This window comes from Lynx canadensis, chromosome B4, assembly GCF_007474595.2.
Source record: "Lynx canadensis isolate LIC74 chromosome B4, mLynCan4.pri.v2, whole genome shotgun sequence".
NCBI classification, from domain to species: Eukaryota; Metazoa; Chordata; class Mammalia; order Carnivora; family Felidae; genus Lynx; species Lynx canadensis.
In genome coordinates this window covers 98,660,444-98,732,532 of record NC_044309.1, presented here as the reverse complement: position 1 = coordinate 98,732,532, position 72,089 = coordinate 98,660,444, and the positions used below count along the sequence as shown (strand labels likewise).

General features: G+C 40.0%; 2 protein-coding genes and 1 pseudogene across 2 annotated transcripts; 1 reads left to right on the top strand and 2 right to left on the bottom strand.

Annotated features, from left to right (window-relative positions):
- Window positions 1-25,184: 25,184 nt before the first annotated feature.
- On the top strand, window positions 25,185-39,207 carry KRR1 (KRR1 small subunit processome component homolog). The gene is made up of 10 exons (XM_030323268.1): window positions 25,185-25,314; window positions 28,408-28,580; window positions 30,208-30,342; window positions 30,522-30,647; window positions 30,739-30,822; window positions 31,948-32,004; window positions 33,878-34,048; window positions 35,247-35,324; window positions 35,434-35,527; window positions 37,241-39,207. Exons 1-10 carry the CDS (start codon window positions 25,230-25,232, stop codon window positions 37,381-37,383), a joined length of 1,146 nt encoding a protein of 381 aa, XP_030179128.1. The 5' UTR covers window positions 25,185-25,229; the 3' UTR covers window positions 37,384-39,207.
- Window positions 37,296-66,755, bottom strand: GLIPR1 (GLI pathogenesis related 1). The gene is made up of 8 exons (XM_030323269.1): window positions 66,709-66,755; window positions 65,762-65,910; window positions 56,443-56,721; window positions 55,009-55,254; window positions 45,928-46,037; window positions 41,383-41,465; window positions 38,634-38,660; window positions 37,296-38,530 (listed from the first exon to the last, which is right to left on the bottom strand). Exons 3-8 carry the CDS (start codon window positions 56,632-56,634, stop codon window positions 38,385-38,387), a joined length of 804 nt encoding a protein of 267 aa, XP_030179129.1. The 5' UTR covers window positions 56,635-56,721; window positions 65,762-65,910; window positions 66,709-66,755; the 3' UTR covers window positions 37,296-38,384.
- On the bottom strand, window positions 50,931-52,221 carry LOC115519347 (annotated as a pseudogene).
- Window positions 66,756-72,089: the final 5,334 nt, after the last annotated feature.

Sequence of the window (72,089 nt, the reverse complement as noted above, 5' to 3'; positions counted from 1 at the left end):
ATCAAAAAGAATGAAATCTTGCCATTTGCAACAACCTGGATGAAATTAGAGTGTATTATGCTAAACGAAATTAGTCAGAGAAAGACAAATATCATATCACTTTACTCATATGTGGAATTTAAGACACAAACATATGAACATAAGGGAAGGAAGCAAAAATAATATACAAATAGGGAGGGAGACAAAAATAAGAGACTCTTAAATATAGAAAACAAACTGAAGGTTGCTGGAGGGATTGTGGGTGGGGGGATGGGCTAAATGGGCAAGGGACATTAAGGAGGCAAGGGACACTTGTTGGGATGAGCCCTAGGTGTTATATGTAAAGGGATGTATCACTGGATTCTACTCCTGAAATCATTATTGCACTATATGCTAACTAACTTGGATATAAATTAAAATAATAATAATAATAATTAATAAATAAATAAACAAATAAATTAGTTAATAAGAGTATCCTGAATGCTTGCTACATAAAATATTAGTATATAATGATTAATTACATTTTAAATTACCTACAATTCAGAAAATGTAACTTTAAAAGATATCATTTTAGGGGCGCCTGAGTGGTACAGTCGGTTAAGTGTCCAACTATTGATCTCGGCTCAGGTCATGATCTCACAGTTTGTGAGTTAAAGCCCCCCATCGGGCTCTGCGCTGATGGTGCAGAGCCTGTGGGATTCTCTCTCTCCTTCTTTCAGTCCCTCCCCAGCTTGTGTGCGTGCGTGCACTCTCTCTCTCTCACTCTGTCTCTAAATCAATAAACTAAAAAAATTAAAATAATAAAAAAATAAAAGATATCATTTTAAAAAGAACACAATTTCTATATACTTAGGAAAACCTACAAAAATGTTCAGAAGTGTATGAAATGTTATGGAAAGACATTACAGAAGACATAAATAAGTGGGGAGATTATATCATGCTTATGGATAGAAAAAGTCAATATCATATAGGTGTCAGCTTTTGCCAAATTAATTTTAAATCATGCGACACCTGGGTGGCTCAGTCGGTTAAGCATCCAACTTCGGCTCAGGTCATGCTCTCACGGTTTGTGAGTTGGAGCCCCACATCAGGCTCTGTGCTGACAGCTCAGATCCTGGAACCTGCTTTGTATTCTGTGTCTCCCTCTCTCTCTGCTCATCCCCTGCTCATGCTCTGTCTCTGTCTCTCTCAAAAATAAATAAACATTTAAAAAAAATTTTTTTTAATTAATTTTAAATCAAATCCCAATCCCAGTAGCTGTGTGTTTGTTTGTGTATGTGCATGTGTGTGTGTATAACTAGATAAATTATTTTAAACATTTCATTAACAAAGGAACAAGAATGACTCAAGCAATTTTTTAAAAGGACAAGATGCAGAACATCTTCCTAGTAGATATCAATACTTACTATTTAAAAAAAAGCATGGTGTTCGTACAGGGATAGATATAAATAAACCAATGGAACAGACTAGAAAGCCCATATTGGAAACTTTAAAGTAAATTTCTGTTTAGAGTTTATTTAATTGTGAAATATTTTAAACATACAAAAAGGTATAGAAAAAACATAATAGTCACCTAGTACCCACTAACTAAAATATTATAGAGAATGCAATTGCAGAGCCACCAGAAATGACAGTTTAATCATTTGTTTTGGGACAACTGGTTTTCCACTTGTAAATAATATAATTGATTCCCACGTCAGACCACACACAAAAATCAATTAAGGTGAATTAAAACAAAAATGTAAAACTAAAACCCTGAACACCTTAGGGGAAAAGATGAGACTATTTTATAATCATATTTTATGAAGAAGAGAAAAAATCTTAAACAAGACACAAAAATTAAAAATCATAGAGTTTTACAAATTAGATTGTATTAAAATTTAAAATGTCTATTCATTAAAGGACACCAATAAAATGAAAAGAGAAGCTACCTACGGTGAGAAGCTGTTTGCAACACGATACCATTTTATGACTATTCTATTGATGAAATTTAAAGGCTGGATATTAAACTTGGTGAGAATGTGAAGAAAAGGGAATAATTATGCATAGCAATTTGGTAATACAGTAAAACCTTGGTCTGTGAGCATAATTTGTTCTGGATACATGCTTGTAATCCAAAGCACTTGTATATCAAAGTGAACTTCCCAATAAGAAATAATGGACTCAGATGATTTGTTCCATAACCCAAAAATATTCATGTAAAAATGATTAAAATACTGTAATAAGATACAAGACAATAAAGAAAATGCAAAATATAAAGAAAAATAAACAAATTAGCCTGCACTTACCTTTGAAAACCTTGTGGCTGGTGTGAGGGAGAGAAGAGAGAGGAGGGTTATTGGGTAGGACAATTTACACTACCACTAATGGAATCACTACTATCTATTAGCTCCATGGACTCTTTTTCTTTTAGTGCGACTTTAACAAGGAACCTATCCAATGGCACTTGCTTTTGCCTCTTTTTGAGGATTTTACACAAATGTGACATTGCATTGTCGTTAAACAGATTCATCGCTCGTACTGCTATAGCCTTATTCGGATGGTGCTTTTCTACAAAATTTTGCACTGTTTCCCTTATTTTACACATCTCCCTAATCTCATTTGAAGTGAGGGATTCCTCTGCCTTTTTTTTCCTCCTCCTCTGCAGACGAGATCTCCTCCACAACCTCTTGCTGTTGCTCACGATACAGATCCATCAGTTTGTCGGTGGTCAGCTCCTGGCCATGTTTCTCCACCAGCTCTTGAATGTCCTCCTCATTCGCCTCCAGTCCCATCGTCTTCCCCGAGTACACAATTTCATGGACAACTGGTGGCTCACGTTCATGAGCAAGCCCCTCTAAGTCATGTCCAAGAATGCAATCAGACCACAGTTTTCTCCAAGCAGAATTGAGGGTTCTCTTGGTGACCCCATTCCAGGCTTTATTGCAGACCTTGAGACAGTTCTCGTTGTGGAAATGATTTTTCCAAAACTCTCAGAGGGTAAGGTTTGTTCCTTTGATCACCTCAAAGCATCGCTGAAATAGTGATTTGGTGTCAAGCTTTTTAAGTTGAAAATGACCTGCTGATCCATGGGCTGGAGGATTGGGGTGGTGTTGGGAGGAAGGAACTTGACCTTAATGAACTCGAATTCCTCCAGTAACTCATCTCCAAGGCCTGGAGCATGAGCAGGAGCATTATCCATGACCAGCAAGGCTTTGAGTGGCAGATTCTTTTCTAAGAGGTATTTCTTCACTGCAGGACCAAAGACCTCTTTGATCCACTCAACAAACAAGATACGAGTGACCCAAGCTTTGCTGTTGGACCCCCACATAATGTTTAACTGGGTCTTCTGTACTTTGCATTTCTTGAAGGCTCGTGATTCTTGGAATGATACATGAGCAGCGGCTTGACTTTGAAGTCCCAGCTTGCATTAGCACAAACCAAGAGACTGAAATGGTCTTTCACTGGCTTGTGACCGGGCATTGCATTCTCTTCTTCTGTAATGTAGGTCCTCTTTGGCATCTTTTTCCAAAAAAACCCCATCCCATCACAGTTAAAAACTTCCTCCATAAGGTAACACTCAGAAACCATAAGCTTCTGGAACTCAGTAACAAATGCCTCAGCTGCCTTAGCATCTGAACTTGCAGCCTCTCCATGCCTCACAACACTATGGATGCCGCTTCACCTCTTAAAGTTATCAAACCATTCCCTGCTTGCCTTGAAGCCTTCTTTGTTTTCTGTTGATGTGCCTGGCCGTTCACTTATGAGGTCGGTGCACAAGGTCCTTGCCTTCTTGCAGATAAAGTTCTCAGTCACAGTATCACCTGCTAGTTGTTGCTCATTTATCCAAAGCAGGAGCACCTTTTCTACATCTTCCAGAACACGTGGCCGTTGCTTTGATATTCTCGTGACTCCTTTTGCTGCATCTAGCCCCCTTATTCTTCTTTCTTCTTTAAAATTGTGCAGATGGCGAACATAGACTACTTATAAAATCTTGCAGTTTCGGCCACTCTCATACCTCGTTCATACTTCTCAATGATTTCCTTCTTAACCTCTACTGTAATCAGCTCCTTCTTCTTACTGCCTTTCCTTTCAAACTTCTTCTGCATGGCGGCCATTGTATATGCTTGCTTAGATGTTGACTACAGTACAGCATTAATAAACTTGTCATATACTGAATTTAATGTAACTGGCAATAGGAAGTAGAGGAAAGAGTCTATATATGCAGGCAGCCCAACCTAGAATGAAGCAAAGCATTCCTAAGCTTACTTTTGTATGGAAGAGCAAAGGAGTGTCCATAGGTGCTTTGAAGTGACAAAAAATAAAATAGTGCCAGTTGTGGGCACCTTCCAATGTTCTGAAAAACCACCAATTTCTGCCAAATACTGTGGCAAAAAAAATATCCTTCTAAAATATTCTTATTCCCTAATCTGGACATATTACATACATTACCCAAGTGTTAAAGCTATGCTTGGTACAAAACTTTGATCACTGAAAGGATGAAACCATGTTTTCAGTCCTGATGCACATCTACATCCCTGTGTGATGCTTTCTCTGAAGATGATGGGGGTTCAGAAAATGGACAGGATAGAAGTTAAAATAGGTGGCAGATAAATCTAGTCTCTTAATAAATTGAATCACTGAAAATGTCAAAGGGCACAGACATAAATTATTGTTATTAGCCAAATCAGCATAAAGCACAGAGTTGTGGATGCCAGAACTGAATTTATGTTTGGAGAGAGTTCAGTTTACTTTTTTTTTTTTTTTTAAATGAGGATGCAGGGGAAGGAATGGAAAGCAGGGGCATTTCAATGATTGTTGTCTCCCTCAGTCATCCTTCAGTGCCCCTTGTTTAACATGGAGGCCAGCAGCCTTGAATGCACATGCTAAAGGGATAACTGCCTGCTAAGGACTGATGGGCTTTTCCTATTCACTCACCATAAACTAGATTTAGGAGTTTCTTTCTGTGGGACAGATAAGTGCCTCAAAGGTGGCTACGGCACAACTGATTAAAGACAGTGTGGCTGAATAATAATTGAGGCTGCATTGGTTCTCTGCCATGTAACACAAGACTCTCAGGCCTCCTGGATCCCCTCCTCTGCAGCCCTTGTCTCTCTCACAGCATCTGGCAAAGAAAACTACAAGGCCCTCTGGATTCCCCCACTCCCAGCCTGTGTTTACTTCTGGGATGGCCCTTACCACTTGTCACATAGCGTGTGTCTTTGGAGCTCTCTGTTTATGGATTTAGGGCTCCCTTAGGGAAGCATATGCACATAACTTGCTCAACGTAGACCTACGGTGTTTGAGAAAATATACCTGTTAAATGGATACTATAAAAAAGAAATTAGAGGATCATATATGAAAAGTTCTTATCTATTCTAATTTAGTGATCCTGGAAGACACTTACACACATACAAACACACAATGTGAGTGAACGTATTTTTGAAAAATCTTTTTTTATATCAATGTCTCTGTTACATTCTCCCCAAAATCAATGTAGCATTCTATATTTCTTTCTTAAACTGTTCTAAATGGTGACAAAACTTAGTTAAGGATGAAAGTGAATTTTGTAATTAGCTAAGAACCCCATGGAGTTCATTTTAATCAAAACATAGCACAGCAATCACATGGTTAATTAAAACCTCATACTTAGAAGATAAAATGCTATGAAAAAAACAAAATGATTTTTTTAAGTAGGCTTCACGCCAAACATGGCACTTGAATTCACGACCCTGAGATTTAGAGTTGTGTGCCCTACCAACTGGGCCAGCCAGGTGCCCCCAAAACAAAATGATTTTATACCACCCAAACACATATAAGCATATTCTGATCAACTTCAGGATCCTGCTAATTACAGGATTAATTATATATGGTCAGCATTATTATTAGAAGTTGATCAGTAGGATGACATTCATCTATGAGAAACAAAAACCCAGTAAACATTTAAAATACCAACTTTCATGTAGATTGTACACAGTTGAGACAGCATCTCTAAAATGTCAGCAGATAATTAAATTTGTTCTCTTTTGCTCCATCAGCCTTAGTGATAACTTTCATCCTTATGGTTTCATGATGGCTGCTATACTTCCAGTCATCACAGGCATGTTCCAAGCAGGAAGAATGGAAGAAAGCAAAGCAGCAAAAAGCCCTCTTAGTCTCAAAGGCCTTCCACCTACGTGTCATAGGCCACAACTGAGCTATATAGCTACGCTGAGCTGAGAGAAAGGCTGGGAGTTGAACATATTCATTGTCTAGCCTCAATACTAGAAGAGGAAAGGGTTGGGAAAGGTATTGAAAGACCCATACTGCAGCATCAACTATGGAAGGTTTTTGCATATTTATCTTGAAAACTATGGAAAACATGTGAATGTTTCTACATCTCTGTAACTCATCCCTCATTTTGGTTATGAAGTTTCTAAGAAGAATAATTTGGGGGTTTTGCTAATCCACTTGGTTACCTCAGAGAGGAAATGATAGGATGTAACCTTTTGAGGTGGCACTTTGGGGGCATGTGACAGCTCACTATGAACCAGAAGACAGTAGTATTCACCACCCAGCTTGGTGCACACACAAAAAAGGGGGCCTTTGGGAAACGTGAAGTAAGACCATGTGGTGTATACCACCCAGACCTTACTCACAGGGTATTTCCAGTGGAAGTGAGTGAGCATCTCAGGATTCTGAATTGGAGCTTCACAGCTGCCACTTTAGGAATGTTCACATTGTTTGCACTTAGTCCCCAAGAAGTCCTCAAATTATTTTTTCAGAGAAAGCCCTTGATAATGCCATTTGGGATTGGGGAGATTTGAATAAAATGTTAGCACCTTACCAATGGCAGGTGTGGTGTCTCGCCAGTGAGATGGGGGCCCCCAAGCGTAAGGCAATGATCTGGTGGAAGCCAGGGGCATGGGCAGTGGAAGGATTCACCTGAGGCAGAACAGAGGAGGTAGAAATCAGTTGAATACACCGCAAGGGAGCAGTGGACTGGACAGCAGAGGAGAGACTGCATTGAGGCAGAGGGTGGGGGCTGCATTTAAAGTGAGAAGGTGAGGGGCGCCTGGGTGGCGCAGTCGGTTAAGCGTCCGACTTCAGCCAGGTCACGATCTCGCGGTCCGTGAGTTTGAGCCCCGCGTCAGGCTCTGGGCTGATGGCTCAGAGCCTGGAGCCTGTTTCCGATTCTGTGTCTCCCTCTCTCTCTGCCCCTCCCCCGTTCATGCTCTGTCTCTCTCTGTCCCAAAAATAAATAAAAAAAAAAAAACGTTGAAAAAAAAATTAAAAAAAAATAAAATAAAGTGAGAAGGTGAGGAGGTATGGGAACAGAATGTATGGAGTTTTCCCTTTTTTGGTGACTGTGTCTAGTTGTAAGTAGTCCATTGGTAAGTTAGGGCCTATGGGTGTTTTGAGGTGGGTCACCTGATGGGCCTGTCTGTGTTCAGCCAGGTGGTCGCTGTGGGCCCTTTGGCCTTGATCAAGATTCTATTGCTCAAGCCTGTTGCCTAAAAGTGGCCTCTACAGAAGGGACCTTTAGAATTCATTGAGCCCAAGCCCTCTTACTTCATCTGAGGAAACTCAAGACCAGGAAATCAAGTCCTTTGCACTGGGACATCCAGATGAGGACCACTTTGGTACCCTTTTCTGTTTTAGCATTTGGAAGAATTAGGAACACTCCTACAGTGTATTCCCCGTAGCACAGTGTGCTTCCTGTACTTGACTATAAACATTTGTTTAGTGTCCTTCACCTCTGCACTGTAAACTCTCATGCAGGTAGGGACTATGTCTGTCTTAAATGCACTATTTCTAGGGCCTGGTGCAATTTTGCAGATAGAGTAGGCACTCCATATATTTTTTATGGAATTGCTATTAAAGAAGAAAGAAGAGGAGGGAAAGGGGGGGAGGAGGAGGAGGAAGAGAAGGGATGATAATGACAAGATGCAAATGGAGTCATTGTACCCCCACCCCCCCAGCAAATCAAGACTTAATTATAGTTTCAACCTATCCCAGGAATGTGCCCATTAAACAGTCAATCTGGAATTTTCTGATTGGTACTAGTGAGGTAATCTGCATGATAAAAACCCTGCAATTCCCCTCCCAACAAAAGAAGACTGTTCTGGTCTGAAACAACCCTTTCTTTTCTTTTGCTAATACTTTTTTTTTTTAATTGTTTGTTAATGTTTATTCATTTTTGAGAGACAGAGCATGAGTGGAGGAGAGGCAGAGAGAGGAAGACACAGAATCTGAAGCACGCTCCAGGCTGTCAGCACCGAGCCCCATGCGGGGCTCGAACTCATGAATCATGAGATCATGACCTGAACCAAAATTAACCTACTGAGCCACCAAGGTGCCCCTCTTTTGCTAATACTTCTTTGCCCTACCCTCCTTCCTATGAAAACCTTCCATTTTGTACAACTTCTTGGAGTATCTCTGTCTTTGCTAAACTTGAGGTTCCCCAATCCATGAATCACTAAATAAAACAAATTAGATCTTCAAATTTACTCGGTTGAGGGGGCACCTGGGTACAGTGCCTCAGTTTAAGTTAAGCAACAGACTCTCAAGTCATGATCTTACTGTTCGTGAGTTCAAGTCTGTCCCTCTCCCCCCCACCAGAATTCTATCTCTTCCTCTCTACCCTTCAGTGTTATAAATACATACATACATACATAACAAATTTACTCAGTTGAATTTTGTTTTTTAACAGAATGCATAAATTAAGGACTAGATGGCTGAAAAAATGATAAGCAACACTTGATAGAGATTATGATCTTTTTTTCCCTAATCACCAGCATTTTTAAGGCTATTGTTATATTCTGGTCATCTGCAGAAATTGGGTAAAGAGCCAGTACTATATTAGACTATGGAAGATTTTCCTACCTATGCCATTCCTGACCTCCTCAATAACCCACTTTCCCAGGACCAAGGAGCATTTAAGTCCTTCCTGTTTGTGAATCTGGGAATGAATGGAAATAGATGTATTTTCACTAAAATGTTCTGCTATCTGAGAAGATATTGGTTACCTGACAATAGTATAGACCCAGATTTTTTTTTTTTAATTTTTAGAAAATGTTTATTTATTTTTGAGAGAGAGACAGAGTGTGAGCGGGATAGGAGCAGAGACAGAGGGAGACACAGAATCTGAAGCAGGCTCCAGGCTCCGAGCTGTTGGCACAGAGCCTGATGCAAGAGTGAACTCACAAGCTGTGAGATCCTGACCTGAGCTGAAGTCGAATGCCCAACCGACTACCCAGGCATCCCTAGACCCAGAAATTCTAAGTGGACATTTTAATGCATTGCTAAGGAGACTATACTAGTATCAGTCATGATACTAAATCTTGAGGATTCTTCACTGAGCCATCTGGGGTGGTACAGAGTGTGTAACCAGTTCACATGGTCTCTTACCTTATAACCGACATCGAGCAGGAGCCCAGTGATAAAAACACCGTTTTAATTTTTGCCACATCCTTGGGGTCTGCTGTTTACTTTGTTTTCAATGGATTACTTTTGGGAGATGCTCTCAGCATTTTTAAGGTTACAGAGATAGTTGTTCTGTTCAATTTTATTCCAAACTGAAATGCTGTTCAGTCTGCTGGGGGCTAGAGAACATCTCAGACTGCAGATGGCCTGGTCATCCAGGCACGTGAGTAGTTGGGAATCTGTCATTTGTTACCCAAGGTAGGAGTGCACTCCAGAAAGAGGAATCACTTGTTGCTACTTCTAAATCTGTTTATAAATCCTTATATTCACTGCAGGATGAGGCACCATGCAATTAGAAATGATACAGATTTTAAAAGATCAGAAAGGCTATTTCAGCAACTCCTGAACACAAATAAAGCTCTCCCTAGCGGTTAGAGAAGAAAACGATTGAATCCTCTTAAATGCTATGTTTTCTAACCACTTGAGATTATCCTATACATCGAATATTATCATTTTATTTTCTCTAAAATTACAGTTTAAGACAAACGGCTCTTAACGTTAAACTGATTGTTCTAACTACAATTTTATCTCATTATCATTTGTTTAATAATACTAGTGAATTAGTCATTATATACTCTTATCTTGACAAATAAAGCCCATGCTCTAAAAATCATAATTATCTTATTTGAGTTTTTCAAAGTCTGTGTCAGGGGCGCCTGGGTGGCGCAGTCGGTTAAGCGTCCGACTTCAGCCAGGTCACGATCTCGCGGTCCGTGAGTTCGAGCCCCGCGTCGGGCTCTGGGCTGATGGCTCAGAGCCTGGAGCCTGTTTCCGATTCTGTGTCTCCCTCTCTCTCTGCCCCTCCCCCGTTCATGCTCTGTCTCTCTCTGTCCCAAAAATAAATAAACGTTGAAAAAAAAAAAAAAAATTCAAAGTCTGTGTCAGTAATTCCTCAACCACTTATTCCACAAATACATGGTAAACATAAAAAAGAACAAAAATTATTCATTTGTGTCATATTTTTTCTCTCTACTATTACCTTTTGTTCAAGACACTTTTTTTTTTTTTTTTTTGAAGTTTCTACCCGGGTCCCTTTTATACAAGGACGTATCTCGTTAATATCATGGGAACTTCTAATGAGTTTTCTATAACATGTAACTGGGGCGCAAGGATGCAACAGCACCTGGCCCTGGGTGGGGGGGGTCCCAAATAGACCAGCTTCTGCCATTTGCCACCGACAGAATCTAAAGGCAGAGGGACGAGCGGTAGTGAAACAAGAAAGGAATTTACTTCTGTGAGGCCATCACCGAGAAGACGGCCGACTAACAACTCAAAGACTGTCTCCAAAGTGCTGAAAATACTTACAGGTTACATAAGGAAAACATGGGACAAAGGTCAGTGGATACTTGCAGGTGGGCAGTGAGGGTCAGGCTGATCCTTGTCTTGGAGTCAATCACACAGGGTCTTGCTGGCATCAGGGCACTCCCTATTGCTTGGGGGGATAGTTCACATTCCCATCACAGGATGCTTTGTCCCCTGGGATTTTTGCCTTGGTTAAAGATAAGCCGGAAAGAGCTTAATCAGGTAGAAAGTATAAACCGAGATCAAAATGGAGGTAAGTAATTGAAGTCCTCTTTCAAACAGACATTTTGAAATTAGCTCTTCTGGCATTAGTTGGACCTACAATTTGTAGAATGAGTCAAGTTTGCTGCGCCTTTTCTGTCCCTCTGACTCTTCCACGCCAGCAAATTTTGACACTGCATCATCCATTTAAAATTAGTAAGTTTCCGGGGCATCTAAAGGGCTCAGTCAGTTAAGCGTCCAACTTCAGCTCCGGGCATGATCTTGGGGCTCCTGAATTCGAGCCCCGAATGGGGCTCTCTGCTGTCAGCACAGAGCTGGCTTTGGATCCTCTGTCTCCATCTCTCTCTCTGCCCCTCCCCCACTAGCGCGCACGGCTCTCTCTCTCAAAAATAAACATTGGGGCACCTGGGTGGCTCAGTTGGTTAAGAGTCTGACTTCCGCTCAGGTCATGATCTCACGGTTTGTGAGTTTGAGCCCTGCCTAGGTCTCTGTGCTGACAGCTCAGAGCCTGGAGCCTGCTTTGGATTCTGTGTCTCCCTCTCTCTCTGCCCCTCCCCTGCTCATGCTCTGTCTCTGTCTCTCTCTCAAAAATAAATAAACATTAAAAAAATTAAAAAAATAAAATATTAAAAACATTTAAATTAAGTTAATAAGTTTCCAAAATAGTGACTCTTGAAAAATCATAATAGATGCTCAGCTGTTGCCAGTGTTAATAGTGGCCAAATAAGAAATTTATCTCAGATGAAAGCAGAGTTTGAAAAGCCACTATTTAAATAAAAATACATGCAATTCTAGCAATAGTGATTGTTCTAGTTTGTTTGGGTTTCTATAACAATATACCATAGACTGGATGATTTATAACAACAAATATTTATTTCTCACAGTTCTCCACCCTGGGAAGTTCAAGATCAAGGCTCCTGCAGATTCAGTGTCTGGTGAGGGCAGCTTTTCTGCTTCATAGACAGCTAGCTATCTTTTTGCTGTGTCCTCACAAGGCGGAAGGGGGAAGGGAGCTTTCTCTGGCCTTTTTTGGAAGGTCACTAATCCCATTCTCCTGGGTAGACCTAATCATCTCCCAAAAGCCTCACCTTCTAATATCATCACCTTGTGGGTTAGGATTCAACATACGAATTTTGGTGATAGGAGGAGATACAAATATTCAGATTATAGTGATCTTCACTTTTCCCAAATTTTAACTAAAGGCAAATAACCTCTTTGGGAAGGAGCTACACTCAATTAGCTCATGCAGGCTCCGTGTTAATTGCAGTACGTATTTGTGTATGTGTGTGTATATGTATATGTACGTATATATGTGTATAGTTTAATTTTTATTACAACCAATCATGTAAAATGTTATTTTTCCTACTTTACAATTGAGAAAATGGAATGAAGAAAAATTAAGTAACTTGACCAAGGACACACTACCAACAGATTGCAGAGCTGGGATTCAAATGCAGGCCCTGGTCTTTTAATCCAGTATCTGCTCATTCAGCAAAAGGAAAAATTTTAATTTTTTTAAGTTTATTTATTCTGAGAGAGAGAGCATGAGTGGAGGGAGGGCAGAGAGAAAGAGAGAGAGTATCCCTAGTAGGCTCTACACTGACAGCGTGTTAGCCCAATATGGGGCTCGAACCCACAAACCCGTGAGATCATGACCTGAGCTGAGATCAAGAGTCAGACCCTTAACTGACTAAGCCACCCAGGTGCCCCTTCAGCAAATATTTATCAAGTATGTACGATGGAAGGGATATTGTGTGAGAGGATGAAGAAGAGAAGAAAGTAAGTCAGAGTTCCTGCCTTCAAAGAAGTCACCACTGATTTTAAAAGAATATGGAAGTGCCTCAGCAGTAGACTTGTAGGATATCACAGAGAACCATGCTATGTATGAAAGAAGAGTGGTTTTCTGCTTGGAATTTTCTTATGGGAAATGCCCTTTCTTCAGAGGAAAATCAGTCACTGAAACTTCCAGACACTTAAGACTATAAAATATACAGTTCCTTGTTTCTTTCCTAATTCAAACATTTTCATTGAGTGCAGCAATGGCCATGTCTCCGGGACTGTGTTAATAAACAGGGTGCAGGCCAGCACGCCTGTTCCTCCAATGCTGGTACATTCCGTCTTTACCTCCTCCATAGCTGATAGAGTAGGAGGAAAATCACCTCCCTTGTTAGATTTGTTTCAGTGTTAGCAAAGTTAACAGACATAAAGTCCCGAATGGGAAGGCACTCCCCCAAATCCTGAGTTGTGAGTATACACTCATACCAAGAAACTGCTAATTAGGTTGCCAACAATTAAACTGAACTGCAAGTAACTCAGAGGGATTATTTTTCCTTCCTTCCTTCCTTCCTTCCTTCCTTCCTTCCTTCCTTCCTTCCTTCCTTCCTTCCTTTTCTTTCTCTGTCTCTTTCTTTTCTTTTTCTGTTCTGTTCTTTTCTGTTCTTTCTTCTCTCTTTCCTTTCCTTTTTTTCCTTTTTGTCTGTTAGTTTATTGCTGATGGATCAGAAAGGCAACCTTAGAAAGACAGTGGCAATGCTATCCACATTACCCCCCTTCCAATTACAGTATCATTAACTGAAATAATATTCTTGTTATGGTTGTTGTTATTTGTCTTCTCCAATTAGGAGGTAAGCACCATGATATCAGGGACCTTAACTTTCTCATTTAGCACTATGTAGTCCATGCCTAAAACTGTGACAGGTGTATAATAAACAATTTATTTGTTCAACAAATATTTACTTATTTGTTATTTTTTAAAAAATGTTTTTTCATTTTGAGAGAGAGAGAGTGCATGCAAGCGGAGGAGGGGCAGAGAGAAGGAGAGAGAGAGAATCCCAAGCAGGCTCCATCCTGTCAATGCACAGCCTGACTCGGGCTGGAACTCGCAGACTGTGAGATCATGACTGAGCTGAAATGAAGAGTCAGACACTTAGCCGACTGAGCCATCCAGGTTTCCCCAACAAATATTTATTGAGCATGAGTGAGTGAGTGAAGGAAGGAATAAGTGCTCTAATTTTATTAGGACTTTTATGACACTAAAAACTGTATCCTCTAAAAAGGAATTACCCCTCCATTTTACCAAAATATTTATTTCTCATTTCATTTCTCTGAAGGAATTTTCTGTCATTTAGCAAAGACAGGGCATTAAGAGATATATGACCCTATTTATTTATTTATTTATTTGTTTATTTATTTATTCTTTTTTAATTTTTATTTTTTATGTTTTTAAATTTTTTTAATATAATTTATTGTAGCTAACATAGAGTATACAGTGTGCTCTTGGCTTCAGGGGTAGATTCCCATGATTCATCGCTTACATACAATACCCAGTGCTCATCCCAACAGATGCCCTCTTCAGTGCCCATCACCCATTTTCCCCTCTCCCTTGCTGCCTCCCCCATAAACCCTCAGTTTGCTCTCTATATTTAAGAGTCTCTTATGGTTTGCCTCCCTCTCTGTTTGAAACTATTTTTTACCTTCCCTTCATCATCTTCTGTTAAGTTTCTCAAATTCCATATATGAGTGAAGACTTACAATATGTCTTTCTCTGACTGACTTACTTCACTTAGCATAATACCCTCTAGTCCTATTCACATTGTTGGAAATGGCAGGATTTCATTCTTTCTCATTGCCAAGTAGTATTCCATTTTATATATAAACCACATCTTTATCCATTCATCAGTTGATGGACACTTGGGCTCTTTCCATAATTTTTCTATTGTTGATATGCTGCTATAAACATTGGGGTCCATGTGCCTCTATGAATTAGCACTCCTCTATCCTTTGTGTAAATTCTTAGTAGTGCTATTGCTGGGTCGTAGCATAATTCTATTTTTAATTTTTTGAGAAACCTCCACACTGTTCACCAGTTTGCATTCCCACCAACGGTGCAAGAGGGTTCCCATTTTTCCACATCCTCGCCAACATCTATTGTTTCCTGAGCTATTAATTTTAGCCACTCTGACCAGTGTGAGGTGGTATCTCAATGTGGTTTTAATTTTATTTCTTTGATGATGAGCAACATTGAGCATCTTTTCATATGACTGTTGGCCATCTGGATGTCTTCTTTGGAGAAGTGTCTATTCATGTCTTCTGCCCATTTCTTCACTAGATTATTTGATTTTGGGGTGTTAACTTTGGTAGGTTCTTTATAGATTTTGGATAATAACCCTTTATCCGATTTGTCATTTGCAAATATCTTCTTCCATTCAATCGGGTGGCTTTTAGTTTTCCTGATTGTTTCCTCTGCAGTGCAGAAGCTTTTTATCTTGATGAGGTCCTAATAGTTCATTTTTGCTTTTATTTCCCTTGCCTTCGGACACGTGTCAAGTAAGAAGTTGCTGTGGCTGAAGTCAAAGAGGTTGTTGCCTGTTTTCTCCTCTAGGATTTTGATGGGTTCCTATCTCACATTTAGGTCTTTCATCCATTTTGAGTTTATTTTTGTGTATGGTGTAAGAAAGTGGTCCAGGTTCACTCTTCTGCATGTTGCTGTTCAGTTGTCCCAGCACGATTTACTGAAGAGACTCTCTTTTTTCCTTGGATACTCTTTCCTGCTTTGCCAAAGAATAGTTGGGCATATATTTGTGAGTCCAATTCTGGGTTCTCTATTCTATTCCATTTATATGACCCTATTTTAAATGTTGATAATTGTTTCAAATATCTATTCCTGTGTAACAAACATCCTGAAAACATAGTGACCAAACACCACCAAATATTCATTAATTTTCCTATTTCTGTAATTAGGCTGGACAGTTATTTTGCTCCACACGGTAGGTACTAAAGCTGAAATGTCTAAGATTGCTTCTTCATGTTTTCATGTCCAGAACACAAGCAATGTTGACTGGAACATCTGAGAGCTGGCCCCGGGCATCTCTGTGTCTGTGTCTGTCTCTCTGTCTCTGTCTCTGTCTCTCTCTCTCTTCACATAGCTAGGTTGGACTTCCTCACAGTGAGGTGGTCTAAGGGTAGTTGAACTTCTTACCTTTCAGCTGTCTTCCAAGAAAGAGAAAGCACAAACTGCCACTCTTCCTGAAGGCTTGACTTGGAATTAGCAAAGTCCTATCCACAGTATCCTGTTGGTCCAAGTAAGTCACAGGGCCAGACCAGATTCAGTGCGAGAAGGAATAGGCTCAATCTCTTGGTGTGAGTGGCATCCTTATATAAAGAGAGAAGGTGTCAATGGTGGCTGTCTTTGGAGACTATAAACCACAATAATGAGGTGGTTCTCCTATGGTTGCCTACCTAACTACATTGAAAATGCTGTGACTATGTAGAGGTATGTACCAGGCAGGGATGATGAACAAAGCAGTGTGTGGGATAGGAAGGCATGGCCTCCTTGCTCCTAACTTATTCTGCTGACATGTTGACATTACTTCATTGCTTTGGTGTGGCAACAGCTCCAGCCAAGTCACTACTGCCAAATACTTGCCCATCTGTCCTCAAATATGACTAATTGCCATTATAATGATTCTTCAGCTTTATTAAACACCTGCCTTCTGCAAAACCAAATGAGATTCACAAAGACTTCTTCATTAATCATTGCAGCATCCCTGATGAGAGCTTGAAGGAAGTAGGTGTATTCTCATTTTAGAAATGAAGAAAGTGCAACAAAGTGAAGCTCTAAGAAGGTTATCCAATATCGCACAGCTGGTTGACTAGAATAAAGGGGAGGGGCAGTGTGTGTGTATTAGACAGAGACAGGGACAGGGACAGAGACATACAGAGAGACAGAATGAGAGGGAGAATGAGAGAGAAAAAGTCCTCTCTGGGAAGGCAAGAAATAGAGCCATCAAAATCTTTTCTTCAGGGTGCCTGGGTGGCTTAATTGGTTGAGCATCCAACTCTTGATTTCAGCTCAGGTCATGATCTCACGGTTCATGAGATCAAACTCCTTGTTGGGCTGTGCAATGACATTGCAGAACCTGTTTGGGATTTTCTTCCTCCCTCTCTCTCTGCCCCTCCCCCACTCTCTCTCTTTCTCTCTCAAAATAAATAAATATTTTTTTTAGAAATCATCTTTTGTTTTCCAATGCTATATGACAACCACTTAAGTGTCTTAACATGCTAACTGATTTCCAGAAGCAACAAACTTCTGCTATAATCAAACACTATGTCTTGCCCCCCACCCCCCCGCCAAAATCATTGTAATGAGATTTAACCTGTATCAGATTCAAATCTGTTTTGTTTCCTTTTAGCTATACTGGCCCTTCTGCACTGATGAGTATAAGTTTCAAAGTTCTGTTGTGCAGATTAGATGAAAAGACATAGCACATAATGTGTGAGTAGTGGCTTATAATAGGCATCCAGTAAGTGGGAATGGTTATTATCACAAGTCTTTATTTTTTTTTTTTAAGAAAGAGTGAAAGAGAGTGTGTGTGTGTGTGTGTGTGTGTGTGTGTGTGTGTGTGAGAGAGAGAGAGAGAGAGAGAGAGAGAGAAAGTGAATCTTAAGCAGGCTCCATGCTCAGTGTGGATCCTAGTGTGGGGCTCAGTCACACAAACCGTGAGATCATGACCTGAACTGAAATCAATAGTCAAGCACTCAACCTACTGAGCCACCCAGATGCCTCTATCACAAGTTTTTGGATCTTAGGAATACTAATATGTTAGTTGAAATAGGACTTTTAAAAGCCTTCTCTCTTTATTCTATACTAGTGATTTTAAGAAACAACAGAGTTGATTAATAGTTACTAGGTCTGCATGTTATTAAACGCAGCTGAGTTTGTACGTTCAGACCTAATCTGTGTGACCTTGCACCAGTTGGTTAATATCTCTGGGCATTAGAATCCTCATCTGTAAATTAACGGAGCTGGACCAGATCATCTCTAAGGTTTTTTCCATCTTGGACATCTGCAGTTCCATGGAAAAAGCAAAAGCCTTTCAATTCTTTATTCAAGCCATCATCTATGAACATTTTGCCCTCTAGTGGCAAGAATCAAGGAAAACTATTCCTCTTGAGAAGAAGTTTCGCATCCACATCCCTATTGAAATCTGATAAATATATATATATATTTCACAAGTGAACACTTGTGCTTGCCTCAATATTGTTCCAGTTATGTTTATATAAAAATTACCCCTGAAGTTAACAGCTTTCAACAACAAACATTTATGAAGTTTCTGAGGGTCAGGAACTTAGCTGGTGCTGCTGGTTCAGCGTCTCTCAGGAGGCTACAGTCAAGGAGTCAGGCACGCTCTGGTCATCTGAAAGCTTGATCAGGCAGGAGGATGTGCTTCCCAGCTCCCTCACGAGGCTGGTGGCAGGTGGCTTCAGTTCCTTGCCTTTTGGATCTCTCCATAGGGCTGCTCAAGACAAGGCAACTTGTCACCTTCTCAGGCAAGCTATCAGAGAGAGAGAGAGAAACCTAGACAGAAGCTCCCATGTCTTTTACATACTAATTCAAGTTATATACCATGGATGAATGAACTAGAATCACATAGATTCAATATGAATAAACCTCAAAACAAACCATGCCATTAAAAAGCAAGTTGTAGGAGTACATACAGCATACATATGTATATAAATTTGTATACATTTAATATATACCTTGTATGTATATAACTAATATAAAATACTTATATAATTAATGTAGTTATATACCAGTTTATTAATGTATAATGTGTACATATGTCATATGTAAAACATTTATTTAAAGCCCACTTTATCTTGCTTAGAGATTATGTGTGTGGAGTAGCCATATAAACAAAAATCTTCATGGAAGTGATAGACACCTGTCTTGGCATAAGTGATCACCTCTGGTGGAAGACGGGAGGGATGGGGTTAGGGAGGTGTACATAGGGGCTTTAACTGGCAGTATTTTATGTCTTAAATTTAATTATGACTACAAAAGTGTTTGTAGTAGGAGCGCCTGGGTGGCCCAGTGGGTTAAGCATCTGACTCTGGATTTTGGCTCAGGTCATGATCTGAGTGGTTCATGGGATTGAGCCCCGCGCCGGGCTCCACGCTCTCAGCTCGCTCTCAACTCAGCTTGGGATTCTCTCTCTCCCTTCCTCTCTCTCTGCCCCTCCCCCCCACACTCTCTCAAAATAAATAAATAAACTTAAAAAAAAAAGGATTTGTTATATTAGTCTATCTGCATTTTAGTAAGTCTGATATGGTTCTTACAAACCAAAACATCTAGTTATTGTTTCTAGAAAAGAAAAGAGAGAAACAAGACTCTGGAGTGACTTCATTTTGCATATGGATGAGATTTTATTATACAAATATTTATGTAAATCTGGGGCCAAAATTCTAAAATGTTAACACTAATTAAATTTAGGCAGGGGGGTCTTGGATGATGGTTGCATTGTTCCTTTCAGTTTCCTTTTTTATTCTTTTCAAAATTAAAAGAAAAAATATAGCCATTTCCTGTAGGGAAATATGCTACACGAGAGAATAATATTATAAGAAGGGGTTATGCCAAGTCAACACAATTACAGCAGATCACTGTTTCAGTATCACCACATGTGACTAGAGAAGTATAAATCAACCTAACAGACCAGTCAATGCATTTTAGAATCCTCACAGCAAATATAGAGGGTTATTACGCATACATACACTAAATAAAATGTTAGTACATAATTCCTCCATCTATCTTGAGACTGGATCTAAGTAATTCTTTAAGTGTGCGGCTTCTTTTAATGGAATGGTGGCATGGGAATGAGAGATGGTGATGGATAAAACCTGAAAATCCATTAATCCCCTGTATAATTCGCTCTACTTACTGTAGTACACATTGTGTGTTTTTGCCCCTCCAGCCAACATCCATTCTCCTTCTTGTGGCACAGCTCTCAACTACTCCTTAGAACTCATTCCTTCCCATTCCAGGCCCACATGGTTTATGTGGGTGTGGCCCACCTCTGGCTCTAGCATGTGATCCAGAACTGCTCACTGAGAATCTTCCTGGGACTTTGGATGGAATTCTTGGGGAAAAAGAAACTCTTCTTCTGTTGAGGTTTCATTCTGAGCTGCTGACAGATATCTTTGCTTCGGAATAAAGACAGCACAGAAAAAGCAGAGCCAAAAGATGGAAGGACACACACACACACACACACACACACACACACACACACCCAGAATGAGCAGGGTGGGGGGGAGAGATCTTGAGATCATGATAAAGAGCATGAACGTCACTATGACATTGTTAAGGTACTAGGTCCAGTTTCTAGGTATGTAGGACAATAAATCCTCTTTTTCACATGTTTGAATTTCTATGACTTGCAGTGAAAGGAATCTTGAAAAGTATACTTACATGCAAGTACTAAAACATACTAAAACTCTAATTCAACCTCCACTGAAGAACTCTAAGAGCGGGGGACCTGAGTGCTCATAAGATCAGATCCAAGCTTCTGAGACACTCCTCCCCTATTGCTTTAAGGCAAGGGTCCCTAACCTGATATCTTGACCCTCTAGGGGTATTATGAAAGAGTGTGACAGATATATGAACATCCCATCAAACTTTGGGTAAAATGATGTGGGTACCCAAATATATGTGCTTTTCTGGGGAAAGGGTCCATTGATTTCATCACATTAGTAAAGGGACTGGTAAACCAAAAGATATTAAAATCACTGATAGATGATCAAAAGCAAAAGTGCAGTGTTAAACTCTGAATTTCCATGTCTCTAAGTGTATCAGATAGCTTGACTTCTTTAATTTGAGATTTTGAAATAGTGGAGAAGCCATGTCACCATCTTGTTAACATCATGAAAAGACTTGTTTAAAGATAAACCCATTAAGTGCTTGAAATATGTCTTCTAAAAAGTTCCTTTCATTGGGGGCCATCTGTGGTTACCACCATCTGAAGGATGGGAGAGGCATATAGATTTAACAAATGATTAGAAATCCGCTTCCTAGAGAAGTTCAAATATTCCCTCGGTGTCCTGTAAACAAATAAAAGACTGTATTTTGTTTGTTCTATTTGCATAAAATAATAATCCTCAGCAGTATCAATACATTTCACGTGCCACTGATTAAATCTTGAATATTCATGCGTGCATTAAAAAGCCTTCTGTTGCTATGGTGGAACCTCATATTATGAAATGTGTTCCAGCCTTCCTTTAGGGAGAAGAATATTATAACTGAAAATTAAATCAAAGCTGTTGCTTATCAATAAGAACAATCAAGAAGAGAAAGAGGGGAGATTGCCTTGGAAATAGTAGCAGAGGCCCAATGAAATATTAATGTTCTGTGGGCCTGGGGCCCAGAGAGACTAATATTCAAGCAGTAATGAGTGTCTTTAGACCTCAAGCATCCACTGTATGTATCAGTATCATTGTTTGTTTGAGTAATGAGACAACAGAATTCCAGAATGACAGGGACAGAGTTGAGGGAAATGGAGCAGGATTGCCCACTGAGGAGCCCAGCATAATAATGAACAGCCAGCTGGAGACTTTGGCTTTTGATAGCAGGCAAGTTCTACTCTAGGTAGGTAAAATGTGAGAAATAACTTTGCTTTAATTGCATGCCTGGTTAGAAGTAAAGCCCTTACTAACCCTTTGAAGTAGAATCACAGAAATTAAGAATGTCTGCAGACCCAGGTTTCTCAGCCTTGGCACTATTGACATTTTGGGGCTGGATAATCCTTTGTTGTCTTGGGTCCTACCCCAGACCTACTGAACTATAAACTGGGGCAATAGGATCATCCCTCCACGTGATTCTGAGGTTGGCTAAAGTTTAAGAAACAGTAATCTAGGGGCCCCTGGGTAGCTCATTTAGTTCAGAGTCCAGCTCTTGATCTCAGCTCAGGTCTTGATCTCAGGGTTTTGAGTTCAAGCCCCACATTAGGCTCCATGCTGGGTGTGAAGCCTGCTTAAAAAAAAAAAAAGAGAGAGAGAGAGAGAGAGAAAACCAGTAATATAACAACATTCTCATTTTACAACTGAAGAAACAGAGGTTGGTTAAGTGCTTACTCAAGCTGGGTGGCAACCAAAGCCATACATCATATCTCCATATCTACAGAGTTTGCTAAACAGGGCCTTGCAGGAAGAGGTTGATATGCTGCAAGGATATTTCATTCCAACACCATGACATATGAAACATTTTGCTGCACAGCAAACATTCCCAGACTGGCTGAATATGTTTCTCAAATTTGGTCTTTCTCCTAGATTCCCAGGTTTTCTAAGTTTTCATGCAGAATCCTTTACTTTTGCTGACATTATTTTTCTCAAGACTTAATTTTTACCTATTTTGTTTAGTCTTTCTGCCTACTTCCTTTTTCTTTTTTAACTACCTTCATCCCTAAGGTAGCCAGCCTTAAAACCTTAATGTATAGCCTTCCAAATCCTTTTTCATTATACAATCACACACAAACATATTCATATATATGTACACATATGCATATTATTATTATATCTAGCACATAAAACCAAGTATTTAGAACAGAAGCTAAAGCATTATAGAGGCTCAATATTTATTGAATGAATGGTTTGCTTTATAAAAATTGGATAATTATATAAATCATATAATTATAATATATAATAATTTTATTTACATTATACTGTTTCTGGCTTTTATTACTCAATATCTATAGGTAATCTCTTCATTAGATTTAATTAATTCTTATGAATGGTTGCATAATATTTTACCACTATCAAAGTAACATCAATTTATTTAACTACATCTCTACTTGCTTGTCAAGATGCTTTTACTTTTTTGTCACTATAAATAAATAATGGCTAACACTTACTGAGTATGTGCCACATGTGAAGCATTCTTTCTTAGCCTTTTACATGTATAAAGCCACTGAGTTAAGGTTATTTTTCCTGTTATAGGAAACTGAACAGGGGTGGGTAAGAAGCTTAACCAAGGTTATGTAGCCAGTGGGCAACAAATTCTTCAGTGTGGCCCCATTGTCCCTCTCACTGCATTACTTCTATACAAGCCAGTAATCAACACAGGTATACATACATCCTAATGGAATGGTGCTTTACTTCTAGTTGACAGTGTCCCACGAGTGGAATTACTGTGGAAGAATATGTGTATATTTTATAGCTAGATTGCTTTGCAAAAAGGCAGTGACAGTTTGCATTTTCACCAGCAGTGTAAAATACTCTTTCGCAGATTATCATTTAATATATATATTTATTATTTATTTCATTATGTGTGTGTGTGTGTTATTGTTTCTTTTTTGCCAATCTAGTGGGTGAGAAGTGATATTTCACTTTTACATTTATATGCTTTTTGGACACTAGTGGGGTTGAGCATCATATCCTTATCAGCTATTTGGATTTATTCTACTACAAGTCCATAGGCTACAGGGTGGGCCAGCAGACTGGAGATCCAGAGAATAGCTAATGCCACTCAAATTCAAAAGCTATGAGGCTGAAAACCCAGTTTCCCTTCCAACACATTTGTAACAGCTAATCCTTTTAGTAACTTTTCTGGAGATGCTAATGGTCAGACTGCCTGGACTTAATTTCTAACTCACCACTGATTAGTGACTGAGTTCCTTAAAATAACAGTAATAAAAATCTGCTTCACAGGGTTCCTGGGAACACTGGAAGAATTGCTTCTTACTTTATAACTTTTGCCTATTGTTATTTGGGATTTGTCATTGCTTTTTTAAAAAATATTTTATTTTTAAGTAATCTCTCCACCCATCATGGGACTTGAACTCACAACACCAAGATCAAGAGTCCCACGGTCTACTGACTGAGCCCGTCAGGTGCCCCAGGATTTTTCATTGCTTTTTGAGTAAATTGTAAGAATATAGGGATGAAATCCTGGCCTTCCACTTATACGACCCACAGAAAAAAATTTTTTTAACAAAATCATGTGGGGCGCCTGGGTGGCTCAGTCGGTTGAGCGTCCGACTTCGGCTCAGGTCATGATCTCGCGGTCCGTGAGTTTGAGCCCCGCGTCAGGCTCTGTGCTGACCACTCAGAGCCTGGAGCCTGTTTCAGATTCTGTGTCGCCCTCTCTCTCTGACCCTCCCCCGTTCATGCTCTGTCTCTCTCTGTCTCAAAAATAAATAAACGTTAAAAAAAAAAAAAATCATGTGTCTTGGGACCTTCTGTACCTTATTAACACTCTGTTTTATATATGTACCTTATATACAACAATCTAGATTTTTATGAAAGACACGCAATGGGTGAATTTCAAATAAATGTTCCGAGTTTCACTAATGCAAGAAATTCAACCTATCAAAGTCTTTCCCTATTCGTCCTACAGACAGTTTTAGAAATGACAAGCAATAAGATCAGTCATTAAAATAAGTTTCATCTTTAGCATGTCTAAGAATTTTTAGATTTTTAGAAATGTAAAAAACTGTAGTAGTGATGAACCTCACATCTTGAAGTCAGCCATATACAGTGCTGAGGTAGTCATTTTGGGAGATCTTAGGCTAGGTGAAATACTTCATAAGTGTCACTTAATTACTATCCCTCTGGCTTAGAAAGAGAAATACCAAGACCCCAGAAAATAACGATCAGAAACAAAGACTTTTAAAACTTATTTTACAAAAAATTATCAATCTGAGAGAGTTGTGTTTGTTTTAATGCTGTTTTAAGAATTAGAAATGCAGGGGTGCCTGGATGGCTCAGTTTAAGCATCTGACTTCAGCTCAGGTCATGATCTCATGGTTCCTGGGTACAAGCCCTGCCCTTGGGCTCTGTGCTGACAGCTCAGATCCTGGAGCCTGCTTTGGATTCTGTGTCTCCCCCTCTCTCTGCCCTTTCCCCCACTGGTGCACACACACTCTCTCTCTCTCTCAAAAAGAAACATATAAAAATAAGTAAATAATTGGAAATGCAAATAAAGTGCCTGACCCAAAGTAGTCTCACAGTAAATAGTAGCTATTAACCGCCACTCCCGGCTGTCAAGGACCATGTATTTTCGTATTTGGATCTCTTCCCAACGCCTACTGCTTATTTGCGGATCGTAAAGATATTTATCGGATAAATGAGTGAATGACATCAGGAACAGACCAGTTGCACTCTGTGGCCAAATCCTGGAGTCCGGGATCCTAAATTAGACAGTGGGGCAGAAAGAACAATCTGGGTAAGAAGGCCTCCAACTTGCCCATAGTGCTGAACTACAATTCCCAGCATGCAACCAAACGCCGTGGTTGCAGTGCATCCCGGAAAATAAATCTCCGGCTTTCCATTGGCCACGCAGGAGAAGCGCTTGTAGTTTGCACAAATACGCGTGCTCTAGCGTACGTACGCACGGAGATTGCGCAGATCTCCTCGTGTGAGCTCTGCGGAACTCATTTTGAAAACATTTTCAAGACAAGAATCCGGTAGGATTTAAAAACAGTTCCACTTCCGGTAACACCGGAAGCAATTTGAAGATGGCGTCCTCCTTTTCTAGCGGGCAAGCCAACGCGGAGGGGAAAAGTGAATTTCGTAACAAGAAGCCGAAGCCGGAGAACCGAGGTGAGGTTGAGGGAGAACCGAGGTGAGGTTGAGGGAGAACCGAAGCCTGATATTTGGATATTGAGTTGCGATTGTTTTCTTTGGCTGTCTGGGGACGTGTAACGCTACCTTGAGTCTGCTTTGTGAAGTTGAGTACCTATCATTGCTGACGACTGGCGATGTTGGCCAGGCCTGCGGGACCGACTGGCGGGTATGGTGCCAGCCACGTGTTTCTGACCGCTTTTGCTAGAGGCCTTTCAAAGTGAAGATATTACAGAGTTTGTTTTCTGTAAAATGAGGAGGATTAAGAAATTGTGGAGGGCGCTGCGAGACCTTATACTTGCTTTAAGGCGGGGGCTGCAAGTTGACAAAATGAGGGGTGGAATGAAGTAGGTATAGGAGGGCCTTATGTACGTTATTGAATGCCGATAAAGGAAGCGTCTGATGTACAAGTGGCTGATAATGAAGCAGCTGATAATGAAGGAGTGAAACAGACATAGAGATACGGAGCAGGAGGTTATTTGGCGTGTTCTTAACCTTAGTTTGCCTGTTAGTGAAGAAATTTTGGAACATTTATCATTATTCCTCTTGGTCAGATGGCTAAAATATTAGACGACACAGCTCGCACTGTGTCTTCACAGACTTTAGACCGCCTTACTTTTAAATTGCCGTCTTGCTTTGTAGTCTGTTTTCATACATTTTCTTCAGTATGAAGGACAGGAAGAGGGGATAGAGAAGTAGCTCAAGACCTGAGCAACCAATCTTGTTTTAAGTGTTCAAAACCTTGGACTGTCATTCTGTAGGCATTAGGGAGGTATTAAAAGGAGTTTTGTTGCTGTTTTTAATTATGCAACGTACACGGAGTACTGTATGTGTACAGCTTGAAGAATAAAACCTACACGTTCCGGAGAAAGAACCATTACGCAGAAGCAGCATCACCAAAGTCCAAACCCCTCTAGCAGCACCTCTCAGATCATATTCTTTGCCCTCACAGGACGTGAAGTGACCATCCTGAATCGTGTTAGCAGTTTCTGTTTTCTTCGTAATCTTTCCAACTATGCACAAAATGGTTTGGTTTTGTCAGTTTTTGAATTTTATATGAATGCAAGAGGGCTGTAGACATTGTTCACATTGTTCTTAGGCTTAACTTTGTTTTTCTTATTCAGTCAAGAAGATACTGGTAGCTGTAGTTTATTCTTTTCATTTGCTGTTGACATTTCCTTCTGTGAACATACACATATCTGTATTTTCAGTCTACTGTTGGTGGACATTTGGATTGTTCGCATTGTTTGCTATTATAAGCAGTGCTCCTATAAACATCTTTTATGTCTCGCCTCATTTGCATGTTGAAGAGTTTCTCCAGATTATGTACATGGAATTGGAATCCGTGAAGGTTAGGGTATGTGGAGGTAATACTAAATCTTTCTCAAAGGGGTTGTGCCAGTTTATGCTCCCACTAGCAGTGGATGAGAGTTGTCATTGCTCTACGTCCCACACTAACACGTGATATTATCTGAATTTCAAATTTTTGTCATTTTGGTAAGTATGAAATGGTGTCTGGCCGGGGTTTTAATTTGAACTTTCCTTATTACACATCTTTGTACATTTTGGGGCTATTTACACCCCCTCTATTGTGAAACTCCTGTATATTTCTTTTGCCAGTTTTTTGTTTGTTTAATTTGTAGCTGTTTAACTTGTTTTTTGTTTAATCTGTAGCTGTCGAAATGTTTAAACCGGGTAGGGACTTGGGAAGATAATACATTTTAAGTAATCACAGTTGTAGAATTTGAGGTTTTGTTTTTTGTTGTTGTTGTTGTTGTTGTTGTTGTTGTTGTTGTTTAGGATATTGGGAAGTGAATAATATATGAAGACTAATTCTCTGTGATTTGAACCACAAATAGCAAAGTAGATACGAGTATTAGAAACGAAGCAAGTTTATGTGTGGTGGAGAACATGAACTACGTAGGCCCTTTTCTCAGACTTGGTGTGCATAAGAATCTCCTAGTGAGATTATTAAAACACAGATTCTTGGGCCTCATCCCAGAGATTCAGAATTGTTAGGTCTGAGCTGGAGCCCAAGAACTGGACATTTTTTAAAGTTTATTTATTTATTTTGAGAGAGAGAGACAGAGAGAGAACCAGCGGGGGAGAGGCAGAGAGAGGAGGACAGAGGATCTGAAGCAGGCTCCATGCTAATAACAGAGAGCCCGATGTGGGCCTCTAACTCTGGAACCATGAGACCATGATGTGGGTCGGAGGCTTAACCAACTGAGCAACCCAGGGGCCCCAAGAATCGCATTTTTGACAAACCCCTAGTTTATGCTGATGCTGCAGGCCTGTGGTTCATAATTTCGAGTAGTACTAAATTAAAGCATAGCTGTTAGATTTAAGAAATTGCTAAAATCCAGGACTAGGAGTTTTAATAAATGATGTGAGAGATCACTTACGGCGTTTAGGAGGCATTTTGTTTTATTGACAGGAGACCTAGACTGTATCACCTTTGTGTCCCCTTAGGCAAGTCACTAATATTTTCGGACTGAATGTCTTTTATAAAATGACAGTTGTCATGAAAGATGTACAGAAATAGGCATATGAAACCCCTTTGGGAAGCCTAAAACTCTTTACTAGTGATTAGTACCTGAGAGTGTACCCTGGAATATCAGCTTTTAAGTTTTACATGTGCACAAACACAAACATATGCATATATACGCACATATGCAGGCTCCAGTTCAGGAAAGTCTGAAAGATTATTTATATTGAAAATAGTGTTGTAAACAGAGTTGTATTTGAATCTTCAACTCTGAGATAGTGTAGTGCAATAGAAGTTTCTTGAGGACCCCAGTGTCTGTCAGGCATATGCTAATTACCGTGGATCCAAAGAGGGTCCCTGCTCTTAAGGACCTTTGTCTTATGAGGCTGAAGTATTTACACATAATTTTAATAGTGTGTTGGTAATAATGACAGAGGCATGTTCTTTATTGAAGAATCTAAAAAGCATGGGGACAGGAACTACAAGGAGAATAATTGGAAGCATGTAAATGTGTGCATGTAAGTGTTCAAAAAGTGTCCAAAAGAAGGGTAGAATTTTATGTGTACGTTTCTTCCCCTCTTTAGATGAATCGGAACTCCTCACTGTTCCTGATGGTTGGAAAGAACCAGCTTTTTCCAAAGAGGACAATCCCAGAGGACTCTTGGAGGAGAGCAGTTTTGCAACTTTGTTCCCAAAATACAGAGAGGCTTACTTGAAAGAGTGCTGGCCATTGGTACAGAAAGCCTTGAATGAACATGTATGCACATTTTATACATTTCTGTGAGATTTTGCCCTTATACCTTTACTTTCAAACAAGTATGGATGCTGATGGACTTTTCTATAAAGTAGTAGCATAACTGGTTAATTTAGTTCCTTTGGTATTTTAAACAGCCTGGATAGACGCTTTATTCTTATAATCCATTTGTTTTTAATTTTGTAATGCATTACTTTGAAATAGTCACATACCTTTAAAATTTTAGGGATCTCCTGGACTGTCTGAAAGTCACCTGTGACCTCCAGGTTTCAGGATGCCTGTTCTATACTGTGATTAGTTGCCATGTTTCTGTATAGTTAGAGTTGAGGCATGTTCCTGGATGATTGCTTAATTTTCATTTTATTTTTTTATTTAAAAAAAAATTTTTTTTTAACGTTTATTTATTTTTGAGACAGAGAGAGACAGAGCATGAACGGGAGGGTCAGAGAGAGAGGGAGACAGAGAATCCGAAACAGGCTCCAGGCTCTGAGTAGTCAGCACAGAGCCCGACGTGGGGCTCGAACTCACGGACAGTGAGATCGTGACCTGAGCTGAAGTCGGACGCTCAACCGACTGAGCCACCCAGGCGCCCCTTAATTTTCATTTTAAATGCAAGACGAGGATGTGGCCAACTTTCCCCTAGTTGTTGCCGCTGCCATGCCCCTCGAGCAGTGTATTTGCTTTTGTTTTTCAAACTGGATTGAAATCTGTTAGTGGAGCAACAAGTCCATTTAGTGGATATAACGAGCCTTTAAAAAGAAAAAGAATGTATCACATGTGGGTAAGGGTAAATACCATTTTGTACAGCTTTTGGCTCACTTACGTGTGTGTGGGGGGGGGCACATGTGCACACACCAGGTTGGGACATATGATGTAGTTCTCAACCATGTGACTGTTCTGGAGTTGTTTGTGCCCATTAAGTATTGGGGTGCTTCAGGAAACAGCAAGCATTTTACAGTGGTCTGCATCTAAGATTGAACTCTCGTAAACTCAGAGACCTGACCTTATGTTGAATTGTTCATCACTCACTATGTTGAAATACTCTTCAGAGGATGCTCTCAGTCAGAAATAGCATTTTAATTTGCTTTGTCAAATTCTGGCTCTTCATATTAAGATGAACGCATATATACATGCATAACGTTCCAATGATTGCATCCTTCTCAGTGTGTGAGGATTTGTTTTTAGTTTGTATTTAGCCAGTACAAACCAGCTAGAAAAAAAGTTTGAAAGAGAAAGTCTATTCTCACCCTAAGGAGCAGATCTACCGATCAGAGCTGGGTCCAAGATAGGGAAGCTATATGTAGCTTTACGTTTTTACCTTGGGTCTTCATTTGCCTTGATACATATTTTTTAGACTAGAAATAGTCTTTATTCCAATAAGGACAAAGTATTCTAAAGCCAAGTAAGTATAAATGGTTTCAGGTGCCAGAGTCTCTAACATTTTGAAATATGAAAGTAATCAAGTATTAATTATTTATATCAACTCCCCAGCTTCCTCACAGAGGGAGTTGATAGAATTTGAGAGAGCTTAATGTATAGTAATTAATAGTTTGATTAGGATAGGCTCTCTGGTTATCTAAGATCGAATTGATTTTTAGACAGTTGTGTATTTGCTCTTTCCTTGTTGCAGCACATTAATGCAACCCTGGACCTGATCGAGGGCAGCATGACTGTCTGTACAACAAAGAAGACTTTTGATCCGTATATCATCATTAGGGCCAGAGACCTAATAAAACTTTTAGCAAGGAGCGTTTCATTTGAACAGGTAAATTTAGAATTCCAAAACCTTTGTTTTGTTTGCATCAACATCAGAGACAACATATAACACTGCATGCCTCCCTCTTAGAGTTTTCATTTTTCGGCTTAGATTTCATTAGCCTGGGCCTTGAAAATGAATTTATTTGTAAAGAATATTGATGGAGTATTTTCTTTATTTTCCCAAAGGCAGTACGAATTCTTCAGGATGATGTTGCATGTGACATCATTAAAATAGGTTCTTTAGTAAGAAATAAAGAAAGATTTGTAAAAAGAAGACAACGTCTCATTGGTCCCAAAGGATCTACATTGAAGGTATTTTTTATCAGTGGAAAACTTAAGTGTCTTCCTCTGTCATTAGTTTTCCAGTGTACTGAACTTCAACTTACTGTTCTTTTGATAACAGGCTTTGGAACTGTTAACAAACTGTTACATTATGGTTCAGGGAAATACAGTTTCAGCCATTGGACCTTTTAGTGGCTTAAAAGAGGTGAGAACCATTTACTATCTTTAGTTAATTTTCAGCAGAGAACAAATTAAGTAATTTGGTTATAATACTTCATTGGATAATATATTGTTTTACAATTGTTATTCTTTTTTAGAATGTCCTTTGATTTACCATTAGTAAATAAATACTTTGTGCTTCATGTTATTTGAGGCAATCATCACTCTTAGATCCTAACATATTACGGCCAATCTTCGGCAACTAAAGAGGTATCCATTTCTGAATTAGAAGGTCTGCACATCATCACTCTTTCCACTACAAGTTTTAAATGGGTATTTAAGATTTTAGTCTATAGCACATATGGGAGATACGTAATTACATGTGATCAAATGATTGGAGAATTGAATAGTGATAATTGTTATTTGCAGTAACCTATATAAGCCAGTAAAGGTCAGAGTCTAAATAAACTTCTTTTCCTTTAAAATATATTTTGTTTTATTTGAATTTTAGTATAATGTTTACTTAATGTATTGATGAACTTTTTTTTTTTAACTTATCAAATTGAATGTTATGAGAAAATCTGTGGAGCAGATACACATTTCTGTTAACTCCATTTGCTGTCTGCTGTGAAGTATTGTTCCCTTTCCAGGACCTTTATTAGCAATTCTGTTGAACACCTTTCTCATAAATTATCTGCCCTTTTCTCATGTGGCAATAGGAACTTAAATAAATACTGTATAATTTTGTAAAATCTAAATATATTATTTAATTTTCACAGCAAAGCTATAAAATTGTATTTCCATATTATTTACATATTACAAATGAGAAAGCTGGAACAGGACAATTAAGTGACGTTCCCTTCCCATTATTTGAGGCCACATTTTCTGACTCTAAATCTAGCCTTCTCCCTAAACTACACAGTTCCAAAATGTTGCTGTATTAATTCTATATGTTACATTTTAGCTGTAAAGTTGAGACACTTCATTGTATCTAAGAGAGTTTTACTGTTATGAAGAATCTAGAAGTCACTCAGCAGTTGAAGGACTTCCTGTATTCAGTTTGGTAGCCATTGCCTAGTCCGTAGGATATGTTGCAGTATATTAATCCCCTTCCATTTAGTTTATTAAAATCTATGTAAGTGACTAATTGATTTTTCTTTGCAAATTTCAGGTACGAAAAGTAGTCCTAGATACTATGAAGAATATTCATCCAATTTATAACATTAAGGTGAGTGTTAATTATATATTATTATAACAGTGGTTGTCAGACTTCTTTTAGCTACAGAAACCTTTCTTGAAATTAAATCTTCTATGGAAGCCTAATGCACAAAACAGATGAACAGAACTATTTGGGGTAGATTAGAGATAGTTCAGCCTACTCAACTCTACCCAGTCCTGTTGTTATGTCTTTGGAGGCTTAGGTCTCTGGCCTACAGTCTGAAAACTGTTGAAGGGGATACTCAAACACATGACATAGTTTTTATACAGAGGAAATAAGCTTCATAGAAATGGTCGTAGATGATAAAAATCAGATTTTCTTGGATTATGGGCTTATTACTATATTTAAAGATGTGATCTTTCAGTATCCTGCCTTTTTCTGTTAAATAGAGTCTGGAATATTTCAGATTGGATTAAAACTTTTTTTCTTAATTTAACAGTCAAAATTATAAACTCTCTGAGAGAGATCTGTTACATCCCTGTGCACACAGGATTCGTGATGGTACTTGGAAATTTAATCATGCTGTAAGGGACTGTGAAGGGGTATTTATTAAGCAGTCCACTTAAATTTGATGAAGTTAAGTCACTCTTAGGGGTGCCTGGCGTGGTTCAGTTGGTTAAGCATCCAACTTTGGCTCAGGTCATGATCTCAGGGTTCATGGGTTCAAGCCCCACGTTGAGCTCTGTGCTGAGAGCTCAGGCCCTGGAGCCTGCTTCAGATTCTGTGTCTCCCTGTCTCTGCCCCTCCCCTGCTCGTGCTCTGTCTCTCTCTCTCTCTCTCTCTCTCAAAAATAAATAAGCACTTAAAATAAAAAATACATATATTTTAAGAAGTCACTAGTAAATTGGGGTGAAGGAATGATTTTGAGTTACTTTGGGACATTAAAAATAGAGCTAGTTTTGTATCTGATACCTGGTTTCCTTCCTTGGATGTTCCAATGTGTGCAGAAGTCAGTGGAGTGGGAGAAATGGGTTTTGTCTGATCATGAGAAAGTTTACGTTTTTCTTTTCCTGTGATAATTAAAGTACTACCAAAAGCTTCCTGCTTTCAGGGGACATTACTAATTAACTCTCCCTGCTACTATTAAAGTTGAATTTTAAGGGTTTTAATGAATTAATGGTTGAAAAGGTGAATTAGATTAGTCTCATTTTCATCTCAATTATTTTAACAGTTCTGCATTTCTTTTTATTTATTTATTTATTTATTTATTTTTTTCAACGTTTATTCATTTTTGGGACAGAGAGAGACAGAGCATGAACGGGGGAGGGGCAGAGAGAGAGGGGAGACACAGAATCGGAAACAGTCTCCAGGCTCTGAGCCATCAGCCCAGAGCCTGACGTGGGGCTCGAACTCACGGACCGCGAGATCGTGACCTGGCTGAAGTCGGACGCTTAACCGACTGCGCCACCCAGGCGCCCATTTTTTTTTTAATTAAAAAAAATGTGTATTCATTTTTGAGGGGGAAAGCGCAAGTCGGGGGTGGTGCAGAGAGAGAGAGGGAGACAGAGGATCTGAAGCAGGTTCTGTGCTGATAGCAGTGAGCCCGATGCAGGGCTCGAACTCAACGAACTGTGAGATCATGACCTGAGCTGAAGTTGTACACTCAACCGACTGAGCCACCCAGCTGTCCATAAAGCTTTTTTAAAATTTTTTAAAAACTGTTTCTGCATTTCTTAATCTAAATTTCTAATGGTTTTCTGAAGCTTAGTTTTAGATTACTTATTTTTTTATGGAATTGGTTTGCTCCTACTGTGGAGATTAAGAACTACTCTTTTTAATTTTGTTATTTATAGGAACAGTATTTATAATGTCTTGGTTTGACAAATATATGGCTTATAAAATTAAAAATTCTTACTTTGTTCATATATTGTCATGACTAAAGACCTTAATGATTAAACGAGAGTTGGCAAAAGATTCTGAATTAAGATCACAAAGTTGGGAAAGATTTTTGCCACAGTTCAAGCACAAAAATGTGAATAAACGCAAGGAACCAAAGAAGAAAACTGTCAAGAAAGAGTATACACCCTTCCCGCCACCACAGCCAGAAAGTCAGGTCAGTATTAAATGTTGAATTTCTTCACATGACGGGGGAGACCATTTTAATCTGTTTTGTCAGAAACTTCATGGAGAGTAATTTAGGTGGACTTTCTGTATGTGAGTGTGTATGTGTTCGGGTGCGTATAGGTGTAAGAAACTAAAGGTAAGTGTAAATAGACTTATTTTGAGCTGAGTGCGTGGGGTGGAGTGGCGGCTTCACGGTATGAGTGGTTGGTGTCACTTGTGTCCCTGCAGCCAATCCAGTCTCTGCACTTCCCATGGATACACACATTTAATGATTTAACCCTTAATGCTCTCACTCTGCGTCAGCACCATTCTTATGACCACATGCTATCTGACTGCTCAGTTTTGAGGTCTTTAAGTGATAATATCTATCATTTTTCTAAATTATGAATGTCTCTCATTTTAGCAGCTGTTTTCTGGCTCCTTTTTTTCCCCAAATTACCTTTTCTCTCTTGGCCATCACTGTTTCCTTCGTACTGCCTTTTCCTTCTATCATAGTTGTCCAGCAAAACTCTCAAACTTAATCAGTTCTAAAATTTGTTTTCTTTCCCATAATGTGGCTAGTGAACACAGCTGGAAAAAGTCTTCTCTTTGGACTGTATCCACTATAAATTCACGTTTCCAGCCTCAGATAGGTCCTCACCGTTGTCTGGTAGTTCTGTGCATCCTCTTAATTCTTGAAGCACCCCTCCTACTCCTACCTGATGACCCTGCATTTCAGTTTATGGAAGTATTTAAGACCATCAGGTGAGAACTCCTTCAACTTCCTTTTCTCTCACCTGTAATTTTTTTTTTTTTCCCATCTGCACCCAGTCCTTTCTTTACCTGTTCTTTGAATTCTGTCTTCACCTGTCTCCTAAGGGATCTTACTTCATAATTCACTCTCTTGGCTATATCTTAAAGTCTTTCCTCTCTACTAGTTCTTTGTTCTCAGCATGTAGACACATCCCCTTCTGTGTTGAAACAGCCTGCTGTATATTCCATGGACACATCACCTCCTTTCCTATCCCTGTGCTTTTTGCATGTATTTCCTTTAGCTTAGAGTATATTTCCTTTTCATGTCACTGCCTTTATGAATTAGTCAGATTTTTGACTTCACTGTCTTCACCTCAAGGACACTGTGCCTTTTTTAGGAAATGATTTCTCATCTACCTTATTTCTCATGTAATTATAAATACTGCTTTCAACAGGTTGATAAAGAATTGGCTAGTGGTGAATACTTTCTGAAGGCAAGTCAAAAGAAGCGACAGAAAATGGAAGCCATAAAGGTAAGACTCTGTCTAGCTCACAACATTGATAGTACAATTCACAGAAACTTAAATTCCTACTTAACTATAAATTGTGTTCTCTAATGTATTTTTTTTATTAATAACGCAGGCTAAACAAGCAGAAGCTGTCAGTAAGAGACAAGAGGAAAGAAACAAAGCTTTTATTCCACCTAAAGAAAAACCAGTTGTGAAACCGAAGGAAGGTAAGTGCTCGTTTTCCAATTCTTGATGTGATATGAAAGTCTGTTTTTGAAAAGTAAACCCATATGAATGTCTGAATCTCTTTGAATGTTAACTAAAGAAATAACCATCTTTCATCAGTTCTCTTGCTGCTTCATTAATCATTAATCCTAGGGACAGGAGACCACTGAAGTGTTTTATAATTTATTAGCAGCTGATGCCTATTTCAGAGTCTCCAGATTGACAGTCCTCTCCTAACTCTGATTGTGCTGGAGAAGGACTCTTCATTGTGAAAGTTCTAAACCAGGGCAGTGAATCCTCTGTAGAGATCAAAGTAACGAAAGCAATGAGGTCCCCAAGCTCTGTTATCATGCCTCTCAGAAAGAGCTTATCAGAAGTTACGCTTTTCTTCTCTTTACTTATGTGATCTGTGGCTTAAAGTTTGATTCCTGTATTATTAACGATGGATTTCTGATCACCTTGGGCTAAAGGACACCATCAAAGTAGTAGGAAGGTCTTAGGGGCTGTTAAAAGGACACTCCGTGAAAACAGTGTTCTGTCTTCTCTTTTCCATTCCTAGTCTCATTTGATCCATCCTGCCCTCTTCTGTGTTCTCTTTCCCACTAGTAACACCTGTACTCTTCCCTAAGTAATTTTCCGAAGTAGCCAGTGGCACAGTGAGGGGAGGGAAGTCACTGGTATTGTTGTACGTGACCTATTGGTCAAGACCAGACATGACGTTTCTATTTTAGTTTCCTGTATTACATCAGTGTTAATAGCTTTAAAAGTACTGTATTCTTCTATGTATGTCACTGGTTATATAAAAGTTAAAAATGTCATAAACATTAAAATTTGCAGTTTGTTCAGCCTGTGAGTTTTCTGCTTAGGACGTTGTTCAGTAGCCAGTTTAATCTCAGTTTATGATGATTTAAAATGTAGCTGTTTCACTGTAGTGGAGGCTTTAAGTCTCTGCTCCTCAAGTTGCTGGGAAGTTTGTCTGATGATATTTTAGCTGGTGATTCTCTTATGCTCTGAACACTGTCCTTTACATGGTGAGGAAAAGTTGCATTTTTGTCTCCTCCTTTGTCTTTGTTGTTCAGGCTTTTGGCATTGATGGTTGGATTCTGTTAGGAGGATCTCCAAATATGCTCAGATTATTGTCTTTATTACCAAAATCTTGTTAAATGAAATACTGCTAGTCATTCATTGAACTAATATTTGGAAAACTTTGAGTTTTTATGTGTGGTTTTAGATGAAGTAGATTTGACCTAAAGCTTCATGATTAGTTAATTAAAATTCAAGCTGGAAGGGCTACGTGGTAATATTCTTCTTGAAATGTAATTTCAAAGTATTTTAGTGTGCAGAATTGGAAATTGGCATATTAATGAGTACTCTAAAGTTCCAAAATATCGGAAAGAATATAAGTAAAAATAATCCAATCTCAAGTACAATTTAGGGGTAAAAATGAAGTTTTAATATTGTTGAATTCAGTGATTTGTTCAGATAGCTAAACTATAATGCCATTTTCATGTGTACCTTCATTAATGTACTTATAAAGTAATTTATGATTTTTTTTCTCTTAAATGTCTAACATTCCTTTAGGCAGGTACTTTATATTTTACAACATGACCTTTCACTTATTACAGTACTCTGAAGTTACTGTACCAAATACATATTCTTTATGTTTTATTTGGTAAAGCATAAAGAATTACATATGTTGTTTTTAATTTGTCTAGCTTCTACCGAAAATAAAATTGATGTGGCTGCCATCAAGGAAAAGGTTAAGAAAGCAAAGAATAAGAAACTGGGAGCTCTTTCAGCTGAAGAAGTTAAGCTTAAAATGGAAACAGATGAAAAAAAGAAGAAGAAGAAAAAGTAACACTAAATAAACCCCCTGAACTAGAACTCATTAAGCTATCTCCTTTTGTAAAGGATTTTGAGATACTAGGATGTTCGTAGCCTTATGTGTGAGAAGAATACCCTGATCACATTTTTCTAGTTTGTGTCATTCTTCAAATCAGTGTTTATATAAACAGCTGTGTCTTTATAAATATAAATTATTGTATTCTCTGTGTGTGAGTTTTTAATTTTAATGCTGCAGAGTGGTATGTATGTCCTTGTATACCATGCACCTTTTCTGTTTTGGCATGTTTGCCTAAGCATATTAGGTGTAATTTTTTAGGTTGTTTATGTAACGATCTTTTTAGAATGTGGCTATTGTAATTATCCATCAAATCCAGTATTTGCTGCCACTGTTTAGTCTTTACATATAATCATGTCCCACAACTTGGTTTTGAGGAAGATAAATACAGATTTTGCAGTGCTGTCTCTAATGATAATGAGTAAACATTAGGTTTCTTTTTATAATCTTACTTTATATTATGTTTAAGATTAAACAACCCATAAGCAAAAAGCAAAAGCAAAAGCCTCTTAAATCCCTTAATTACTCTTTTGAGTCTGGGAAAATGGGAAACCAAAGACCTCAAATTGCAAGAGAGTGGGGAAAACCAGATGTTTAGCATGGAAGCAGCATGCAGCAAGTTATGTAGAAATGTTTTTACTAATGAGGGCCAGTGGAGTCGTTTAGAATCACCTAAATCTAGCACATTCATTTTGTAGTTTTAGAAGCTGAGACACACACACGGGCTGAGTTACTTACTGAAAGTCACAGCTGTGGCAGCCTGAAAACAATACTTATTCACAGAAAAGTGGGAAGTAAAAATGAGTTTATTCTAGAGTTAGGAAGTTGAGACTTTTTCTTTTGATGAAGGGTTTATTGCAACATTTTTTTCTGAAATATTTTAAAAGAAATAAATACAACCAACTGTTATTTTTTTAAAGCCATACATGAATGAGTTGCGGTTTTTTTCTGGATTTAGTTCAAAAGAACTGAGGGTATCTGTGCTTGACCCAAATGGTCATTATGACACCCAATATTAGGATTGGTGGACTAACAATGAGAAAGAGAGATAAGTTCCTGTTGCGCACAGATACTGGCCAGTCAGGATACACAATAGAGTAGTAACCTGTGAAACAAACATCAGATGTGCTCTTAAATGTTGTTTCTCATAATGCAGTAATATAATTCACATCGATCTAATGGAACAGTTAAAAGATTTGTATACATACGTGTGACTTTGTCTCGTTGTGGGTTAACTGTGGAGTCAGAAGAAAGAAAAAATACGTACATTTAAAATTTTATTTTAAAAAGCCAAGTTGCTATTTATAACCATTAACTTGCTTTGACTTTATTGCAGTGTTTTTTAAACATTAAGATTTTTTTGTACTAACTATACTAATTTGACATTTTTAAGTTGACTTTATTTATAAACTTTTTATATACTACTATAAGTGGAAAATCATTTTACATACCACAACTAGCAGATAATAAATACAATCAAAATGAAAATTAAACCATGAGAATTGAAAAATAAAGAATTACATATTAGGAACAGTCAATGTGAGCAATGTATTAAAATATTTTCCTGGAAATATGTTCTTTCCCAAGAAGAATGATACTATTTATGATCAGTCAGTGATAAAGAGACCGTGACCTCGCTCTCCGTCATTCCAGTATGTCATTAAATTGTCAATAGGGATTTGGCTCTCCTGTCATAATTATTCCTCTCCTTTTACTGAGCTTTATTCAGATTTTGACATTCAGAGCACTAGGTAGAAAATTCTACATCTGCCTTAGCCTTCATGATACTTTTTTTATTAAATAGATGACGTTTCCATGCCAGTTGTATGCCAGCTGCTGTTGAATTCTGTGGGACTCTGGCAAGTACTTCTGGGTACTTGTGAGCATCCCTGCTTGGGCTTTGGTGAATTACAAGGAAGCTGCCGCTGCTCTACCTTTTTTGGCAGTTAATACCATGAAATCAAGGATGTGCTGTGCTAGTTATATTTTTTCTTACATACACGTTTTTTAAATGTTAAATATTCAACTCTTGAATATCGAGACAAATGGACATTCATGCACTAGCTAAAATCATCCCGTGTACCACTGATATACCCAGCACATTATGTAAAAACCATGCTGATTTGGCCTCCATGGGTATTTATTGAACCTGCCAACAGTACCTAAAGGACCAGAAAGGAATTTGTTCCTCCAATATTTACCATAATTTGTCAAAGATGGAATCTGTTAAAAGCTTTTATTTTTTTAATGTTTATTTTTTGAGAGACAGAATGCAAGCGGGGGAGGGGCAGAGAGAGAAAGAGACATAGAATCTGAAGCAGGCTCCAGGCTCTGCATTGTCAGCACAGAGCCTGACGGGGGGCCTGAACCCACAAACCTCAAGATCATGACCTGAGCGGTCTGCTCAACCAACTGAGCCACCCAGGCGCCCCTGTTAAATGAAAGCTTCTGTCCTCTAACCCTTACCCCCATGCAAATTAGCATGTTTTCCCTTTATTTTTCTTAAGAGCCCAGGAGCTTTTCATTCTTGGACCACAGCCTTAATTTTCTGAAGTTTCAGAGGCCATTTCAAGATACATCTAAAACGAAAAGCTAAAAAGCCAAAAGGAGGTTTTCTTGTCATTGTGGAGGTGGTGTTACTAATTATCTAGATTTTTAAAGAGAAGGAATGATTTTTTTAAGGAAACATACATCCAGATTAGTGCTTATTTGCCAGCCAGACTAGGGTAAAAGTGAATTACGCATAATTCCTACTTGTTTGGAATTTAGAATCCAGCAGGAAAGACAGTGAACCAGTGGCAACAATTAAGTTACTCTTTAAATAATTTAAAATAATTGTCTCAGTTTTCACCACAGATTTTAAAGAAGCATCATGAGAATCGTTCATGGGCATAAAAAGTCTCAAAGTTTGGGGATAAAGAAAACACCAAGAGTCAACTCAACATTTGGGAGTTGAGTTTGGGAGGATGTATTTGTGGATAATAGGTAATATTTATTGAGTGCTACTGTATGCTAGGCTCTTGTTCTAAATAGAAGTATTTTTTTCTTTTTTCATTGATTTGTTTCACCAAACCTGTGAAGAGGCCCCACCATCTACATTCTATTGCTGAGGAAATCTGTTCAGACAGTTGCCCCAGGTCACGGTGGAACTGGAAATTGAAGTTGGGCATGTGGTTTTTAAAATGCATGGTTCTAGGGCGCCTGGGTGGCTCTCAGTTGGTTAAGTGTCTGACTCTTGACTTCGACTCAGATCACGATCTCGTGGCTCCTGAGTTCAAGCCCCGCATCAGGCTCTGGGCTTGCAGTGCGGAGCCTGCTTAGGATTTTGTCTCCCTCTCTGCCCCTCCCCTGCTTGCTCTCTATCTCCCTCTCAAAATAAAAATAAAATGTGTGGTTCTAACTCCTACTTTATACTGCCTCACTTGGAAAAAAATAATATGCTTTGTAGTGTAACAGCACGAAAGGAAATAGTTGATAGGTTGATACTCTGAGGAGATGTTTGTCGCATAGAGGCTGCACTTTACTAAGTTCTCTTAACAAAACTGCTGTGAATGAAATAAAGGATGGTCGAACTGGGAGAGAGGTGACTGGCTCAGAAAGCTTGATCGAAAAAGCGTTGCTGTACTGGGATTGAAGATGACAACTCAGTGTTTACAAATCAGTTGTTTTGATCTTGCTGGAATTCAGCAAACCTTGGGTCTACAGCTCCTATCTTCTTAGTCACTTTTTGTGGTAATGATTAGAGCTACAGAAGAAGGCTATTCTTTGCTTCCCTAAGTTTCCCTTAAATATATGTTCATTACTAGGACAGTAAGCCATTGGTTTGATTGCTGCCTGATGCCAACTTCCATGAAAACAGCTATTAGGGGAAAGCAAACATTTGCATTCTTAGCTCTGTAGAAAGTTCTAATAGTTTCAAACACATTGTATTATTGGTAGAGTTTTCCTTTTACTCACTGCAGAGATTATCCAAACACTTGTCATCATTGGGGCAGGCACTGCAGGTGGACCCTTCTCTGTATGGCCAACTTCTGTATTGTCTATAAAGTAGAAAAAAAGCTGTCCATTAGGAGAGGTGGGTTTTTGTTGTTGTTGCAATGAAATTTGCTACTCATCTTTTCTGCAGGATGGAAGTCCACAGATTCAGAGGGTTGGTGAGGGAAGCGGAAATAGAAGCCTGTTCATATTTGCAGAGTTCCCTCCATGGGACTATGTCTGTGAACCTTTGAGAGCAAGAGACAGAGAGACAGAGAGACAGAGAGACAGCATGAGCAGGGGAGGGGGAGGGAGAGAGGGAGACACAGAATTTGAAGCAGGCTCCAGGCTCACAGCTGTCAGCACAGAGCCCGATGCAGGGCCTGAACCCACGACCTGTGAGATCATGACCTGAGCTCAAGTTGGACGCTTAACTGACTGAGCCACCCAGGCACCCCAAAACAGTTTCAGTAGAGGTTAGTGAAAATAAAGATGTAACTTTTCTAATCCAAGTTCATGGACTCAACTCCCCTCCCCTAATACTTTAGAAACTTTTTTTAGAAACTTTTTTTTAGAAACACCTTTAAGAAACTTTGGTTAAGAACCAAAGTTAAGGACACATTACTTTCATTAACACCTCCTTTCCAACCCAAAATATGTGTTCTAATCTTATTTGGCTCCCAATTAATTTAGGTTGTTTTAGAAACTCTGTTTATCCTCATGCTTGCTTTACACTGTGGGAAACAGTCAAAGGAATATAGTGATTCTGATAATAATTGCCCAAAGTGCACATTAATCTGGGGATATTTTCATTGTTAAAAAGCACCATACTCTTTGAGAGGGCAAGTTCTAGAATAAAATCATTTATCCTATTTCATTCTTTGTTGAATTGTGAAAACTATACAGAGGGAGAAATTACTACTTCAAAAACTGGCTAAAAACAAAAAGCAGTTGTGAATTCTAGGGAAATGGCACAATTCATCCTGAGAGAAACATGCTATTGGAAAGGCCTGGATTTGTCTGGATAGGAACAATTGACACAAAGTGCCCTGATGTATTCTGTCCATAAAGAAGCAGGAAGTTTTACTGTTTCCCCTGGCAGCCTGAGGGAGAAAGGGTTGGGGCCCTGGGACTGAGGAAAAGACTTTTTTTTTTTTTTTTTTTTTTTTTTTTGAGTAATCTCTTTGGCCAACATGGGACTCGAACTCAAGACCCTGGGTCACATGCTCTACTGACTGAGCAGCCAGGCCCCCTGAGAGAAGATCTTTAAAGAAAAAGATAAATATGAGTAAGGGTTCTCAAAGGGTGTATTCGTACCCTGTAGATACTACATAGTCAAGGTTGTCATTTCCTCTTCTGTGCTATAATCCTTTCTCCCACTAATCACAAGATAGCCTTGCTCAGAGGGGCCCAGGGGCTTGAAGAGAGAGTTGTGTATGTGAAAACTGCAGATCAGAATGACCCGTAGCAGCTAGGAGGAGGGGCCAAAACCAGTCTGGGCAATGAATGACTCCAGAGATTGAGTTACAGGTGACTGGAGAATTAAGCACCCTGCACCCCACTCTTAGGAAATCTCAGAAGTATGGAGAGGCTACTGGACTTCCTAGAATTATGTGGGCTAATCATGTGACTTTTTGTACATGGAAGGAGGAAAACAAGCTGAGAAGGCAGAAGATAATGAGGACATCCCTAACTGGTCTCTGTGCTCCTCCCTTATGCCCTCCAATCCATTTCCCACATGTCATTCAGAGTGATCTCCAAATGTAAGGCAGGTCTTGTCACTCCCTTGCTGAAAATACTTGGATGATTCCTCTTGGGATGTGAATAAAGTTAAATTTACCATGGCCTACACTGCCTTGCAAAGGCTGAACTGCCTCCTTCCCCGTTTCATCTGATTCAGTGATGCAAGTACCCTGACCTGTTTTTGCATCCTTTCCACAGAAGCTTTTCAGGTGTTTTCTGCAGCAGACATCTGTTCCTGAAGTTCTTCACGAGTCTGGTTCCTTTCTAATCTTCATGCCTGTGCTTAAATACATCATTTTATCCAACAAAGGGTCCTGCCAATTGATAGTGTTGATTACAGTATCATATTGTATTTCCTTCATTACTCCTATCATAATGCAGTTTATTGTCTATCTGCCCCATAGATATTCCATAGAAATAGAAATTCCATAAAAGCAGGGACTGTGTCTGGCTGGTTCTCCTTTGCATCTCAGTATACAAATATTTGTTGGATGATTGTATGAATCCACTTATTTGTATGAATAAATGAATGTTAACTCTATAGAAGCATTAAAACTGGTTATAAGCTTTACAACTTCTTGTTTATAACACTAAAAGGCAAATAAAGTCAGGCTAAACCAGGAGAATTTCCATTTGTGCCTTTTTATTATAACAACAATAGTAACTATGAATACTTCTCTAATAATCTCAAATAATGTAATACCATTGCCAGGTATTAGATATAGTTGGTGTTTTACATAACTTTCTTGTTTAATTTTCATAGCTACTTGATAAGTAGCTGGTGCTATTATTATCCCAATTTTTTACAGAGGAAACAGATTCAGAGAGGTTAAGTAACTTGTCCAAGGTCAAGTGAACCAAAGTGGTGGGTTCTCAAGACCCTGTATCGTAACCATTAAGCTATATAAATGTCATGAAGAGTCACCATTGATTGATTTAATGGCTTTGGCTAGTTTTTCCTAGGTTTTCCTTGTTTTTTGACTTACGGATTTTAGGTCAAAGCTATTCTCTTCTGAATGACACCTGCTTTTAATCCTTTTACCCCACCTACACTCAATCAGACTATCCAACGTTTCTTCAGAACATTACTTCAGGGAAAGAAAGAGAGGCTTCCTCTAACAAATCTTCTGGAATCGCAAAGATTGGTAAAATCCAAACATAATTCTAGGGCAACAAATTAAAGAAAAAGATTGGTGTATATATGGCAAAGAGTTAAAGCTTTAAAATATAAACAACTACCATAAATCATTAAGAAAATCACTCTGGTAGAAAAATGAGCAGACCATATGGTTCACAAAAGAAGGAATGTAAATAGGCAATCAGGTGAAAATTTATAATCACCAGTGGTCAAAGAGATGCAAAAGAAACATAAAATAACAGTTTCTCTCAAATTAGAAAATACTAAAAAATTATAATATCCAGTACTAATGAAGAAGTATAAATTGATATATGCCTTCTCTCCATTGGGCCTGATCAGGATGTTGACCTTGGCCATGTCAATGTCATAGAGCTTCTTCAGAGCCTGTCTGATCTGATGCTTGGTGGCACCACAATGAACACAAGTGTTTTGTCTTCTACTTTCTTCATGGTCCACTTGGTAGTCGGGGGAACTTGATGATGACATAGTGGTCAAGCTTGTTTCTCCCGGGAGCACTCATTCAAAGATACTTGGGCTGCATTCAGAGACTCAGTGTCTTGGGCCATTGGAAGGTAGCTGACATGTGGATCTTTTTTTTAAGTGCTGTGAATGTCTTTCAGCACCACTTTCTTGGTCTTCAAAGCCTTTGCTTTGGCTTTGGGAGGGGCAGAGACTTCCTTCTTCACCTTTGGCATCATCTTCATGAAAGAGTACTCTCATATTTTTATAATTATTGATATCTCGTTTAAAATTTTAATGATGTGGAAAATGCTCATGGTATAATTTTAAGTAAAAAGTAGAAACTGTGCATTTCCAGTATGATATCCATTTTCTAAATAATGTGTATGATGCATAAGCATACATATAGAAGTTTAAAGAAAGGTGGGGGGAGGGGCGCCTGGGTGGCTTAGTTGGTTGAGCGTTGAGTGTCCGACTTTGGCTCAGGTCGTGATCTGGCAGTTCAAGAGTTCCAGCCCGCGTTGGGCTCTGTGCTGACAGCTCAGAGCCTGGAGCCTGCTTTGGATTCTGTGTCCCCCTCTCTCTGCCCCTTCCCCACTCATGCTTTGTCTCTATCTCTCAAAAATGAATAAATGGTAAGAAAAAAAAAAAGAAAGAAAAGAAAAGAAAGGTGGTAGGTGGCATATCATGGGTCTACTCTGTTTTCCAAAGGGAGAAAAATTGTATCCGTTTCAAAAACAAAACTTTCAGAAGTAAATGAAATAAATTACATAAATTGAGAAATTTAATTCTCAATTTATTTTTGCTTTGAAAATTCTGTATAACATGCCAAGTTTTTAATAAACCAATAGAGTAACATCAGTCCTCCTATTCCGTGGTATTATTACCATTTCCAATTAATCTATGTCCCTGCAAACATTTTAGTGTTGCCACTCTAAACATATATGTTGCGTGTGTATTTATATAGCATTTGTAAGGGGTGCACACAGACACACAAACACACATGTATATATTTTTTTTAAATGTACCAGATGTTAATGGAGTAGATCTCTGGGTTAGAGGAATTAAGGGGATATTAATTTTCTTTTTTACCCTTTCTTTATTATCCTAATTTTCTGTAATGAAGATTAATACTTCTAAAAAAGATTTAAGAAGTTTTTCTTAGAAGAATCGATTTGGGTACTTACCCTGGTCCGTAGTTGCATATGAAAAGCGCTCCGTGGGAAATACCAGTGCCATGAACGCTGGGACAATACTGTACTGCACAGCCCACTTTGTAACTAGCCGCCCAAACAACCTGAAATAAGGATTTGTAGCGAGAGAGAGAGACAATAAAGTGAACATTGGAGTATGATTAGGACTTCATAAATGTGGTGAGGTGTGTTCACTCTTGTTTAGGTGGAGCAGTTATTACCAGGGGACTCCTAGGTGCTGAGAACTCAGTTAGAAACAAGACTTGTAATTATTATTGGGGTGTGAGTGTGTGAAATAAACATATAAATGATACTAAGATCATTTTGGCATTTGAAATAAAATAGAGAGTGCTGGGGTGAGGGGCCCATCCTGAGAGCCCAGAGAAGGGGCGCTTGAGGAGGCCTTGGAGCTGAGGCCTGCAGGGGGCAGCGCTGGGGATGACCTCGCAGGAGACCCCAACGTGGGAGGAAGAGCCTTCCGTGTGGAGACAGCAGTGGCACAGAGGCCCTGAGGTGGGACGGCGCGGCGGTGACAGTGGTGGAAAGAAGCAGGCAGAGCTGGGATCCAGTGAGTGGGGAGAGTCATTGGCATTGAGGAAGGAGGCAGAGGGGCAGGTCATGGGGAATCTCGTAGGCAAGTGAGCACAGGCTCCTTTTTGCGTCAGAAAGATCACTTGGTTGTCATGAAGTAAATGGACTGAGAAGAGCAAGGGAAGAAAGAGGGAGGGCATTTGGGAGGCTGTTCCAGGGGTGCAAGCAAGAGAAGACGGTGACCCACACTTGGGTGGCGGTCGCGGGTTCCTGGGAATCCGTCAAGTTCATGCTTTAGCTCTAGGTACAGCTGAAAGGATTTGCTTTTGCCTTGAGTGTGAGGTGAGAGGGAACATTTGGGGCCTGAGTAACATTTACTGAGATGGGGGAAGGGAAGGAGCAGGGTGGGTGGGAGTATGGACAGGGCTTCCGTTCAAGTCCCATTCCCTTTGAGACACCTAATTAAACGTCCAAGTGCAGAGTGACTTTGCTGCTGAATGTGACCGTCTCTAGATTATTATCTAGATCAAGGCTAGATGGAAAAAGGGTGGTGAGTGGCACAGGAGGAAAACCAAGAACAGAGCCAGCTTCTTCAGGGAGAGGGGCCCCACAATGGGAAGACTCCATACTTGATTTAGTTCAACATTGTCACCTATTTTCCCACATTTAGTGGCATTTTCCCCCTGACTTTTGAACAAGGGACTTTACATTTTCATTTTGCACTAGGCCCCACAAATTACATAGCTCGTCTTAACCAAGAGTGTTTGGTGTCAATGGAGCCTAAAGAAAAAAGCTGTTTAAAGAGCTAGTATCTAGACACTAGAGATAAGCCAGCAATTAAATGCACTCCTTTGGGTGCCGGGGTGGCTCAGTCAGTTGAGCATCCAACTCTTGATTTTGGCTCAGGTCACGATCTCACGGTTTGTGGGATCGAGCCCCACGTCGAGCTCTGCACTGATGCAAGCCTGCTTGGGGGGTCTCTCTCCTCCTCACTCTCTTCCCTGCCCCCGACCCAAATAAATATATATATATATATATATATATATATATATATATATTTTTTTTTTTTTAAAAACACCTTTCCCTTTCTATAGCCCTTTAGAGCTCCCCTCTACTTGCTAGATGGGATGCTACTTGATTCATGGATTAGTTCATAAAACCAATTAGATCTTTAAAATTTACTTGGTTGAACTTTTGTTATTTGACACATCCATCACCATATAGTTACAAATTTTTTTTCTTGTGATGAGAACTTTTAAGATTTACTCTCTTAGGAATTCTCAAATATACAATATGATGTTAACTATAGTTGACATGCTGTACTTTACATCCCCAGGACTTAGTTATTTTATAACTGTAAGTTTGAGCTTTTGACCACATTTACTCATTTTGTCTCCCCACCCCATCCCAACAACCAGTAGTCTTTTCTCTCTTTCTAAGAGTTTGTTTCTTGTTTAGATTCCACATATATGTGAGACCATATGGTATTTGCCTTTCTTGGCCTGACTTATTTCACTACCATAATACCCTCTAGGTCCATCCATGTTGTTGCAAATACCAGAATTTCTTCTTCAGGAAAATGTATTACATATATAGGAATATTACTTAGCCCTAAAAAAGAACAAAATCTATATTTTAACAAGTTCCTCAGGTGATTATTATGCATGCTAATTGGGTGCAATGTTGTCTGTATTCCTTTTACTATCACCACTATCAATCATTTTATATTTATTTTTTATCCTTTGGTCTTTGAGCACTTTCTCCAGGGTTTGTTTTATCTCAAGTATTCTATATCTTTGGGCTTCCCACACACACACCTTTAATGCTGTTTCTTTTGTTTTACTGTCTTTTACTTTTCTTTTCCAGTCTCTTTTTTTCCAAGGGCATGCAATGTTACTTACCATTTTGTTTTCATTGGTGTTTTCTCCTTTAAAGTCAAGTTGTAATTAACACAATAAAATCCATCCTTTTTAGGTGTACAGTTCCATGAATTTTGATAAAAACATAGTTGTGTAGCCACCGCCATATTCAAGACCTAGAATATTTCCATCACCCCAGAAAGTTCCCTTGTGTTCCTTTGTGGTTGGCTCCTACCCCCACCCCCTGACAATCACTAATCTGTTCTCTGTCTCTCTACTTTTGCTTTTTCCCAGAATTTTATATAAATGGGGTCAGTTTAAAAGGTTTTTTTCACTCTGGCATCTTTCACTGAGCATAAGTATTTGAGACCCATTCATACTGTTGGGTTCACTTCTTGATTGCATGGATGTCCCACAGTTTAGTTATCCATTCAAGTTGGTCTCTTGTTAAAAGCTTTATGGACATTGACAGGGCGCTTGGGTGGCTCAGCTAAGCATCTGACTTCAGCTCAGGTCATGATCTCACAGTTCATGGGTTCAAGCCCCACATCGGGCTCTGTGCTGACAGCTCAAGGCCTGGACCCTGCTTCAGATTCTGTGTCTCCCTCTCTCTGCCCTTCTTCCACTTGCACTCTGCCTCTCTCTCAAAAATAAACATTAAAAAAAACAAAAACAAAAAAGAATCGGACTTCGGCTCAGGTCATGATCTCATGGTCTGTGAGTTGGAGCCCCGCGATGGGCTCTGTGCTGACAGCTCACAGCCTGGAGCCTGCTTTGGATTCTGTGTCTCCCCCTCTCTCTGTCCCTCCCGGCTTGCACTCTGTCTCTGTCTCTCAAATAAAAAAACAAACAAAAAAAAAAACGTTAAAAAAAATTTTTTTAAAGGCTGTATGGACACTCAGATTCTGGCTTCAACTTGTGGGCTCTGGGGCCACAAAGACTGAGTTCATATTCCAGCTTGGCCACTCACTGTGCGACCTTGCCCTTCGCTTCCTCGACTATTTAGTGAGGATAACGCTCTCAACTCTAAGGCTTATTTTGACATTTTAAATGGGATAGTAAGAAAGTGCTTAGAACAGCTGCTGGCACATGGCAAGCAGTCAGCAAATGTTCATGTTTTATTCTCTACTAATTTTCTTGTTTTAAAATCTTTGAAAACTCTCGTTTCAGGCATATTCCTATTGTGTGCTTTCATTTCTTCTAATATGGTAAAAAAAAAAAAATAAACCTAATTATAAAAAAATAATGAGAACTGCTGATTATTGGGAATTTACTTGGTGCCAAAGTAATGTTAAGCACTTTACGTGCAACATCATGTTTAACACATCACTAAAGAAGTATTGCCTCTATTTTTATTGGTGGAAGTTGGAACGTACTTCTACTTGACCACAAAGTACTATGAGGGCAGTCCATGTCCTGAGCAAGATGCTGTTTTCCCTTCTAGCAGAAGCAGGGAAAGCCTGCTTTTCTAACAAAAGCCTTTCTAACGAAAACGGCACATCTGGGGAACCTACTAGGGGCAGGTATGTCTCTCCTTTGGAGTTAACACCCCCTTCCCACCATCTTTCAAGTCTCAGTATGAGTCCATCCGACTCATTATCAGGCACTATTATCAGGAGTCTGGTAACGCTGCAACATATATAAAACCAGGTAGAGAAACTGTGAAACATGTCCCACTTTATTGGTCTGTAAAAGTGTAAAAATAAGCGGCTAGCAGTTGGTGGGGGAGGTGGGGATAAAACCAAAAATGCGATCAATGGTGCCATCTAGTGGGCATTCTCAGCACTACCACACCTAAACTGCTGCCCCTCCCATACACTTAAGTCGAACCATTCTGTTACCAAATGTTATAAAGGTGAGCTGCCAGCAATAAAATATCTAATCTCCGATATTAATATACCAAAATTCTTAGTGCAAATCTATCTCTAGTGAACACAAAGCTAAAGTGTGGACCTCATGTGTCAAGAAATATCACATCTTTAGGAGATAATGATTGGATCTAAATCTATTATCTTTACTCTGTACAATCACCCCTCACCAGCCAAAATCTGAAAATAGCTTGTTTTTTATTAATAGAAGATGAGGATAAGTGGGCTATTATAATAGCCACTTGAGGTAATTTCTAGCAAGAATTTACAATGGCAACTGAGTAGTCTTGAATCTCCCAGTAAGATTTCTTACAAGGATGAAAACATCAAATTTTAACGTAAAGGCATCTTTACCAAGCTGTCAAAGTGTTCTTCCTATATAATTGGCGGAAAACCAGCTCATGGAGGAGATCTAACCTTTGTTTAATGCCTAAGTAGCAGCACTTTATTATAACTTACAAACATTCCATTACTTAATCCTTACAACATACCCGATATCTGGATCCCAGCTCTTCCTCTTATTAGTTTTGTGACACTGGGCAAACAAATCCTTCTTCTTCTTTTTTTTTTTTTAACTAGGCAAAAAAACCCTTTATTTTTAATGTTTATTTTTGAGACAGAGAGAGACAGAGCATCAACAGGGGAGGGTCAGAGAGAGAGAGAGAGAGACACAGACTCCGAAACAAGCTCCAGGCTCTGAGCTGTCAGCACAGAGCTCGACGCGGGGCTCAAACTTACAGACTGTGAGATCATGACCTGAGCTGAAGTCGGACGCCCAACCGACTGAGCCACCCAAGCACCCTGGCAAAAAAACTTTATTAACCTTGTTTCAAACTTTATTCTCAGGCCTCTTCAGCTTAATTAGCTGCAAAGAATGAATTGTGTATAAGCAAAAACTAAAAAACGCTACGCTGTCCAAGGAGCTTGGGCTTAAAAATATTAGAGATCTAGATTTTATCAGATCCATGAACAGAATTCTAAAAAGCAGTCATAGTACAAAATAGCAGCTCCCAGTAACTTCTTCAAGCTCTATCTTCAGAAGTTGACTCTGTTCAGTTTGCTTCCTTCTTGGAAGCTTCATCAAAATTCTCCCCAAGATCTAGAACTTCATTCTCCTCCTCCTCTCCGGTAGCGAGTGGTGCTTTTCTGTCCACGGACTGTGTGGGCACAGCTTCAGCTGGTCTTCCCAAACCAGCCAGACTGCACCAAGTTGGTTTAAAATACTGGGCAGAATTTCTGTCAGCTGCTTGGTCTCAGTATGGCCTGGAATGTGAAAGTGTTTACTGCCCCAGATGCCTGAACTTTAGGCTCGTGGAAGTGGATCACCATTCCTTGGTTTGTGAACATATTCACTTCTTCAATACCGGAGATAGCACTCAACCCTAACTTCTTTAAGGAGAACTGAAGTTTTTTATCATCTGCTGTAGCGGTTCTATGAACCACCTTCTTCTCTTTTTTTGTTTATTTATTTTTGAAGTGGGGGGAGAGGAGCAGAGAGAGGGAGACAGAGGATCCCATGCAGGCTCTGTGCTGACAGCACAGAGCCCCAAGTGGGGCTCCATCTCACGAACTGAGATCATGACCTGAGCTGTAGACAGACTGAGCCATTCAGGCACCCCAGAATCACCTTCTTCTTTAGGTGGACAGTTCCTTTCCCACCAATGAATATTTATGCTTTTAGTTTGACTTGTTTCTCCTGGTTCATGATAGTTTCTCTCATCTTGTTGGAGCAGAAATGGGACCATGCAGGGGGACTAGGGTTTGTTTTCAGGGGGTCTAAGGTGGACCAGCTGAGGTTAGGTCTACACAAGCGGGCACGTAAGATGTGGGAAAACAACTTCCTAACTTCTCTGAGCCTGTTGTCTCATCTATGGATGATAGTGGTTCTCTGACAGGTTTGTGATAAGATTTGAATGGTTTCTTTAACCACGGAGAGCTGAGTACCACGCTCACTTAAAAGTGGTTGCTGCGGGGGCACCTAGATGGCTCAGTTGGTTAAACCTCTGGTTGTGATCTCATGGTTCGTGGGTTCCAGCCTCCCATTTGGCTCTGTGCTGACAGCTTAGGCCCTGGAGCCTGCTTCGGATTCTGTGTCTCCCTCTCTTTCTGCCCCTCCCCTGCTTGGACTCTGTCTCTCAAAAATAAATAAACATTTTTTTTAAAAAATGGTTGCTGTGGATGCATTATGTCAGACCCAGCGGGTCCCTGGACTTCCTCTCCAGGAAAAGGCTTGCTTTTCAGAATTGGGGGTAGAATGTAGTGGTCTCCTTGCGAGAGCAGATTAGGGATCACTCAGCTTGGGCTCTGATACCTGTATGTAAGGAAATGAATTTTCTCATATCTGAAATGTTAGCTGTCCTTTTTTTGTCCTATATGGAAAGGGAACATTTACAAATAAGCCCAGCTAATTTGGGGAGGGCCATCTCTGAAATCTCAGGTCTACGTGACGGATGTAAAATCAAGTTTCCTCCTCTTGTTTTGAGTCCCTGGAAGGATGGACACGGAGTGTCTTAACTGCATGGTTCAGGAGTCTGTGGCCGATATGACAGTCTTTAGATCTTTGCATATTTGTTGTGGTGAGCTACTAGCCATGCTTCTGAAGTACAAGCCTCATTTGTACACTCTGTCTACCTTGTACCCCTTTTCAGTTTTGCCTGGAGTACTTCTTTTCTTTTTCATTTGATAAACTGTCCATTAGTTTTCAAGAACCAAGTGATATGGCTCCTGCTGTGTGAATAACTCCTATGTCTCCATACCTCCCTTTGGCCAGATAAGTTGCTCTGCCCTCTTTGCTCACATAGCAACTTGTCAGTTTCTCCAAATTACACCAACAATGCATTGTATTACAGCCACTTACACATTGGTCTCTCCCCAAAGAAGGTCAATTCCTAAAGGTCAGGGGTCATTGCCATCTGTGTCCCTCATTCCTTGCACCACCCCATTTCTCCTCACTTTTACTTCTTGGTGATTGTACTCCTCAGTTAAGTGTTAGGACTGGGGCACCTGGGTGGCTCAGTTGGTTAAGCATCCCGCTCTTGATTTTGGCTCAGGTCACCATCTCTTGATTCATGAGTAGAGCCCCACACGGGTCTCTGTGCTGACAGGAGAGACCCTGCTTGGGATTTTCTCTCCCCCCTCTCTCTGCCCCACCCCCCCACTTGTGTGCTTTCTGTCTCAAAATAAATAAACATTAAAAAAATAAAGCGGTAGGACATAAGCTATTGTTCCAGGCTCTGTTTTGCAGGAATCTGCACTAAGACATATGATCAGTGAGCGCCTTACACAGTGCCTGGCATATGATAGAAGCTTAAACTGAATGAGAGCCTGTACCCTCAAACTGACAATTATTTTTGGAGACTTAAACAGTGCAATGTTGGGGCGCCTGGGTGGCTCAGTCGGTTAAGTGTTCGACTCTTTATCTCAGGTCAGATCATGATCTCAGGGTTTCATGGGTTTAAGGCCCCTATCAGGCTGTGCTGACAGTGTGGAGCCTGCTTGGGATTCTCTCTCTCTCTACCCCTCCCCTGCTCATGCTGTCTCTCTCTCAAAATAGATAAATAAACTTAAAAAAAATTTTAAACAGTGCAATGGTTAATGGTACCAGTGCTGCTTGTGGGCAAACTGGATTTAGCTTTCTTGCCTTCTAGGACTTGTGGGATTCTGATGGAATCACTTTTCTGGTTAAAATTTTTTGTAAACATAAGCCAAGATTAATTGTTTATGGGATAAGGCTAGGGGAAACCTAACTCATATTTTCAAGAAAGGGACCAATATTGCTGGTGGTTTGATAGCTCATTCTTGCCTATAATAATCTAGAGATGAAAATTTCACTGAAATCCGCCCTTCCCCTCACATCATGATAGTAAATATCTGTGCCAAACTTGTTTCACCTGTAACAACACCAGCGCGATCAGAGGCTCTATGAGGCTGAGCTGCCCTGAGACTTTTTCCAACAACATTTTGCTCTTTAAAAACACCTATTATTCCAAATTAACTGCCTTGTTAGAAATGTTTGTACCCTCATACCTCACTTCAGCGAATTTTTGTATATAAGAAGCAGTCAGACATAGGTTCAGCACCCTTACTTATTGGCTTGACAAGGACTGCCAGGAAGAAAAGTAAATAAATGAAATGTGACCAGGATTAGGAGGCAGCATAGTAAGACAATAGACATGCTACCTTAGGGACTTGTTGACATCACGTTGCAAACATGCCTTAGGGTTAGGAAACCAAAACCAACCTGAGTTAAAAAAAAAAAAAAAAATCTCAATGGGGGCAGAATAGCCACAGAATGGTTTACACAAGTTTACATGTTGGCCTCACCATTGTTTTTCTCTTCCTTGTGTGACCCATCACAGGCTCTCGGTTCATGTTTGAAGGAATAGGAGGCTATGGAATTGATGCTTCTGTCTGAGAGGCTTGTTTCTCCCAATTTTATAGACCCCAATCAACTGCCTCAAATTTTATAGAGGACGCATACCTGAAAATCCATTCACTCATAAAGTCCTCTGATTGCTCACAAATGGAACAAAGTGCCCCAGGCAGGCAGCTGTTACTAAAATACTCAAAGTCTGTCCAGATTGGTGAGCCTCACCTTTTGCGTTTAAACGCATAACTAACCTCTTCAAGCACCACCCCCTCTGCTATTGAAGTCTGCTCCATTTTTTTTTATTTTTTTTAGGTAAGCTTGTAAGCTCTACTCTCTGACATGTACAGGCACACCAGCTTACTCTATATTTTCTTAACACCAGATTCCAGTTTTCTCTTTGCCTTTGAAGAGATAGTTTCAAGAGAATACAGAGCAGGCAGATACTTACCTGAGTGTAATGGCCACAGACTTTGGTGCATTTCTGAGTCCTGAAGTCGTAGTATTGAACTTCATCGTACCAGTTTGTGATGGCTGAAGATGCAGAAAACAGGGATAGAGACCCAGCCCAGATGTTTTCTCCCAGAGAGGAGAAATTTGGATGCAGCTTGTAGCTTGAATGCAGCTGAACGTTGTGTACAAACTGACAGTTTCTTGCCCATGTTTGTGCAACTCGTGCTAGTGCTGGGTCCCAAGTCTGCAAAAAGAAACGTTAAACAGTAGGAGGGTCGAGAATGAAAATTGGGTTTTGTAAAGATCTTTCAACTACAATGAGGAAAAAGATTTGGAGAGGGATCAGTACAGACACTGGAAGATGAGGAACTGATGACCAGAGGGTTATGTGGCATCATACAGTTAATGAGAGAACAGAAAGCCCTCACCCATCACAGACAGGAATTAGACCTCTTGCTCAACCGCCAGGCACTGAAAGCTGTAAAGAGGCACCACTGAACCTACCCGGAATCAGGAAACATTACAGGCCACCGCACCCTCTCCCTAATTAACCACGCCCAGTCCCTTTAAAGCCTTCTTGGCTAGGCAGAAACCGTGGAGCTGGCTTTTGGACCAGAGTCTGCCTTCTCCCCAGGTGGCCGGCCTCCTGAGTAAAGCTTCATTCAAAAAGAATGAAAACTGTTACCAAAAAATGTAACTGGAATGAGCAAAGTGAGAATTTGAAGGGGGGGAATGAGGCATGATAATGGCGATGACTGAATAGAGAAGGGTCCTCCCTGTACGTGTGGTCTCCCAGTGTTGAATAAGGCCACTGGGAAACCTGATGATCTTGTTTTGTGGAATTTAGAATCTAAATGAGGGACACAGATCAGCATTTCACTGAGGGCCTGTTATGTGCAGAATACTTAAGGCTGTGTTTCACATGGTATATATAATTTAATAAACACAACAGCCCGTATCCTGAGGAGCTCAGAAAGATTAAAAACCAGCTCACAGCCACAGAGACGGCATTCAAACCCATGCCTGACTGATTCAAAATCCTATCCTTTCCTGAGATGCCATGCTGCCTTCCAGAGAAAGTCAATATGCTCTGCCAGCAACAACAGAAAAGTAAACTTAGAGATAAACAAACAAAAAAAGCCCTCAAAAAATTAACAGGGAAGAAAGTGACCAAAAAAAAAAAAAAAAAGTAACATTTTCTGACCAGAGGAAAGGAAGGATTTAAAAAGAGAAGTAAAATGTACTTGCTGAGCTTGCTTAGAAAAGATGAGTCAACAGAGCTAAACCGGATTCGTTTTGATCACAGATTGTGAATTTACTGCACACGTTAATCACAATGGGAACAAAAAGGCATTTAGGATTAGCAAGGACTGACCTCTAAAATCAACACACATTAGCTTACTTCTATCACGAATACTGATATTTTCCTTACCATGTATAGCATATCACTGGCTGTTGGATTCACTTCTGATCGGAACTTGTTATGAAATCGAACACAGTCTTTGATGAAATCTTCATTTTCGATACCTGGCAAACTAATTGCTGTGTTTTCATAGCTGGAAACTAAGGAAACCATCCAGGCTGTCATGGCAAGTGTGGCCCGCATGCTCAGTCTGTCTGGCATGGAGCCCTCGGAGGCTGGAAACCGGAGCCAGTGAAGGTTCTGAATGCTTGTGCCTCTCTCAGTTTGACAAAGCGTGGCTGATTTCAGCTTTGAGAAAATGGAAAGCAGAACTTGAGTTCATCACAAGTTTAAAGAAATGGGTTTCGCCATATATGGTTTGCCGCCACTTTTGTGCTCTTAACCCTGCCGTTTCAGTGGTTCTCAGTGACACAGCACCTATTACAACATAGATATTTATGAGGCTGCATCAGACTTTCTTTCGAGTTAGGGGGGATACTTTCAAAGGAAATTCTGGAATCTCCAGAAATAACAGTCTCAATTTTTATGGAGGTTCTGGTGGTTAAATAAAAACATATCTCTTACTTCCATAAATGTCTTGCAAAATGCTTTTCAAACTTGTTTAGAGTCATATCAGCACAGTGGTTGGAATATCTGGCTAACATCTTAACTTGACCTAGAATTCATTCACAGTGGTGTGTGTGTGTGTGTGTGTGTAACCATGGCAAAGAGGGCAGAGAGAGAGAATAGTAGAGAGAGCACTGGTCTCAATTTCAGATTTTAGTTTAAGTTCTGTTCCTCACTAGTTGCAGCTGCCTAATTACTGAATGAAGCAAATAAAACTTTTTCTAGCCCCTTAACCAGAGAGGATTTGGGAGGATCTAATGAACTAGCCAATATATTAACACATATTAAATGTCTGCACTGGGTATTCAGTTTAGTAATAGGAGATAAACACGCTGCCCTCAAGAAGCCGAGAGAAGCAGGAGCTGTGGGGTGGTGACAAGCCCAGGGACAGTTGAAGGTCTGGGTGGAGGGAAGCACCAGGGGCTGAGGACTTATGGAGGATGCTTACCCCATTCTGACACGGGTTGAAATGGCTTCCTACAACAGCAGTGAGGTCTTTGCTGAGCTGAAATCAGACTGGTGTTGAAGTGGAAAAAAAAATAAGGAAGTGAAGGGAATTGGAGAATAGGAACCATATATCTGCTGCAGGCAGGCTGGGTCCAAGGACCCAGAGGGTTCTTGGCTTGAGAAAGGTGGACATCAGATGTGGGCCAGCAGGAGGTGAAAGTAGAGTTTATTGAAGATATATATATATGTATATATATATGTATATATATATATATATATATATATATATATATACATATATATATATGGAGAGAGAGAGATTCGGACAGAGTATCCAGGAAAGGAAAAGAGCATGAGTCTCGTCTTTACTTGGGGTCTGGGGTTTTTACTGTCAATTATGGTCAGGTACATGTGTCCTCTTAGGCATCTAGGAACTGGTCAGAACCAGGACAGAGTCCGGGTGTCCTTCATAAGTCACTCATTCCCTGAAGTCATGGGTCTTGGCACCAAGGTGTTTGGAGTCAGTAGTCTTAGAGAATGTTTATGATGATCCTGCCTCATCACTCCTTAGATTTATTGTGCTGGGAGACTCCAAACATATTATTATCTCTTTGTCCCTTACAAGGAAGACATATGTAGCCTGGATGGCTCAGTCTGTAGTGAATATGACTATTGATCTCAGGGTTGTGAGTTCAAGCCTCACGTTGGGCATAGAGCCTACTTTAAAAAAACAAAGGAGAACATAGGCTATTTGCATTACAAGGCATGTGTAGAGTAGAATGTGGGTGCAGGTCCTAGCAAGAATAGAAACTGGAAAAGAAGCAAAGGAAAAAAAAATGGCTTTTTTTGTTTTTTCCCCATGGGGTCTCTTCAGCTTCTGTGTCTCATACCCAGCTGTGAAGTTGGAAACAAAATAGAGAAAGAGCCACTGCACGTTGTCTCTCTCTACAGAGATGGTCTTCAAGTATGGCTGGTAGGAAACATGGTACCTGGTTCTCATGGAATTTAGAATCCAAATAGTGCTTTCACGACAGAGACAGCAGTAAGAGGCAGATCAGGGAGAACTTTCTGGCTTCTGCCAATGATTTGGATTTTATCACGAATTGAATGAGAAGTTATAGAAGGGTTTTTTTGTTTGTTTTTTTAGCTGTAGTTGGGGTGTGATCTGGTTTTAGAAACAATAGTGTTTTAGAAAACCAAGAGATGTGGAGAATGGAACAGGTTTGGGGGTGATTATTTTTGATGGAAACTCTTAAAAGGAAACATTATAGAACTCTGAGGTGAATGTATTGCCCACCCCCGATAACCTCACAAAATACTCATAAATAATCTCAATTGTGTCCAGGCTGCCTAATTGGTACCAGCATTTCTTTCCATTATATTGACCTAAGACTTCTTGTCTAGGGCTCAGAGGTAACCTTTTGATCAAGGTAGTCAACAGTGAGACATTCCTGCAGCTTGAGGTGAGATGCAGGCCTGGGACTGCGTCCTACCTTCTTCTGAGTCCCTGTGAGCTAGATTGTCTGAGTTTTGAACACCAGAACAAGAAAAATGCGACCTTGCAAACAAGGAAATTTAGTGACATTTTGTGATTGCTTGAGCAATCCCCATTGCACACATACAACTCCCAAGAATAAGAATATTATCTTGGTATTGAAAAGAACTAATCAATTTTTTCTCTAATTTCTTGAAAATAGCAAGCAAAAGGGAATGTCTGCCCTTAGAGCCTCTTTTTACATTATTATGCCAGGCAAATTAGCTCTTCTGAGCTACAACCCTCAACACTTCTTAATTTCCACAAACAGAAAGGTCTCCACAACAAAAGCCCACAGAAGAGGGTTTGCTCAGAACAGGAACTTTTAGCAAGGAGAAAATGCAAGCCTCTGCTTCTTTTCAAGAAGGCTTACAACTTGGCTAAGTCTTTCCTGTTCTTACCCTGGTCTTTGCCATGGTGTCCTTGAAAAGTACGCATGTGTGTTAAGAAAGAAACTTGTTTTCAGTGTTAATCTCTCTGAATGGTGGCAGTTTAGATTTTTTCTTTACTTCCCTCCTCTTCTTTATTGTGGAATTTTTTTTTTTTTTACAGTAAGCATATAGTAATCAGGAAAAAAAACACCCTAGAACTATTTTTATTTTGGAGAACCATGGGATCTTTATAATCGTACACAAATTAACTCATATACACTGCTGATAAAGGCTTGCATAGATAAAATGCTAAAGGATTATCGAGTATCCCAGTACTTTTTGTTTGAAGAGGCCTCAAACAAATGGAAGTTGAGGAGGGTAACCAGTCATTGTTCACGATGTCATGAGGAGGCCACTAAGGTGTAGATCATTCACAGGGCTATGAGAAAGACAAAAAAGATTAATAAGCGGAGAGCTCCAATAATCCAAATAAATTGAGGTCATGGAACCAGTTGGTTGGATTTAACCATTTCACATTGTCAGATAACTCCTGTTCAACTTGTATCTGTGTTTCCTGTTGAATATCTAATGGTTTTGATGCAGCTGGGAAGACAGAGCATTAATCTCAGATTGTAAATTGGGGGAAGAAGCTCCTTGCAGGTGTTTTTTCACTAACTCCCAGGAGTGTTGAGACATATTATATTGTAAGGGAGTGACACAAATTTTGTCATGTCACCGGTCACATTGTATACTTTGATGATCAACAAGTGCCTGTTGGCGGTCCCCTATGCATTCGTGGGCTGCTTCAGCAGCTTGTCGTCTCTGCCTAATACTGTTAGCAACCTGCCTTTGAGTAGTCGTTGCCTTGGTGATATCAGTCATTACGTGATTGACTACTTTAGCATTGTGGATAGACTTTGTCAGGGAGACCTCAGCAACAGAGGCTATGGTTAAGATGACAACGGATGAGATAAGGAAGGCAATGAGCCATCCAATAAATCTTTTAGGTCTTCACTTAGAAATGGCTTGGGCTAATTCAGCAATACCCTTGAACCCTTCCCAGGGCCCTGTTAGATTTACCGGCAACCAAATTTGAGGCTATCCTTTTAAGATAAACATAGGCGAGACAGAAAGTTTGGTAATGTTATAATGGCTGCTACAGGCTGTGTACCAAGCCAGAGGAGGTACTTCAAAAACAATATGGGTTGTCGAATCTTGTATTAACCAGCTTAGTGGAAATTATGAAAACATAGGGATGAGGTGTACAGATCACGACGCTGTCTGAGACAATCTGTGTGAGATTCATATGAAAGGTACCATTACTATTAGCATAATGCCTGTGAGGGAGATGGCATAACAAAACGGGAAGGCTAAGACGCTGTAAGTTGTGATGCCACAGGTTATGTGAACCTGTTTTCAATTCTTAATGTTGGCCCTGAAAGTCCACCATCAGTGCAAAGGATGGAGAAGTTGCGAGGTTCTGAAAACCCAATTGGTTTGCCCACTGAGGTTGTGTCCTTTAGGACCCTAGTTAATGAGAGTAAGATTTTGAAAAAAATTCCTCTTTATGGGCAAGGGAGGTCTGGCAGGGCTGCTAGATGACTGAAGAGCCACAAGAGGACCATATCTTCTTTATGTGGCAATGATCAGTGGGGAGGAGTGGATGAGACTCCTTGGTGGAGGTGGATGTAGCGAAGGAGGCTACTGAAATGAATGTCAAATTTGCCTTGTGGTCCTGTGTTTTAGGCACGTGGCGAAGATACATCTGTGCTGTGATTTTTAAACATCCAGAAGGTTTTCAAACATCCAGGTTACACAAAAAGGAGGGAAATGTGATGATGATGTGGGGCAAGCTGACAGCAAAGCACAGGCTAACATCACCCCATCCACCCCTAGGTGGATTATGTGTGATATTCCTTGGACACTCCTGGCTACTCAAGAACAGAGAAAAGGGGTTTAAGTACTTGCCATGGTGATGTGGGAGATTAAGACAAATGAAAAATTAAATTTCTTTACTGCCTACAGCCCATTGACAAGTCCTTGAAACTGGCAGAGTGACTTCCCTCTAGGAGCTCAGCTGCCTCAATGATGACACTTTCTAGGGGTAAAAGGGAATCTTAGCTTAACATTATCCTGACATCCAGGATCCCGTAAGTCTACTGTGACATATAAAAATTCCTTTAGAAACTTCCTTAATCTCAACTGCCCCAAGATAGATGCTGGCAATCATACTCCAAGCTTATGGCCCCCAATACACATCTGAAGGGTCTCATGACTGAGGTTTTACTAAACAGTAATAAATGGAGTTTCCCTAGCAACAGCTAGCCCCTCAAGGTCCTGGAAACCTTGCTTCCAAGATTCCTCAGAGACTTACTCTATCCCTGACCCCCACCCAACCTAAGGGTATGTAATGAGTTACCCATCATGACCCCACGCAGCTCTTCTGCCCACGGGTCCTATCCCCGTGCTTTAATAAAATCACCTTTTGCACCAAAGACTTCAAGAATTCTTTCTTGGCCGTCAGCTCCAGACCACCCTACCATCATCCCAAAACTTCATTAAGGACACAAAAGGAACAGAAGTATTCAGCTTTAACCAATCTCTCCATTTAGTAAGAGGGCCTTTTGGCAGAAGCCAGATGCCTCCAGTCCAAAAAGAATCATTACTGGTTAGTGGACGGTCTGCATCCCACCATGTAAAAAGCTGAAAGAAAGGGGGGTCTATGATATCAACCCAATACAGTGATGAAAAAGCAGTAGTGGTCCGGATAAAGAAAAAGATTCAGCAAATCATTATGTTAGCTGAGTTTTGAGAAACTACAGCTAAATATGCTAAAAACCTGTTTTCTGGGGTTGGTGGCGCTCAGACACGGCCTATGACCTCACTGACATGTTGATCAAGCTTCTTAAGTTGTTCCCAGGTGACATCATTTGCCTTGGTCGTTTGTGGGCATGGTCTCCCCTTACAAAGACAAATCGGCCATCTGAGGAAGCGGGTTGAAAGTCTGAGCCTTCCAAATCATGGTATGGTTTGATCAGATGGGCACGTGCCCAGTGCAGTCCTGATGGGAGAACACATGCATGTCCCCATCCCCATGTTATCAGTTCATAGGGTCCTTTCCATGAATTATTGCCTCGTATATCTTTAAGTAGCACTTAGGCTCTGATACTTGAGCCAGGAGATGTGGCGCAAAATGCCATTCAGCAGCTGTGAGGCCATGGGAATCACAATTTAAAAAATTTAGAGTGTGTAAGGCTTTGTACAGTGAATTCCAAGGTGGGGGGTCATTGTGCAGTTTCACCCCTTTTTGTTTGTGAAGCAGTTTTTTTTTTTAATTTAATGTTTATTTATTTTGAGAGAAAGAGAGAGGGAGAGACAGAGTGTAAGCGTAGGAGGGTCAGAGAGAGGGAGACACAGAATCCAAAGCAGGCTACAGGCTCCTAGCTGTCAGCACAGAGACAGACATGGGGCTCGAACCCACAAACCATGAGATCATGACCTGAGCTGAAATTGAACGTTTAACTGACCGAATCACCCAGGTGCACCTGTGAAGCATTTGTTTTAAAGTGACATGTGTACATTCTATAATAGCTTGTCCAGTAGAGTTATATGGTTGTTAGCAAAACTTAGCTCCTTTAACATTGAGAAGTTTTAACTAAATAAAGACCTGAAAAAGACAAAACATAAGCTTTGGTTTTCCCAGCAGACAAAAGAGAAAAAAAACCAACAACTTTGTTTACATTTTCTTATCAAGAGCAGGTCAACAGTCCAAGAAAACTTAGTCTCTTGAACACAGAGAAAAGCAGAATTTGAATCTTATACCAGTGTACTTCTAAAATCTATTCATTTCAACGTTAGTCCATCCTGACCACACATAAAATTCCTTTCCAAATATTTCCCTTCACGAACCTTCTACAACTTTCCTTTGCATTCAGATTTTGTCCCAAGCCGTTTCTCTGCCAACAACCAGTCTCATTTAGGACAAAATTACTTTCTTTTACCTTCAACAAAAAAATGTATTTCCATTCTTTAATCTTTCTTACATATCTCCTACTTTTCTACATATGGAATTGCTTTCCTTATTTCCATCAGTCTTTAGTACACTTAGCAGAATTTTAGCTCTTAGAAACCTTAGTCTCCAATGAAAACTTCATAACGGATAAGGGAGTGTGGGGCAAGCTGAGGGTAAAAATACAGCCTGGCACACACACTCCCCTCCCCCACCCCCCACCCCTGGTGTAATATGTGTGATATTCCTTTGACATTCCTGGCTACCCAAGAACAAAGGAAAGGGGTTGAAGTGCTTGCCATGCTGATGTGAGAAACTAAGGTAAATGAAAAATTAAATTCCCTTAATGCCTACTGCCCATTGACAAGTCCTTGAAACTGGCAGAGTGACATCTCTCTAGGAGCTCAGCTGACTCAATGATGACACTTTGCTGGGGGCAAAAGAGAACCTTAGGTTAACAGTGTCCCAAACGGGAGGATCCTGTAAATCTACTTCCTGTATCTCAACTGCCCCAAAATATATGCTGGCAATTATACTCCAAGCTTATGGTCCCCTGATATACAACTGAAGGGTCTCATAACTAAGGTGATATTAAACTGTAATTAGTGGAGTTTCCCTAGCAACAGCTAGCCCCTCAAGGTCCTGGAAACCTTGCTTCCAAAATTCTGTACAGACTTACTCTATCCCTGACCCCCTCCCAACCTGAGGGTATATAATGAATTACCTGTCAAACCCCAGTGCAGCTCTTCCTACCCATGGGTCCTGTCCCCATGCTTTAATAAAATAACCTTTTTGCACCAAAGAGGTGTTCAAGAATTCTTTCTTGACTCTTGGCTCTAGACCATCCCATTATCACCCCAAAATTTCATCAGTAACCAATTGAGAACTGTTGTATCAGAATTTTTTTCAGATGGTAAGTTTATCAAGTGAGCGCAATGCAGGTTTTCCATCATAAAATTTTAATAAAGTATGAAGCATGTTTATCAGACCCAAATAGTCTTAGTTTCTCTGCAATAAGTCAAAAGCACAAACCTACATCTAGTCATCAGTGCTTTAGCCTTTTATCTCATTAGATAGCCAATGGATTCAATCCCATTTATTGTGCAAACAAAACTTTAACGTCTGGTTACCAAGGACTGAAAGCTATCTCCACAATTACCCATGACAACTTTGAGACAGACAAAATTAACCATTATTTTAAGTCATCCTTTTGCTAAGAAATTGCAACAGAGATAACACAAGCTTACTTGACTTTCAGCAAACCTAGATAGAATAAATTCCATATTTAATGCTGATAAACAGGTCTATCAAAACCCAACAAACTTAAATTATCTTAAACACTGAATACGGTTTACTTGGGTCCACTTAAGACAATTTGTTCTCCATGGTTAATTTTTACCTGGAATGCTGGTGGGGAATATGAAGTGGGGGGGGGCCCAAGGGGGTGTTCTTTGCTCCCGGACAGGAGGGTAGGAGGAGGAACTAGCGGTGCCTGAGGCACTGAGGGTGGGATAGGAACCAGTTATGCAGGGGCCGCACCCCAGATGCTGCAGAAACAGAAGGGGGAGGGGAAGGATGAGTCAGTGAGGTTTGGCCAAGAAGCCTGGAAGCAGATAAATGCCCAGAGAGCAGAGAAAGACGTCTCCGGGTCCTAAAGCCTGTCAGCTCAGAGGAGCAGACGCCAGGTTTTGTTTTGTTTTGTTTTCCATCAACCAGTGGAATTAGGCAATCCATGTCAGGCCAGAGAAGACAGGGAATTTCCCCGAACCAAATGGGGTTTTAGCAGCTGCTTGGAGATATTCCTTAAAGTCCCTGTCCTGAGGTACACTAACCACAGTTGGCTCCAATTATCATAGTCATTAACCAGGGAAATGAATGAATGAATGAATGGGAGGAGTAGGCACAGAAGGGGCGGTGGAGGGGTCATCATCCATAGTAGGAGGTGTCGTAGGAGAGGTGGGTGTTAGGCTTTCTTTCTTAATTTGTTCCTTCTCTGGAGATACACATAAGTGACATAATGCTGTACGGACTAAACTCCAGGTCACTAAAATGGAATCAGGAAGCTTCTCTCCTTTTTCAAGTTTTCTTGTTAGATTTTTTCCCACTAGCTCCCATAGATCTAAATCAACTGTACCATGGTTGAGGAACCAGGAACAGGCATCTCTTATTGCTCATAACAATTTACTTAATTGATCTTTTGTAACCATACAATGAGCCACCTTTAAAAGCTGCTGTAAAGTTTTTAAATATAATAGCTGGTCCTTTGGCATTTTTTGGCCCATGGTAGAGAAAGAGAAAAATACTCTCATTGAAAACTAGACACGTTGGCAGCTATCCCAAGCGGGTACTGCTGTCCCTTACCGCGATGTGGTCTGTCAGAAGTCTGGACAATTTCACTTTCTTTGCCTGAATGTGTCCATTCTGCCCCCTGAAAATCTTCCTCTCAAGTCTATCACTATTGCGTCAGTGTCACCAGTTGTGGATTCGGCTTCCGGCTTTGTCCAGCAAAGCTGAGGAGAGCAGAAAGGACTACTCAAAACTCCATTCAAGTCAAGAGAGGTGAGAGGGAGGCTAAGGGAAGTTTCCCCCAGCTGCTCCCAAACTCCCGTATTCATTGAGTCTGCATTTAGGGAAACATTGCACAATACATCAGTGGGCTACGTGCCAGTAAGAATGTATAGAAAGCGTGCAGAAAAACAAGGCAGGATAAAATATCCCATGAGATAACATGGTCTAAGGAATTTATGAACACAGGCAGGACCTAACCCATAGATATACATTAACTAACCCGTAGATATACACTAACTAGATAAGCAAAGCAAGGCCGCTGTTTTCAGCAAGGCCAAAAAGCAGTTTTCTGCTTTGCAATGCGTTCCCTATAATCTTCTAACCCAGGACATTGCTCTTTGATTTCCCTGACACGCTGAGAGCATGGAGCCTGTTTGGGATTCTCTGTCTCCCCTTCTCTCTGCTCCTCCCCCACTCATGCTGCCTTGTCTCTCTCAATATAAATAAATAGAATTGGCCATCATTTTAAGTCTTTTTGCTAACAAATTGCAACAGAGATAACACGAGCTTATTTGACCTTTAGTAAGCCTAGGTAATAAAACGACATTGAGGCACTAAGGCAGCCGCAAGGAAGGTCATGCTCTGCATGTTTCAGGTGTTTATCAGTGGGCTGCAATCTGCAAGGAGATTTATTTAAGTTACATCTCTCTAGCCTTTGTTTTCCTCGTCATTCCCCCTTCCCCCCTCCCCCCTCCTCTATTTCCCCCTTTCCTTTCAATCATCTTCTCCACAGTTGTTACCATCATCTTTGCTTTCTGTTTTTGTTTCTCCTCATCCTGAAAGGGCGGCCTACGCCGGCGGACTCCATCTTGTTCTGTCTCCTTCACCTAGACCACGCCTCCTCCCCTTGAGTAACCTCCAGCTCACCTGTTCAAACTTCCTGATCAAAACACGCCCAGTGACCTGCGTAACAGGACTCCGACCCTTCCCCAGCCAATCAACTGAGGCCACAGCCATTACCTCACCAACTGCCCCTAGACCCCTATAAAACCTTTGTGCTTTTGAAACTCGCTCTCTCTCCCCGGTATCTCACTGCTGCGTCGGTGCAGGTAGGGAGGGGATTGAGCTCGAGCTAGCTCGAATAAAGGCTCTTTTGCTTTTGCATCGGACTCGGCTCCCTGGCAGTATTTGGAGATCACGAATTTTGGACATAACAATCCCTCTTTACAAATATCTTTTGTGCCTCCCTGAGCAATCCTTCTATTTGCTTCTCATTCCATCCATCCATCTTCTGCACTTTCTGGCAATATCAGGCCAACTTCTAGTGACAAAATTAACCTTCAGGAGACCCTGCCCAATAGGTTCTCTGAATGTAGAGGCCTGAATATTTCCTCATTTGATCCCTAAGCCTCTGTAAGACAGTAGTTGGGGTTTCTTCCTTCTCTTGCTATATCTCAAAAGCTTTGGCGACATCCTGATATCTTGGAGCTGATTCCCTGATCCCATTATTAGCTCTCTTAGATCCTGCATCCTAACCCTGTCCCCAGGATCATGGTCATCCCAACCAGGTCTACAACCACCTTTGTTGAGCTCGCCTAACATCCAGGCTGGGTGGGTGCTCTCTTTCCCAAACAGACATTGCAGCCCTCATGATAATTCCTCTTTCCTCTTCGGTAAATAAGATATTTGTGATAAACATCAGCTCAGCCCAAGAATAAACATTAGGTCCCCAGAACTGATCAACCTGATCTGCCAAGCCCAATAGAGCTTCCAACAGTGGTTTTATTTCCTTCTTGAAATTCCTTACCTCAGAACTGGTGAGGGGGGCACTGACAAAGCCAATTTCTACCTGTCCCAAAGGGACCTCCCTTAATGAGAATAACCTAGAACCCTTTCCTGAGCCCCTGGAGGGAAGAGGGAAGTTCTCTATGTCCTTCCCACGTTGTTCCAGTTCCTTCCTCAGATTTGGACACAAACCAGTAGACAAGGAGCGTCCTCCCAGTACTGTAGCATTTGTCCCAGTGGACTATCTGGGGGAATCTGAAGAGTCCCCACCTCTTTCTGGGTGTCTCTTCCTTTACCCCTAATACTAGAATTTCTGTTCCCCATCCTTGACCAGGCTAGTTCCTGCTTCTGAGTTTCCCTGGGATGTTCAACCACCCTTAATGGAGGTTTCCTAAACTCTCCAGAACCCGCTTCGTCTGTCTCCAGATGTTTCCCTTGCAGGAGAAGGGAACCTTGGATCAAGACTCAGCATTCCCTTTGTATCTAGGATACTCAAGACTCAGCATTCGCTTTATATCTAGGATACGTCTCAGTCACACACACTCAGCCTCTGAGGATTTCCAGACTCCCAAGGTAATACTTATAGGCTAACTTGCCTACCTTAGTCCCTGCACAGAATTACCAGGTCGCTGCCATAGGCTACACCCAGCATCACTTCTTCTATCTCCATAGGTAAAAAAAAAGTTCTTGAGTTCCACGAATCCCCCAAGGGCCAGGGGCCTCCCGCAAAAAGGCCACCCAAACTGAGGTGTGACACGTCTCCCCTCTCACAAGAGGACCTGGACCCTGCCTGCTGACGTGAATCTCGGCCAAGCCCCCAAATTGCCAGAAATAAGCCCCCTGTTACAGGTGGGGAGTGGATAGAAACCTGAGACAAAGTAGAGGTGCTTGATCCAAGGTGTGTGAGAGCATGAAGTTCCTACGCCAGTGACTAGGGAGCTGGGTAAAGCCATTTCCACCTCTCAGGTACCGGTGCATGGGCACACGTACACCGATCCACCTCAGTGAGCTAAGTAGCGCCACCTAGTGGAGAACAGAACCATTACACTAAGCCCTGCCTAACAGTGCCCTCTAAGCACACCCCCCAGAAGACCATTGCAAGTCACTCTACCTGCTTAGTATATGGACCATAGAGTGCTTCATATTTTCAGTTGTAGGAGAAACTGGATGTAACCATTCACGTTTCATTCTGCTCACTGGTTCGATTATTTGTTCATTTTCTTTGCTTCTGTATTTGCTTAAAGTTTTCTTTTTTCATTCTTTCTTTTCTTTCTCTTTCTTAGTTAAAAAAATTTTATTTTTTTACTTTATTTTTAATTTTTAATTTTTTATTCTATTTCATTTATTTTATTCTGTAATTTAAAACATTTTTTTCTTACTGTTTTTTCTTCTTTCCTTTCTCTTTCTTCTCTATTCTGTCAAGCCTCTTTCAACAAGCAGACCAAAACATACCTGGGATCCAGCTTCCTTTATTTGATTTTTTGTTTTATTTTTAATTTTTTAATTTTAATTTTTTATTTTATTATTTTTTCTTCCTCCAAAATGACAAAATGAAGGAATTCACCCCAAAAGAAAGAACAGGAAGAAATGAAAGCCAGGGACTTAATCAACACAGATATAAGATGTCTGAACTAGAATTTAGAACCACGATAATAAGAATACTAGCTTGCATTGAAAAAAACATAGAAGACACCAGAGAATCCCTTTGGGTGGAGATTAAAGAAATAAAATCTAGCCAGGCTGAAATTAAAAATGCTATAACTGTGATGCAATCTCGACTGGATGCCATGATGGTAAGGCTGGACAAAGCAGAGCAGCGAATGAGTGATATAGAAGAAAAAAATATGGAGAATAATGAAGCAGAAAAAAAAGAGGGAAACATAGGCTACAGATCACGATACAAGACTTAGAGAACTCAGTAACTTATTAAAAAAATAACATCCAAATTATAGGAGTCCCAGAAGGTGAAGAGAGAGAAAAAGAAGCAGAAGATTTATGTGAGCAAATTATATCAGAAAACTTTCGGGGCGCCTGGGTGGCGCAGTCGGTTAAGCTTCCGACTTCAGCCAGGTCACAATCTCGCGGTCCGTGAGTTCGAGCCCCGCGTCAGGCTCTGGGCTGATGGCTCAGAGCCTGGAGCCTGTTTCCAATTCTGTGTCTCCCTCTCTCTCTGCCCCTCCCCCGTTCATGCTCTGTCTCTCTCAGTCCCAAAAATAAATAAACGTTGAAAAAAAAAATTTAAAAAAAAAGAAAACTTTCCTAATCTGAGGAAGGGCACAGACATCAAAATGCAAGAAGCACAGAGAACTCCCATTAGATTCAACAAAAACCAACCATCACCAAGGCATATCATAGTAAATTCACAAAATATACATACAAGGAAAGAATTATGAAAGCAGCAAGGGGAAAAAGCCTTTAACCTATAAGGGAAGACAGATCAAGCTCACAGCAGACCTATTCACAGAAACTTGAGAGGGCAGAAAAGGAGTGGCAGGATATATTCAACGTGCTGAATTGGAAAAATATGTAGCCAATAATTCTTCATCCAGCAAGTCTGTCATTCAAAATAGAAGGAGAGAAAAAATTTCCCAGAAAAACAAAAACTAAAAGAGATCATGACCACTAAACCAGCCCGGTAAGAAATTTTAAGGGGAACTCTTTGAGTGGAGAAAAGACAAAATTAAACAAAACAGAACCAAAAGCAACAAAGACTAGAAAGGACCTGAGAACACCACCAAAAACACCAACTCTACAGGCAACACAATGGCACTAAATTCATACATTTCAGTACTCACTCTAAATGTCAATGGACAAAATCCTCCAATCAAAAGACATATGGTATCAGAATGGAAAAGAAAACAACACCATCCATATGCTGCTTACAAGAGACTCATTTTAGACTTAAAGACACCTGAAGATTGAAAGTAAGGGGATGGAGAACCATTTATCATCCCAATGGTCATCTAAAGAAAGCTGGAGTAGTCATACTTATATCAGACAAACTATATTTTAAAATAAAGACTGTAACAAGAGATGAAGAAGGGCATTATATCATAATTAAGGGGACTATCCACCAAGAAGATCTAACAATTATAAATATTTATGCCTCCAACATGGAATCCCAAATTTACAAATCAATCAATCACAAACATAAAGAAACTCATTGATAATAATACCATAATAGTAGGGAACTTCAACATCCTGGTTACAACAATGGACAGATCATGTAAGCAGAAAATCAACAAGGAAACAATGGCTTTGAATGACACACTGGAGCAGATGGATTTAACAGATATTTTCAGAACATTTTATCCTAAAGCAGCATAATACACATTCTTCTCTAGTGCACATGGAACATTCTCCAAAATAGATCACATACTAGGTCACAAATCAGCCCTCAACAAGTATAAAAAGACTGAGATCATACCTTGCATATTTTCAGACCACAATGCTATGAAACTTGAAAAAATTTGGAAAGACCATGAATACTTGGAGATAAAAGAACTTCCTACTAAAAAATGAATGGGTTAACCAAGAAATTAAAGAGGAAATTAAAAAGTACATGGAAGCCAATGAAAATGGAAACACAACAGCCCAAAACCTCTAGATGCAGCAAAAGCAGTCATAAGAGGGAACTATATAGCAATCTAGGCCTTCCTAAAGAAGGAAGATAGGTCTCAAATACACAACCTAACCTTACACCTAAAAGAACTGGAGAAAGATCAGCAAACAAAGCCCCAAATCAGCATAAGAAGGGAAATAATAAAGATTAGAGCTGAAATCAATGATACCAAAATCAAACAGAACAGATCAATGAATCCAGGAGATGGTTCTTTGAAAGAATTAACAAAATTGATTAATCCCTAGCCAGACTGATCAAAAAGAAAAAGGAAAGGATCCAAATAAATAAAATCACTAATGAAAGAGGAGAGATCACAACCAACACCACAGAAACACAATCAATAATAAGAGAATATTATGAGCAACTACATGCCAACAAGTTGGGCAATCTGGAAGAAATGGACAACTTCCTAGAAACATATAAACTACCAAAATTGAAACAGGAAGAATAGAAAATTTGAACAGACCCATAACCACTAAAGAAATTGAATCAGTAACCAAAAATCTCCCAACAAACAAGAGTCCAGGGCTGGAGGGCTTTCCAGGGGAATTCTACCAAACATTTAAAGAAGAGTTAACACCTATTCTTTTGAAGCTGTTCCAAAAAATAGAAATGGAAGGAAAAAATCCAAACTCATTCTACAATGCCAGCATTACCTTGATTCCAAAACCAAACCCCATTAAAAAGCAGAACTACAGACCAATTTCCCTGAAGAATATGGATGCAAAAATTCTCAGCAAGATACTAGCAAACCGGATCCAACAATACACTAAA

What these genes read in the sequence shown, in the direction of transcription:
- GLIPR1 (XM_030323269.1), bottom strand. Translation starts at nt 56,634, where the DNA reads ATGCCAGACAGACTGAGCATGCGGGCCACACTTGCCATGACAGCCTGG. An exon ending in ATATGCAACTACGGACCAGG is followed by an intron (nt 41,466 to 45,927) that starts GTAAGTACCCAA and finishes TCTACTTTATAG; the next exon opens with ACAATACAGAAGTTGGCCAT. An exon ending in ACAACGAGACAAAGTCACAC is followed by an intron (nt 38,531 to 38,633) that starts GTATGTATACAA and finishes TTTGTTTCACAG; the next exon opens with GTTACTACTCTATTGTGTAT.
- KRR1 (XM_030323268.1), top strand. Translation starts at nt 25,230, where the DNA reads ATGGCGTCCTCCTTTTCTAGCGGGCAAGCCAACGCGGAGGGGAAAAGT. An exon ending in ATCCAATTTATAACATTAAG is followed by an intron (nt 32,005 to 33,877) that starts GTGAGTGTTAAT and finishes TCATGACTAAAG; the next exon opens with ACCTTAATGATTAAACGAGA. An exon ending in AGAAAATGGAAGCCATAAAG is followed by an intron (nt 35,325 to 35,433) that starts GTAAGACTCTGT and finishes TTAATAACGCAG; the next exon opens with GCTAAACAAGCAGAAGCTGT.